General features: G+C 39.7%; 2 protein-coding genes and 1 pseudogene across 2 annotated transcripts in view; 1 reads left to right on the plus strand and 2 right to left on the minus strand.

Moving 5' to 3' along the window:
- Positions 1-6,475: 6,475 nt before the first annotated feature.
- LOC124506084 (ribonuclease P protein subunit p20-like) lies at positions 6,476-8,779 on the plus strand (annotated as a pseudogene).
- Positions 8,780-19,835: 11,056 nt separating this feature from the next.
- On the minus strand, positions 19,836-40,131 carry GLYAT (glycine-N-acyltransferase). Its single transcript, XM_047072521.1, has 6 exons — positions 39,952-40,131; positions 31,817-31,912; positions 28,370-28,477; positions 22,194-22,320; positions 20,656-20,827; positions 19,836-20,238 (listed from the first exon to the last, which is right to left on the minus strand). Exons 1-6 carry the CDS (start codon positions 40,129-40,131, stop codon positions 19,836-19,838), a joined length of 1,086 nt encoding a protein of 361 aa, XP_046928477.1.
- Positions 40,132-66,111: 25,980 nt separating this feature from the next.
- Positions 66,112-72,089, minus strand: part of LOC124506452 (glycine N-phenylacetyltransferase-like) — an 8,979-nt gene continuing 3,001 nt past the window's right edge. Inside the window, exons 3-5 of the mRNA XM_047072519.1 lie at positions 69,145-69,271; positions 68,108-68,279; positions 66,112-66,514 (exon numbers count right to left, since the gene is read on the minus strand). Coding sequence (XP_046928475.1) covers positions 66,112-66,514; positions 68,108-68,279; positions 69,145-69,271 — 702 coding nt within the window. The remainder of the gene's footprint in view (positions 66,515-68,107; positions 68,280-69,144; positions 69,272-72,089) is intronic.

The raw sequence follows: 72,089 nt of genomic DNA on the forward strand, positions 1-72,089 counted from the left end.
AGTTGGCACAGATGCACAAGTTAAGGACTCAGTTCCACAGGACGGTCCCCACTTCAGATGTCCATCTTAAGTCCTGGGCACCTGTACTCCTGGCAGATCGGCTCTACATCTGATCTTCCCATGACCCCCTCCTCAGCCTTGATAATTTGCCAGTTGGCTCACAGAACTCAGGAAGGCACTCTGTTTATGTTTACTGATTTATTAGGAAGGATACAAATCAACAGCCAGATGAAGGCATATACAGAGAGTTGCAGAAACATCTGTGTAGAAGCTCCAGTCCCTGTGGTGTTGGGACGAGTCATGTGAATATGCTCACCAAACAGGAAATTCTCCAAGTCCTATCATTTACGGGTTTTTTTTTAATGTTTATTTTTGAGAGAGTGAGCGGGGGAGGGGCAGAGAGAGGGAGGAGACAGAGGATACAAAGCAGGCTCTGCACTGATAGCAGAGAACCCCATGTGGGGCTCGAAGTCATGAACCATGAGATCATGACCTGAGCCAAAGTCAATGCTCAACTGACTGAGCCACCCAGACGCCCCTCATTTAAGGATTTTTATGGAGGTTCCAATACACAGGCATGACTGATTAAATCATTGACCATTGGCAACTAAACAAAAGATTCTCCTGTTATCCCATTGCTTAAGAAATTCCAAGGGCTTTAGGAGCTCAGTGCCAGGAACTGGGGACAGACCAAATATATACATTTCTTCTTAGGTCACAAAGCAAAGCAAAATTAAGAGAAGTATTGTGTCATCGGTTCCCAAAACCACTCTCAGGTTCAGTGATTTGTTGGACAGACTTCCAGAGCTCAGAAAAACTTTGCTTCGTGGTTGATTTATTACAGTAAAAGGAAACAGATTAAAATCAGCAAAGAGAAAAAGGCACATAGGGTAGAGTCCAGGTGAAAGCAGGCATGAGCTTCTAGCTGTTCTCTCCCAACGGAGTTGTACAGACAGTGATGTACTACCAGTGATGTGTGACGGCATGTACAACGGCCAACCTGGGAAACTCACCTGAGTCTTGGTGTCAGAGTTTTTTTTTGGATTCAGTCATATAGGCATGGAGGCCAGCCCCAGAGGTCATACTGAGACAGTGTGGCTCAAGACTTCAGGTGAATGAAAAGAAGGGTTAATCATAAATCACATTGTTAGCAGAAATTATCTAGCAGAGGCCACTGTCTCAGATATACAAAGACATCCTTATCAGGCTGGATAGTCCAAGGGCTCAGAGGTTATCTGCCAGGATCTGCTGGTTTGGGAATGTGCAGGGTACTAGCAACCCAAGTCTGTTGAGTTAATCCTCACTGCTCAGTTATGTTTAAGATAAAAGTAAAAAATACACAATAAAAGGCAACGATGTAAAGCAACTGAGGGTTAACAGCATCCAAAAATGGTTTAGAAAAAGAAAGAAAAATGAAATTAGATATTAGACTTGAGGTCTATAAGAAGTTTTCTGAGAAATCCCTCAGAAAAAGATCTCTTGGGGTGCCTGCCTGGCTCAGTTGGAGGAGCATGTGACTCTTGATCTCAGGGTTGGGAGTTTGAACCCCACATTGGGTGTAGAGATTACTTAAAAATAAAATCTTTAAAAAAAAAAAAAAAGAAAAGGAAGGGCACCTGGGTGGCTCAGTTGGTTGAGCATCTGACTTCAGCTCAGGTCATGATCTCATTGTTTGTGAGTTGGAGCTCCACATCGGGCTCTGTGCTGACAGCTGGGAGCCTGGAGACTGCTTCAGATTCTGTGTCTTCCTCTCTCTCTCTGCCCCTCCCCCTCCCCTCAAAAAAAAAAACATTAAAAAAATTTTTTTAAAAAGGAAAAAAAAAGATTTCTTGCTGAGCCCCAGCTCTTTCTTCCTGAGCTATAGCTTGGTGGAGAGCCTTGACCTACCCTCTTGGCTGCCAGGCTCTGCATCTTGTGTTCTGATTACATGTCCTTTACTGTGGATGGGGTGGAGATAGCGGGGCTAAGAGCCACTGGTCCCAGCAGCATCTCTGAGCTAGTCCCAGCAAATGTACAGTGAGGCTGCCTGGGTCCTTGCAGAGGAGAATCTCCGTGTTTCTGAACCAAGTCACTGCATATGGGAGTTGAACAAAAGCAAACTGTTTGCTGACAGCTGAACCATGCAGAGAAAAATTACTGCCACTGACTTTAAAGCACAGCAGTTTATTATATGGCTTTAGCATGATATACCCCGAGGATAAAAATAAGTAGAATTGCAATAACAGTTTATAAAATTTTCAGTGATAACGTTATTAGTAATGCTATCAACATTGTTGTTCTGAAGTTGCTATATATATATATATATATATATATATATATATACACACACTTATACATGATTAGGCAGTTAAGTAAACAATTATGTTAGCAATCTAAATAATTATACTAATGTCATTAGGATCCAAGATTGTCACTGTAAGAGGGAAGAATTACAGATAAAAACAAAGACATTAAATAAAAACCATGTAATCTGAAATTTGCATTGGAAAAGATCAGTGTGAACTCATGATGAATTTTACCCTTAGGAAAAATAAAGTACAAATGCATGTTTTCAGATCACACATATTTTTCATGTCCAGGCTGGAAAAAACCCAGAAACAATGACCAACCCAGGTTATGATCTCTTAAGATAATTTCCCAGTGGAAGAAACCATTGCCCTTGAAGAAATGGTTGATTGCAGGTCTGAGAAAGGGAATTAACAAGATAAGCCTGGAAGACCTTTTTGAAGCTGAAGGAAAGGAAGTTGTCAAAGAATAGTGGAATCGTGTCAAAGGGCTCAGAAGCTAACATGAAGGGAGTCCCACTGACCAAGAACTCAATGGACAGAAACTTTTCGAAGATGACAAAACCCAAGGGTTCATAATGATACCACAAATATAAAGATCTTTGCTAACCAACTCATTGTTCTGAAAGCTGCTAAGTAAAGGAAAAGAGTTAAGAATTGATTCTGCTTTTCCTGTCCTAATTAATGCTGTCTCACCAAATAAGTATTATGGGACAGTTCTCTAGAGGAGAATTCTAGCTGGTGAAAAATGCAGAAGGAATAACAGAATTAGAATATCACACACATTGGTTTGTGTTCTATGGCTGTTGGACGGCACCTCTCTGGAGCATGGCTTTGAAGGAAACCGCATGGATGGTCCAGCTCACCGTGAGGCCAGAAGGTGCTGCTGAGAGTGGACACAGACTTTGATTTGGAGCGGTGCTTTGCAAAGGTTGGTCCCTCAGACAGCATCATCGGCATTACCCGGGAATTCTTAGACTCCCAAGAATACTCTAAAAAATAAAGCCTATCAATCTAAACAAAACAAAACACCAATTGTTAATGCACTCCAGCAAATGTCATCAGTGGCTCCTAAAACTGATAGGTGAATAGCCAGCGGGGAACTTTGTAATGGTTGGAAAAGTCTGATGAAAAGTCAGGACCCACGGATCAGTACTGACCATCACAAAAATAGAGATGGTCACACTTTATGTGTACCCTAATGAGATGCACTAGGAAGTTCACAACCACAGTCAGGCAGTGTTCTTGCTATAGAATTAAACCCGATCCTGATTAAGATTCTCCATCTAATTGCAAGTTTGCAGGAAATACAAATTGCAGAAAAACAGGTTAAACAACACATAGGCTTCAGAAAAACAGGTTACACAAATCCAGAATGTGGGAACGTCTATTGGACAATTTTTTTCAACAAGTAATTTGAATGAAGATAAGAACACGAGTGAGAAATCTTGTTTGAATTTTGATTCAAACAGATCAACCGTAAAGAGGTGCTTACAGGCAGATTAAACCCTGACAGGATGTTCTGTAACAGCAAGAGATTATTAATTATTTTATCCATGTTAATTGCATTGGGTATATTTTCAAAAGTCATCTTTTACAGATACATAATGAAGTATCTGCAGGTACTATGATACGGTATCTGGAATTTGTTTCAAAATAATCCATACTTGATGGTATGTATTGCGGGAAGGTTTACTCTCTTTTGTGTTTGCCATTCTATCATGGATACTCAAAATTCAAAAGCCTTTTAAAAAATATTTGGAGCATGTTCCCACCCTCCAAGGCAAAGCCAGTCTCCCAATATTGAAGGTGTTGAAAATGCTGACTACAGGGGCTCCCAGCCTCATTTATAGCTAGGACACAGGCACCAGACACAGACTCTACCAATTATATGCGCTGTTCCTTGACTTTGGATAAGCAGCCTGGTGGCCAGGGACTTGGGAGTATCAGCAAGCAGTTCTAGTGGCAACACTTAATATTCTTGATCAGAGGCGTCTGGGCACAGTAACAATGGGGCTTCCACAGGGCACCTGCAACACGATTAGGGAGATGACTGCAGGCTAAATAGCATTTAGGCTATATCCTAAGAGACATTCCAGCCCAACTAGAGGGAGATTCAGGTTGTTCACCCATTTTCTATTTGTTTCCTGCTTAAAGAGAACTTCCATGAATTACCACAAGATGGCGTTCTAACACCCCACCATCTGCCGCACATCCTCTTCCAAGCTACCCATTAATACAAGTGAACCTTACTTCCTTTCTGCTAAAGCCACCCCCACTTGCCTTCTCAAGAATATCACTTTAGCCATTTCCCCCTTTTCCCAGAATCATTGATTTTTCATGCTCTTATTGGGTCATTACCTCCAGCATACAAGACTGTGATTTTTCCTGTCGTAAAAGAAATAACTTCTCGAGTCATTTACACTTCATTACTTTGCTCCTATTTGTCTGTATTTGGTGTCTCCGTTTCCTCTTCTACAGTTGTCTCTTTGAACAGCTCCAGTCAGGCTTCAGTCCCCTTCAGTTTATGGAGGGGCATCATCAGAGTTTACCGGTAACTTCCACCTTCATATACCCAGTGGTCAACAATCAGTTCTCATTTTATTGGACCCATCAGTAGGATTTGTATGTTTCTCTTTCCTTGATGGACACACTTGTCTTCAAGGGTTCCCTGAATTCTTCTATTCTAGTGAAAGAGGAAGTGAGAGGAGGAAAAAGGAAAGGGGAAGGGAAAGCAGATGTTGAGTATTTACTAAAATTCAGACACTGCTCAGTACTTTATATATAAATTACCTCATTTAGTATTTATAGCAATTGAGTGAGATATGTGCTGTTTCTTCAGATTCTGCAGATGACAGTGTGCTCCACAGAGATTAATCTCTATGTGGCTCCATAGAGATTATGGTCTCTAAAACCATTTTCACACTGAAAAAGTTGTTGGATAGCTGATTTCACATTTGGATAAGGCAGATTTTTATAAGACCAACTTTTTTTTGTAAGTTCTAGGAAGTTTTTCATTCTACAATGCAAGAAAATGTCTTAAAATTAATGAGGTCATGTCAAATGAACACAGCAGCTGACCTAAAAGGGAAACCACTGACCAAAGTTGTCACAATTTGAGCTCAGAAAGGAGAGTAATGATTGTAGAATGTAGGGGGGTGTTCAATCTGAGTCCACAATGATCCACAGAAAGTTACAGAAAGAAAACATGAATGGGTCTAAAAAAAGTTGATGAGTATTGTTGGTTCATTTATTTCATTTTTAAAAATCAGAAGATTTCTAATGCTAAATAGCTTTTTTGTTGTTGTTACGATTGTATGTTTGAAGAATTTCAGACCTAATGAAGTCCATGAGTTGTAAATTGAACAGCCTGGTACTCTTCATTTGGATTCAAAATCATCAACATTTGGCACATTTTTAGGCGTCATGATCCTTTAGCCCCTAACTAGTGTATAAATACAGTGATATTTTCTTATATAACCGCAAAACAGTTGGCTTTAATCAGAAAACTTGGCTTTAATACAATATAATTAACAGTATTATTAATACATAGTCCATATTAAAATTTTTCTAATTTATCTCAATAATGCCCTTTATAGCAATTTATTTTTCTGGCAGCTTCTTATCTGTTGACACACTTTGCACTTAACTGCAATCACTTTAGCCCTCTCTAACCTGAGACTGTTTTTCACATTTTCATTTTCATTCATGATGTTGATGTTTTTGAAAAGTGTAGGCCAGTGTTTTTCAGAATACCCCCAATTTGGGTTTGAATGTTCACTCATTAATCGATTCAAGTTATGCGGGACGTACTTGATGTACAAACTCAAGATTGTGTTTTTCTCAATGCATCGCATCAAAGCACAGGATGTTGGTGACTTGGATGGCTTGGCTAGTGGTGTCCACCTCACGAGATTGTGTTTTCTGACGCAAGGAGAGGTGGCGGTAGAATGACACTGATAAAGCCATGTGAAATGTCCAAAATTCTGTTCATTTTAAATATCCTCAGTAGTTGTATGCTCCTAAGACTAGGAGAGAATGAAACATTAGCTACAGAGAGAGGTCTTCTATATTTGCATTTCTTAAGAATCCATCCAATTCGTGCACACTCCCGGCAGCTGGCTCTAGAGCCCAGGGCTTCCCATTACGTGCTTTCTTTCCTTCTTTTCCCCTCCTGGGGTCCCGGGGTCATGCACACCACGCTGAGTGGCCAGTTGTGGAAAGGGGTGAGTGGGCTGTGTGAATGTGGAGGACAAGGCAGTGGACTGGAGAGAGGCACCCAGCACGACAGGAAACTGAGAGCCCCGTGGGACCCTTGAGACAGAACTGGACCTGGTGGAGCACACTCTTCGGAAGCAGTTCCCCCACTGACTGCCCCGGAGGCCCAGTGACATTTATGTCAATGTGAAGACTGACTTAAGGCCCAGCTGGCCCGCTGCCAGAAGCTACTGGAAGGACTTGGGGACAGAACTGGTCCAGCGAGGTCCACATTCACCCTTGAGCCTGGCCATCAACCCTGCCATCAACTTTGCCCTACCACTGCAGGTGGACAGCCTCCAGTCCTTGCAGGTGGCTGCCAGTATGCCCCCTGGGGAGCTTGTAGAGGAGCTGGAACCAGTGTTTCACAAGAACCCCTGACCCAGATCCACAACTCGGCCATCCATCTCCTGTCTTCAGGGTCACACGAAGTAACTGAAAGTAGGCTGGCCATCTTTATACAGCCAGCCCCACACAGCCAGGCCCAGATGTGGCCCCACTTGTATGGAGTTCTGTCACGGACCTCCTACCAGAGCCGTGTAAGAAAAAAAAAAACAGTCCCCTTCACAGCTCAGGGGACTCTGAATTGAGAGGGGGAGCAGTGGGTCTTCCTGTGTCTTCCTCTCCCTACTCTGTTACCCAATAAACTCTTTTCAAATGCTTATTTTTTTAATGTTTGTTTATTTTTGAGAGAGTGTGCAAGAACACATGTGGGGAAGGGGCAGAGAGAGAGGGAGACACAGAATCTGAAGTAGGTTCCAGGTTCTGAGCTGTCAGCACAGAGCCCTACACAGGGCTCGAACTCATGAACCGTGAGATCATGAGCTGAGCTGAAGTTGGTGGCTTCACTGACTGAGCCATCCAGGCGCCCCTAAACAATCATGTGGGGACTGATCATATGGTTGCTGAGGAAAGTCAGGCTATCCCTACTGAAAATAGTACAGAATTAACTGGACTTGTCTTTTCCAATATTTATCTAGTTTAGAATGCAAAATATTGCAATCCAGTTTGATGGAGCTATCCGTTGTGACATGGGCCTGTGGGTGAACAGATCATACCCATAGATGATGGGATATAATGGGACATTATCAGCAATACACTAAGTGAAATACTGAGATGTGCAACAGCACTGATGTGTCTCACAAGCATTTTGGTGAATGGAAATCTCAGGCATAAAATGGTACCCAGTATGTGGTGCTAATTTTATGAAGTTCAAGAACTTGAAAAACGAATCACTAAGGAAATCTTAACCATGGTTGTGTCTAGTAAGGCTGTGAATTGACTGGCAAGGGGGCATAAAAGAACTTTCAGAGGTGATAGAATTGTTCTATTTTTTGGAAGGGATGCAGGTTTCAAGAGTGTAAGCTTGTTTCAACTCTCTGAACTACAACCTAAGATCTGTGTGTTTGTAAATTATACCTCATTTTATTATTTTTTTAATTTTTTTTTAATTTTTTTTCAACGTTTATTTTTGGGACAGAGAGAGACAGAGCATGAACGGGGGAGGGGCAGAGAGAGAGGGAGACACAGAATCGGAAACAGGCTCCAGGCTCTGAGCCATCAGCCCAGAGCCTGACGCGGGGCTCGAACTCATGGACCGCGAGATCGTGACCTGGCTGAAGTCGGACGCTTAACGGACTGCGCCACCCAGGTGCCCCAATTATACCTCATTTTAAAAGACTCTCTGTGTTAAGCTTTCCAAGTTACTGTATGTGCAAAAATTATTTTAATCTGTCCTTCTAATTAAGTGTTTTGCCTGTCTTTATGACTGTAGTTGGCCTTAAATTAAACCTTATCATTAGAGCTGAACCTTTCCTGAGAACTTAAATGTTATCACTTCTCTGGTAAGTATCTGGGGCTGCTCATGAGGACCCTGAAGTCAGTGTGATTGTTATTCTTCTGAACATAACCAGCCTGCTCCCTCTTTCTGGAGGCTTATCATATCTTGTCAGCATCATTGATGCTGGCAATTCCATAGTAATATATCTAATGAGTTCTTTTCACACTCAGCTTTTAAGTGAGTTCTTTCAATCTGAAGGCATTCTTCATTTTTTGAAAATCTGCTGCTTCTGCTACCTCTTTCCTCTTTTTCCTTTTAAATTGTTTGTATCACCCCATTTGCTCTGTTCTCATTTTTTGGAATTCCATTTGGATGGATGTTAAGACTTGTCAGCGTTGTTCGCTTCTCTTTTCTTTCGTGTTTTCCATCTCGTCTTCATTTTCAGGTTGTGTTCTGAGAGAATCTTCTAGATCTTCCAGCTTTGTGATTGTCAACTCTATCCACTTTGCCACTTTGCTGTTCACTCCCTCTATTGAGATTTTTTATTCAGAGTTCCAGTATTTCATTTCCAAAATCTATACGTGATTCTTTTTTATGCACGTAACAAATAGCACAGTTAGGCTTATTTGAGGTCTTCTAATTGCTCTGTTTCTCTCTTAGCAGGTGTGACTTCATCTACAGGTGAGTTTCATTCCTCTCTCTGGTTGTCATGTCTTTAGTTATTCCTGGTTTTCTTTTCATCTTTGAGTTTGAGAGTTCCTCTTCACACTTTTAAAAAGGACATTACTGTTGCCTGTCCTGGCATGGGGAGGGGGTGGGATGGGACATGTTACAAAATGTGACTACAGTTTGCCATCTTTGTGTGAGGCCCTCTGCTCTTCCAAGAGTCAGCTACAGTTGCTCTCAGTCCCCAGTACCCTTCCTAACTGCCTCGTGTTGCAGTAGTCCTCACGCTGGCAATACGCTTAGCAAAAAATCAGTATAGAATCAAGGGTCAACCAGCAAAGCATTGCATCATCTAGCTCTGATAAATAATAGCCCTGAGCTGTGTTTGCTAAAACCTGTATGCCTATTGACTCTGGACTGAATGTGCCTCTTATGCTTTCCTTCCTTCCTTCCTTCCTTCCTTCCTTCCTTCCTTCCTTCCTCCCTCCCTCCCTCCCTCCCCCCCTCCCTCCCTCCCTCCCTCTTTCTTTCTTTCTTTCTTTCTTTCTTTCTTTCCTTCTTTTTCTTCTTTCTTGTTTATTTATTTTTGAGAGAGAGAGGGATGAAGGGGCAGAGAAAGGGAGACAGATGATCTGAAGCAGGCTCTGCACTGACAGCAGGGAGCCTGATATGGGGCTTGAACCCATGGGCCATGAGATCATGACCTGAGCCGAAGTTGGATGCTCAACTGACTGAGCCATCCAGGTGCTCAGAACCAAGACCTCTTGACTGAGTGATTGATTCTATGTTTACCTGTATAGAAATGCGAAGTACATTGAGCCATTTTATGTGTCAGAAAGCAAGAAAGCTTTCAAACATTAATGAGGCCATGTCCAAAGAATTAGGAATTAAAGACCAGATGAACAGGATGTTCTACAGGCTGAAGCTGTAATAATGGAGAGTTATGACTGAGGTTCAAATACACTGATTCTGAAAATTATGAGTCTTGTGACACACAAAAAGATACTCAGGGAAAACTGACAAAGTCTCAAAAAGTGTGATATTATTTACCTATTGAATCATTGAAAAATGTGAAAATTAATCTTAACTACAACAGACAGTATTTTCTTTTCTTTTTTTTTGAGTTTTTATTTAAGTTCTAGTTAGTTCAGATATGATGTAATATTGGTTTCAGGTGTAGAATTTAGTGCATACATATAACACCCAGGGCTCATCACAAGTGCCCTCTTTAATCCTCATCACCTATTCAACCCATCCCCCATGCACCTCCCTCCATCAACCCTAATTTGTTCCCTATCATTAAAAGTCAGTTTGGTTTGCTTACCTTTTTTCCCCTTCCCCTATGTTTATCTGTTTTGTTTCTTAAATTCCACATATGAGTGAAATCATATAATATTTGTCTTTCTCTGACTTATTTCACTTAGCATAATACACTCTAGTTCCATCCATATGGTTGCAAATGTTAAGATTTCATTCTTTTTTGTCATTGAGTAGTATTCCATTGTGTGTGTGTGTGTGTATACCACCTTCTTTTTTAAAAATTTTTTAACATTTATTTTATTTTTGAGAGACAGAGAAAGAGCACGAGCGCATGATCGGGGGAGGGGCAGAGAGAGAAGGAAACATAGATTCCGAAGCAGGCTCCAGGCTCTGAGTTGTCAGCATAGAGCCCAAAGCAGGGCTTGAACCCACAAACTATGAGATCATGACCTGAGCCCAAGTCAGACACTTAACTGACTGAGCCACCCAGGCGCCCCTTTAACACCACTTCTTTATCCATTCATCGCTCGATAGACATTTGGGCTCTTTCTGTAGTTTAGTTATTGTTGATAATGTCCTATAAACTTTGGGGTGCACGTGGCCCTTTGAATTTCTAGTTTTGTGTCCTTTGGGTAAATATCTAGTAGTGCAATCGCTGGATCTCAAGGTAGTTCTAATTTTAAGGAAATATTTTAAGTTCTATTTTAAGTTTTTGAGGAAGCTCTATACTGTTCTCTAGAGTAGCTGCACCAGTTTGCATTCCCACCAACAGTGCACTAGGGTTTCCCTTTCTCCACATCCTCCCTAACATCTATTGTTTCCTGAGTTGTTAATTTTAGTCATTCTGGCAGGTGTGAGGTGATATGTCATGGTGGTTTTGATTTGTATTTCCCTGATGATGAGTGATGTTGAACATCTTTTCATGTGTCTATTAGCCACCTGTATGTCTTCTTTGGAAAAATGTCTGTTCATGTCTTCTGCTCGTTTCTTAACTGGATTATTTATTTTTGGGTGTTAAGTTTGATAAGTTCTTTATAGACTTTGGATACTAATCCTTGATCAGATATGTCATTTGAAAATATCTTCTCCAATTCCATAAGCTGTCTTTCAGTTTTGTTGATTGTTTCCTTTGATGTGTAGAAGCTCTTTATCTTGATGAGGTCCCAATGGTTCATTTTTGCTTTTGTTTCCCTTTCCTCAGGAGACATATCTAGAGAGAAGTTGCTATGGCTGATGTCAAAGAGGTTGCTGCCTGTGTTCTCCTGTGGGATTTTGATGGTTTCCTGTCTCACATTTAGGTCTTACATCCATTTTGAATTTATTTTTGTGTAGGTAATAAAGTCCAGTTTCATTCTTCTGCATGTTGTCCAGTTTTCTCAGCACCATTTGTTGAAGGGATTGTCTTTTTTCTGTTGGATATTATTTCCTGCTTTGTTGAAAATTAGTTGACCATAGAGTTGTGGGTCCATTTCTGGGTTTTCTACTCTGTTCCTTTGATCTATATGTCTGTTTTTATGCCAGTAGCATACTGTATTGATGACTATAGTTTTGTAATATCGCTTGAAATCTGGAATTGTGATGCCTCCAGTTTTGTTTTTCTTTTTCAGTATTGCTTTGGCTATTTAGGGTCTTTTGTGGTTCCATACAAATTTGAGGGTTATTTGTTCTAGCTCTGTGAAAAATGCTGTTGGTATTTTGGTAAGGATTGCATTAAATGTGTAGATTGCTTTAAACTGTATAGACATTTTAACAATTGTTCTTCCAGTCCATTAGCATGGAATATATTTCTATTTCTTTGAGTCTTATTCAGTTTCCTTTATCAGTGTTTTATAGTTTTCAGAGTACAGATCTTTCGCATCTTTGGTTAGGTTTATTCCTAAGTATCTTACGGTTTTGGTACAATTATAAATGGGATTGATTCCTCGATTTCTCTTTCTGATGCTTCATCATTCGTATATAGAAATACAACAATGGGGCGCCTGGGTGGCGCAGTCGGTTAAGCGTCCGACTTCAGCCAGGTCACGATCTCGCGGTTCGTGAGTTCGAGCCCCGCGTCAGGCTCTGGGCTGATGGCTCAGAGCCTGGAGCCTGTTTCCGATTCTGTGTCTCCCTCTCTCTCTGCCCCTCCCCCGTTCATGCTCTGTCTCTCTCTGTCCCAAAAATAAATAAACGTTGAAAAAAAAAATTAAAAAAAAAAAAAAAAAAGAAATACAACAGATATCTGTACATTGATTTTATATCCTGGGACTTTGCTGAATTCATTTATCAGTTATAGTAATTTTTTGTTTTGGGTTTTTAAAAAAGTTTTTTTATTTATTTTGAGAGAGAGAGAGAGCATGAGCAGGGGAGGGGCAGAGAGAGAGAGAGAGAGAGAGAGAGAGAGAGAGAGAGAGGAAGAGAGAATTATAGGCAGGCTCCATATTGTCAGCATAGGTCTTGATCCCACAAACTGTGAAATCATGACCTGAGCTGAAACCAGGAGCCGGATGCCTAACTGACTGAGCCACTCACACACCCCATTTCTAGCAATTGTTTGGTGGAGTATTTTGGGTTTTCTATGTAAAGTATGTCATCTGAAAATAGTGAAAGTTTGACTTCTTTGCCAATTTGGATGCCTTTTATTTCTTTTTGTTGTCTGTTTGCTGAGGCCAGGACTTCCAGTACTATGTTAAATAACAATGGTGAGGGTGAACATCCCTGTCTTTTTCCTGACTGTAGAGGTGAAGCTACCAGTTTGCTCCATTGAGGATGATATTAGCTGTAAGTCTTTCATATATGGCCTTTATGATGTTGAGGCATGTTCCGTCTGTCCCTACTCTGTTGAGGGTTTTTATCAAGAATGGATGCTGCATTTTGTTAAATGCTTTTTCTGCATCTATTGACAGAATTATATGGTTCTTATCTTTAATTAATGTGGTGTATCACCTTGATTGATTTGTGGATATTGAGCCACCCCTGCAGGCCAGGAATAAATCCCACTTGACCATGGTGAATCATTCTTTTCATGTACTGTTGGATTCAATTTGCTAGTATCTTGTTGAGAATTTTTGCATCCATGTTCATCAGGGATGTTGGCCTATAATTCTCCTTTTTAGTGAGGTCTTTGGTTTTGGAATGAAAGTAATTCTGGCCTCATAGAATGAATTTGGAAGTTTTCCTTCCATTTCTATTTTTTTGAACAGTTTGAGAGGAATAGGTATCAACTCTTCTTTAAATGTCTGGTAGAATTCTGCTGGGAAGCCATCTGGCCCTGGACTTTTGTTTCTTGGGAGATATTTGATTACTTATTCAATTACTTTGCTGGTAAAGGGTCAGTTCAAATTTTCTAATTCTTCAGGGGAGAGGGGAAAATGGGTGATGGGCATTGAGGAGGGTACTTATTGGGATGAACACTGGGTGTTGTATGTAAGCGATGAATCATGGTAATCTACCCCCAAAACCAAGAGCACACTATATACACTGTATGTTAGACAACTTGACAATAAATTATATTAAAAAGAAAATTGTTGTAAAAATTAAACAAAAATTTTTTTCTATTTCTTCCTGTTTCAGTTTGGCGGTTTATATGTTTTTAGGAATTTGTCCATTTTTTCCAGATTGCCCAGTTTTTTGGCATATAATTTTTTATAATATTCTCATGATTATTTGTATTTCTGTGGTATTGGTTGTCATCTTTACTCTTTTATTTGTGATTTTATTTATTTGCGTCCTTTCTCTTTTCTTTTTGATAGGTTTGGCTAGGGGTTTATCAATTTTATTAATTCTTTCAAAGAACCATCTCTTAGTTTCATTGATCTGTTGTAGTGTGGTTTTGTTTGTTTCTATATTATTTATTACTGTTTTAATATTTATTATTTACCTTCTTCTGCTGGCTTTAGGCTTTATTTGAGGTTCCTTTTTTAGCTCCTTTTGGTGGAAGATTAGGTTGTGTATTTGAGACTTTTCTTGCTTCTTGATGTAGGTCTATATTGCTACATACTTCCCTCTTAGGACTGCATTTGCTGCATCCCAAAGTGTTTGGACTGTCATGTTTTCATTTTCATTTGCTTCCTTGTATTTTAGATCTCTTCTTTAATTTCCTGGTTAACCCATTAATTCTTTAGTAGGATGTTCTTTAACCTACATGTATTTGTGGTTCTTTCTGATATTTTTCCTGTGGTTGACTTCAAGTTTCATGGAGTTGTGGTCTGAAAATAAGCACGGTATGATCTCAATCTTTTTGTACTTGTTGAGGCCTGATTTGTGACCAGTATGTGATCTGTTCTGGAGAATGTTCCATGTGCACTAGAAAATAATGTGTACTTTGCTGCTTTAGGGTGAAATGTTCTGTATATATCTGTTAAGTCTGTCTTGTCCAGTGTGACCTCAGCCGAAGTTAGATGCTTAACTGATTGAGCCACCCAGGTGCCCCATCCCATTCAGTACTTTGAATATATCATGCCAATCCCTTCTTGCCTGCCAGGTTTCTGTGGAGAGCTCTGCTGTGAACCTGGTTTGTCTTCCTTTATAGGTTAAGGACTTTTTTCCCCTACTGCTTTCAGGCTTCTTTCCTTGTCTGTGTATTTTGTAAAATTTAGCACAATATGTCTTGGTGTTGGCCAGCTTTTGTCGATTTTTATGAGACTTTTCTGTGCCTCCAGGATTTTGATGTCTGTTTCCTTCCCCAGATTAGGGAAATTTTCAGCTATAATTTGCTAAAATAAACTTTTTGCTCCCCCTTTCCTCTTTTTTGGGGACTTCTATGATACTCATGTTATTATGCTTCATGTAGTCACAGAGTTCTCTAAGTCTACATTTGTGATTTGATACTTTCCTTTCCCTCTTCTTTCAGCTTCAGTATTTCCCCTAATTTTATCTTCTTTATCACTTATTCATTCCTCTGCTTCTTCCAACCTTGTTGTCATTACATCCTATCAGTTTTTCATCTCAGTTATGGTATTTTAAAATTTTTGCCTGACTAGTTTTTAGTTCTTTTATCTCTGCAGTAAGGGACTCTGTAGTGTCTTATATGCCTTTCTCAAGCCCAGCTAGTATCTTTAAGATTGTTGTTTTAAATTCTGGTTCAGGCATATTACATACATGTTTTGATTAAATCACTGGCTGTGACCTCTTCTTGTTCTTCCTTTGGAGTGAATTCCTCCATCTTTTTTTTTTCTAGGTCACTGTGTGTGTGTGTGTGTGTGTGTGTGTGTGTGTGTTAGGAAAGCCTGTTTTATTTCCTTCTCCTGAGAGTAACGGCTATGTTAAGAAGAGGTCCTATACTGTCCAGGGCCTGATGCTTCAGGAAGTGTTTCAGAGTGTGTACTCTGCTTTTGTGTTTTGGCTGCTCTTACCCTCAGTTGATCCTCTGCAGAGTTTCTCCTTGCCTGCAGTGGGGTGTTTGGACTTTGTCCAGTGTGTGGCATTTTAACTAGTTATGCTTTGGTCTCATTGTTAAAATAAGTCTGATCCTATATGCACTAGAGCTGAAGCTTTTCAGCACTCTATGAACAGTAGACTTGGTGTGTGCAAGGGTTTGTGCTGGTCGTCTAGGGTAGGAGCCTGCTGCACTGGTTCTCAGGCACACTTGCCCTAGTCCAGAAGCATCTGCAGAGCACAGGGTGCAGGGCATGGTATAAATGGCTCCAGCCTCCACTGGGGTGCTGTGTTGCTCATGGAAGTCTGTCAGCAGTGCTGATGGGAGAGGGGGAAATATTATTTCCCTGGCTTTCTCATCCCTGGAGAGGAGCATTCATGCCTGCTGCTGTTCAGGAAGCCCTCACAGAAGAGTGAAGAATCTCCCCTTTGTGTCCCTGGCTTCTATTAGATCCCTGCCTTCATCCTGTGTCCAAGCCAGTTCTGTGATATACCTCAGGTGCATGGCTAGGTTTCAACTCCAAATTTTGGGGACTGGCACATTGTGGACTCACACTGATCATCTGGGGGAGGGTCTTACCATGCTGTGGCTGGTGCTAGTTTGTCCCAGAAAAGCAGTTGCACAATCACACAAGGGCTCAGACTACATGGTAAAGCACCAAAAGAAGCCAGCACCAAGGTTTGCTACTCTCATCTGATGTCTCTGCTCCTATGTTAATGAACAGGGCAGCACATTGGTGCCTGCCAGCATTTTTGCCTCCTGAGAGGCTGTGCCACATCTCCCAAATGCATTCCAAGAGGGGAACTGTCTTTTCCAGTGCAACCCAAAGGATCTCAAACCACACTGTCCACTCCGGGGCCTCTGGCTCCTTCCCCACAGGAGTACCACTATTGCTGCCAGGCTTTACCTGGGGGTGGTGCAGACTCCTAAAACTTCAGACTTTGAGCTTCCTTGCTTGTAAAAACTTGTGATAATCAGCCTCTCTACTTTTCCTAGTCAATGGTTTTGGGGGAATGTTTCTCTTGTGCAATTTCCTGTGTGTCACCTTCTCTCTGTTTCTCTCTCTCTTTCTCCTCTCTCCAAGATCAAGGATCCCTCCCCTCTGCAGCACCCACAGTTCTTTTCTCCCCAGTCATATCTCCACAACTTTTATCTTCCACAGTGTGGCTTCTTTTCTCCCTCTGGTTCTGCAGTTTGTTCTCTCAGCATTCAGATAAATTTCTTGGGTGTTTGGAGTGATTTGGCATTTATACAGCTGTGTTTGAGGGACAAGGCAAGCATAGGACCCCCTACTGCTCCACCATCTTAACTCCTTTTCTGTATGTCCCAGCATTTTCTTTTCTATTTGAACTTTTATTTTGTTAAAAAAAAAACTCAGAAAAATTGCAAGAGCATTACATTAAACACACACATACTCTTCACCTCTATTCACCAATTAGAGTTTGCCATATTTTCTGTATATAGTCTTTTAAATTCTTCTGTAGGCTACAGATATTATGACAATTTATTCCAAATATTTTAGCATGTATCATGGAAGTATAGGTATATTCTCTTATATAACCATAGTATAATGATCAAATTCAGAAAATTTAATATTGCTCTACTACTAGTAACTAATACACTGACCATGTACAAATTTTGCCAATTATGGCAATAGTATCCTTTATGGAATTTTTTTTTCTGATGTAGTATCCAATCCTGAACCTCAGATTGCTTTTAGATGTTGTATTTTTTAGATTCATTTTCTCTGGAACACTTCTTTCACCTTCCTTCTTCTTTCATGATATTTAGCATTTTTACATGTACATGTCAGTTGTATTATAGAATGTCCTTTAATTTTGGCTCTTGTATTCTTTTCTGAGGTATTTAATTTTTTCCTATTGACCATATTCAGGTTATAAATTTTGATTTTTTTCAGGTTATGCATTTTAGATGGTAATATATTAACATTATTATTTCTTCATTGGTGAATCACATCCAGAGACCCATGATAGGTCCCACTGTTGATGATATTAATTTTTGTTCACCTGGTTAAGGAGGCACTTTAAAAAACTCATATGTTGTATTTGAAATCTCCAAAGCCATATGAAATATCCAAATTTTAGAGATTTTTTAAAAGATATCCTTAGGAGTTGTGATGTCCTAAGTACAAAAGAATACAAGCGTCCCTCAGTGGTTCTCTTCAGATCCAAAAAGTTCTCCAAGTTTATAGTTTTGCATCTGAAAATACTAAACCCAATTAGTTCTCAAGGAGCTTTGAGGAATGCCAGATTGTAGATGTAACTGATCATGGAGTGGTGTGAAGGACCTTCAAGACAAGGGACTAGGAAGCTGAGCTGGTGCTGAGCAGTGTATATGGAGAATATGGCCTTGAAATGAGGCCATGGAGGACAGTAAAGATGTTACTCTGAATACAAAAGATCCTTCAGGTCACATTTCCAATTCATAGCACTGAAAGATCTTGTTTTTCCATGGCACAATGCTCAACAGCTGAAGATACGATTTCGCTTTATTAAAAATTAATCTATGCTATTTTCTAGTGACCACGTTTTATGAAGAAGTAGTGAAAGTGTAGTTTGATGTCTGCCTAATGCACTCTTTAATGACAATGTTTATAGAAGCTTTAAGAATTTGTAATGAAGTAATATTATCAATCAATTAAAGCACAATGTAAATTATAATTACAAAAGTAAAATGATATACCTAAGTAGTGTGCAATATGAATTTTCATCTATTGTTCTAGGACATAAAATATGTTCAATTATTTCTCTAAACCAATGGTTTTCAAAGCCCAATTCATGGACCAATGCCAGTATCAGGATCACTTGGGAAGGTGTTAGAAATTTAAATTCTGGGGCTCTACCCAAAATCTACTGAATCAGAAACTTAGGAGATAGGCCTCACAGTCTGTGTTTTAACAGGTCCGACAGTTAAATCACAGTCTGTGATTCTGATGCAGGCTCAAATTTGAGAATCCTTCCTCTAGACCACTGGCTCTCAGTCACAGGTGACTTTGCCTTCAAGGCACATTTATCAATATCTGCAGACATTTTTAGTTGTCATAACTGGGACAGAAGGTGCTACTGGCATCTAGTGGATGGAGGCCAGGGGTGCTACTAAGTATTCTAAAAATGCACAAGACAGCCCTCACCCCACAACAAAGAATTGTCCAGCCTAAAATGTCCATTGTGCCAAGGTTGAGAAACCCTAACTCGCCAAGAATTTAAACCTCAGTCAGTTTCTGAGGGTTGGAGGGACTTCATTCTCAATCTGTAGCCTAATGCCAGGCTTAGGTGGACCAGAAGGAAACAGGTTCTTAATCCAGGTGATTACCTTCATTCCAGTGTTCTCTTTGCTATTTCTTTTGAACTGTTGGGGCAAGGACCCCTCCCAGCTCACCTGTCACCACCAGGAAGAATATCCCTCCACACTCCCAACTAGACTCTCCCATGAGACAATTATCAGAACTTCACAGAATCCAGGCATCCTGAAATAACGTGCCGAAGGCAAGTGGGGGCAATGGGTAACCATGCCCTCCCCATCACCTTCTGTCTCTCTCAGTTAATATCCACTCCCTAGGTCTTGGCACTCCTACTTCTCTCTCTCCATAAACTCACCCATGCGCTCTCCTGGTGTGAGTATGAGGAGGGGACAGACAGGCTAACATTAAGTCTTTGTCTTATTAACCCTCTCTGCTATATCATGTGTATCACATTTAACCTAATTTCTCCTATGTACTTGTATATATTTAGTGTACCTCTAAAGCAGTAATCAGAGGAAAAGAATCTCTACAGACCTAATGAGCAGAATATGCTTGCTGAGTACTAAGGAAAAGGCCATAGAAAGAAAGAGGAATAAGTTATAATGCCCAGAAAATATTACCCTTTCCTGGAAGATTTGGCAGGGCTCTACCAATCCGTGTACTAGGAGTTCTAGGAGAAGCTATTTGGGGCACCAGGTAGCTGATGAAGGAGCATCACAGAGATCCCAGAAGTGTGGGAGGCTAAATTATGTGGGGCCCACTGAGGGAGTACCTGGGCTGCTTCATAGTGATAAATCTAAAGGAATCCCATCTGCAGTTCGAGTGCAGGGACTGGGGTGGTCTTGCTGACCAATCACACTGCTTCCCTGGAGCCCAAACAGTGCCATTCCTTTACTGATGATTACAATTATAACTTATTCTTTCTGTCTTCCCAGGCCTATCTGACATGGTCTTCTGTGCAGGGCTGCTTCACAGGGGCACACAGTGCCACTGGTTCCAGCCACAGGGTATGGTGATATGATCAAGTTTCTTAGAAACTTTCTGCATAGTTTTGTTACTCTTGTCAACGTGAGAATATATGGGGAAGCCAAGTTTGTTTAGATAGTGACTATGGGAATAGATGACTTGGGTGATAAGGCCGTGGGCCCGGTACTCAGGCAGGGTACCCGCCATCCGTAACTCTCCTGTCTGGTCCATCAGGTTCCAGGATACAGGCGTCCTCTCAGGCCCCAGCAGGCAGAAGGTGGGGAAGTTCTGGATACAGCGCTCGATGAATCTCTGGCTCCTCTCATTGCCGCCAAAATGCCAGAATTTATTCACCAAGGCAGCGTGGGTAACATCCAGGGAGGAGGGTTTAAACATCTCTTGGCAGCTATGGAGGGAAAGCAAAGTCTGTGAGTATGGAGGTTTTTATTTGTTCTTCCCTCTACTGTTTTGAGAGGCAGAGTAGGTAGAGGAAATAAGAAACACAAAGCCCTGGAGTGTAGGTGAGTTTGTGATGACAAAGGGATGGAAAAGTCCACTGTTGTTGGAATGAGTGAGCAGGAAGAACAGGATAGGTCGAAGAAGCTGGCAGAAATCAGATATAGTCCAGATGAGAAAAGAAATGGTGGAGTATTTTAAGCAAAGGAGGAATATGGTATGAATTACATCTTAAGAAAAGATTACTCTGACTGTTTTGAAGAATATTGACTGCAGATGGGCCAGAGTGGAAGCAGGGTGGGAAAATGGGAGGCTGTCTCAGTACTGAGAGCAGTAAGTGATGCAGAGTGATTTGTATCAAACTCACATGGCCTTGGGTTTGCCACTGTTGGGTGATACGTTCTTTCCCTCCAGCAGGGAAGGAATTAGTTTCTTTATCGTCTCAGCCATCATATAGAGAATGCAATGTGTTTGCTTGACTTGGAAGGATTTAGTAGCTGCAAGATTTTGTATGACCTCATTCAGGCTGGGCTGTGAACCTAGATGGGATTATGAGGAGAGACAATGATTTAATAAGTACATGCTGTGGAGAAGCTCCCCATTGGAGTAGGAAGTGTCTGGGATTTACAGTCAGAGAACCTAGGTTCTGGGCTCAGTGCTGCTGCTGTGTAACCAGAGTCCAGTAGTCAGGATTTGTGCAATTTTCCCTGTTTTATGTAAGGGAAAACATGCCCAGAAATTCATTAAGCCATTGGTGGCAAAGCAACTGGAACCAGGTTTTCTGGGCTACATAATCATGTAGTTTTGATAATTAAAGGAGAGAAGTTTTTTTTAAAAAGTAGTAGCCAATATCCATTGTGTACTTACTATGTTCCCAGTGTAGTAGATTGTTGCAGTAATGGCCTATATTTGCCCACATCTCCTTGTATCCATTCCTTGGCATAGTCCTTGCCTGCACTGCATCTGACGTTGGCCATATGATTTGCTTTGGCAATGGGGAAGAATGAACTTGATGCAGAGAGAAGTTTAAAAGTGCTTGCACATCGGGGTTTGCCCTCTCCTTGTGATCTCAATTACTTTGAAACCAATACCATACAAATAGCCTAGGCTAGCCTGCTGAGGTCAGGTGCTCCTGTCATTCCATCACCATGGCAGCCAATGCTGACAGCCAGAACCATCATTCAGACATGTGACTGAGGCCATGTTAGAGCAATCAGGCCATAGTCCACCCATCAACTGATGGCAATTGCATGAGTAAGCCCAAGAGACACCAGCAGAACTGCCTTGCAAAGCCTAATACAAACTGTAGATTCACAGAATTATGCAGCAAAAGTCAACTACACATCCAGGTATTATAGTAAGAAATCCCTATTCAAGATTTCATGTAATCTTTTCAATGCCCCTGTGTTCTAGGAACTATTATTATCCTCATTTATGTATATGAAAGTCATGGTCTCCAAGAGGATAAGTCATGTGGCTAGGGTCACATAGCAAGTAACAGGCAGATGCCATCCTAGGGAGTCTGACTCGGGGCGGGGGGCATATCCACACCATGACAGTTGTCCTTTATGATCTGGGAGGTGCTTTATGGCACAAGTCATCATTCTCATTCCAGGAATGGAAGACCTTGGGTGAAGCCCTCCTTTGGTACCCAGTTACCCTAAGGGATCCTGCATATGTCTACAAAATATGCCATAAATCGTTGGCTATCCAGGAATTATATTATGTTCCCCTATATGAAGCCCATTTTTTGCAAGCTTTGAAGGTGTTTTTTTCTCCCTTTATGAGGGAGTTAAAAAATTGGCAGCAGGCTGAGGATCTGGAGCTTGGGGGAAGGAGATATGAGTCATAGGGAAAATTGTTCAGGACAGAGAATTGAGTCCGCACCCATCCCATTTCTCTTACTTTGGATCTGCAAATGCTGTTTCCAGTTGATGACTTCTGGTGAGACGAGACATTTCTGACAGTTCTTGAAGTCCTTGGAGTAGATTTGGTAAGTATTGGTGTAGTGATCAAGATCATCTGTCATCTCCTGTGATCATTGGGAAAAGGGAAATAAAACAAATTACTTATATTTCACTATTGCAATACTTTTTTCTAAATTCCACTATACTGTGAGTTTTTAACATTGAAATATTGTTGACACACAATGTTACAATAGTTTCAGGTGTACAATATAGGGATTCAACAAGTCTATACTTTATGGTGTGCTCACAATTATAGCTACCATCTGTCACCATATAACACTATTACACCACCACTGACTATATTCCCTATGCTCTACCTTTTATAGCATGAGTTATTCATGCTATAACAGGAAGCCTGTATCTCCCACTACCCTTCACCCATTTTGCCCATCCCTCTGCCCTCTTCCTTCTGGCAACCACCAGTTTGTTCTGTGTATTTATGGGTCTGTTTCTGATTTTTGTTTGTTCATTTGTTTCTTAGATTCCACATATGAGGGAAATCATACAGTATTTGTCTTTCTCTGTCTGACTTATTTTACTTTGCATAACACCCTCTAGGTCCATCCATGTTGTCATAGATGGCAAGATCTCATTCTTTTTATGGCTGAGTAATACTCCATTGTGTGTGTGTGTGTGTGTGTGTGTGTGTGTGTGTACACACTACATCTTCTTTATCCATTTTTCTATCGGTGGACATTTGGGTTGCTTCCACATCTTGGCTATTGTAAATAATGCTATAAACATAGGGGTGTGTATATTTTTTCAAATTTATGTTTTTGTTTTCTTTGGGTAAATACCCGGTAGTAGAACTATTGGGTCGTATGGTATTTCTAGTTTTAATTTTTTTTCTATTTTTTTTTTATTTTAGAGAGAGAGCACAAGTAGGGGAAAGGGGCAGAAGGAGAGAGAGAATCCTGAGCAGGCTCCATGCTGAGCATGGAGCCCCATGTGGGACTCGATCCCACGACCCTGGGATCTTGACCTCAACTGAAATCAAGAGTCAAACCCTCATCTGACTGAAGCACCCACATGCCCCTCTATTTTTAATTTTTTTGAAGAACATCCTTACTGTTTTCCACAGTGACTATACCAATTTGCATTTCCACCAACAGTGCACGAGGGTTCCTTTTTCTCCACATCCTCGCCGACACTTGTTTCTTGTCTTTTTGACTATAGCCATTCTGACAGCTGTAAGGTGATACCTCATTATGGTTTTGATTTGTATTTCCCTGGTGATTAGTAATGTTGAGGATCCTTCATGTTTCTGGGCTATGTGTATGTCTTTTTTTGGGAAAATATCTAATTCATGTTGTCCTATTTTTTTCTTTTCTTTTTAAAATTGTATTTAATTTATTTTTTAAATTTACATCCAAGTTAGTTAGTTTATAGTGCAACAATGATTTCAGGAGTAGATTCCTTAATGCCCTTTACCCATTTAGCCTATCACCCCTCCCACATCCCCTCCAGTAACCCTCTGTTTGTTCTCCATATTTAAGAGTCTCATATTTTTGTCTCCCTCGCTGTTTTTATATTATTTTTGCTTCCCTTCCCTTATGTTCATCTGTTCTGTGTCTTAAAGTCCTCATATGAGTGAAGTCATATGATATTTGTCTTTCTCTGACTAATTTCGCATAGTATAATACCCTCTAGTTCCATCCATGTAGTTGCAAATGGCAAGATTTCATTCTTTTTGATTGCTGAGTAATACTCCAGTGTGTGTGTGTGTGTGTGTTTGTGTGTGTATAAACATAAATAAATATAAATATATATACACATCATATATATGTGTGTGTGTATATATATACGAATATATATATACCCCACATCTTCTTAATCCATTCATCCATCGATGGACATTTGGGCTCTTTCCATACTTTGGCTATTGTTGATGGTGCTGCTATAAACATTGGGGTGCATGTGCCCCTTTGATATAGCACACCTGTATCCTTTGGGTAAATATCTAGTAGTGCAATTGCTGGGTCATAGGGTAGTTAGAATTTTAATTTTTTGAAACACCTCCATACTGTTTTCCAGAGTGGCTGCATCAGCTTGCATTACCACCAATAATGCAAAAGAGATCCTCTTTCTCTGTATCCTCACCAACATCTGTTGTTGCCTGAGTTGTTAATGTTAGCCATTCTGACAGGTGTGAGGTGGTATCTCATTGTGGTTTTGATTTGTATTTCCCTGATGATGAGTGATGTGGAACATTTTTTATGTGTCAGTTGGCCATCTGGATGTCTTCTTTGGAGAAGTGTCTATTCATGTCTTTTGCCCATTTCTTCACTGGATTATTTGTTTTTTGGGAGTTGAGTTTGATTAAGTTCTTTATAGATTTTGGATACTAACCCTTTATCTGATATGTCATTTGCAAATATCTCCTCCCATTCCATTGGTTGCCTTTTAGTTTTGCTGAAGTTCCCTTCAGTGTGCAGACTTTTTATTTTTATGTGGTCTCAATAGTTCATTTTTGCTTTTGTTTCCCTTGCCTCTGGAGATGTGTTGAGTAAGAAGTTGCTGTGGCCAAGGTCCAAGAGGTTTTTGCCTGCTTTCTCCTCTAGGATTTTGATGGCTTCCTGTCTTACATTTTGGTCTTTCATCCATTTTGAGTTTATTTTTGTGTATGGTGTAAGAAAGTGGTACAGGTTCATTTTTCTGCATGTCACTGTCCAGTTTTCCCAGCACCACTTGCTGAAGAGACTGTCCTTATTCCATTGGATATTCTTTCCTGCTTTGTCAAAGATTAGTTGGCCATACATTTGTGGGTCCATTTCTGGGTTCTTTATTCTTTTCCATTGATCTGAGTGTCTGTTTTTGTGCCATTGCCATACTATCTTGAAAATTACAGCTTGGTATTACAGCTTGAAATCCGGATTGTGATGCCTCCTGCTCTGGTTTTCTTTTTCAAGATTGCTTTTGTGGTTCCATACAAATTTTAGGATTGTTTGTTCTAGCTCTGTGAAGAATGCTGGTGTTATTTGATAGGTATAGAATTGAATATGTAGATTGCTTTGGGTAGTATCAACATTTTAACAATATTTGTTCTTCCTATCCAGGAGCATGGAATGTTTTTCCATTTTTTGTGTGTCGTCTTCAATTTCTTTCATAAGCTTTCTATAGTTTTTGGTGTATAGATTTTTCACCTCTTTAATTAGAGTTATTCCTAGGTATTTTATGGTTTTTGGTGCAATTGTAAATGGGATTGATTCCTTGATTTCTCTTTCTGTTGCTTCATTGTTGGTGTATAGGAATGCAACCGGTTTCTGTGCATTGATTTTATATCCTGCCACTTTGCCGATGAATTCATGGGTCAGTTATAGCAGTTTATTGGTAGAATCTTTTGGGTTTTCCATATAGGATATTATGTTATTTGCGAACAGTGAAAGTTTGACCTCCTCCTGGCCGATTTGGATGCCATTTATTTCTTTGTGTTGTCTGATTGCTGAGGCTAAGACTTCCAATACTATGTTGAATAACAATGGCAAGAGTGGACATCCCTGTCTTATTCCTGACCTTAGGGGGAAGGCTTTCAGTTTTTCCCCATTGAGGATGGTATTAGCATTGGGTCTTTCATGTATTTATGCCTATTTTTAAATTGGATTCTTTGGGTTTTGGTGTTTAGTTATATAAGTTCTTTATGTATATTGGATATTAACTCCTTATGGTAAAAAACTGAGAACTTTTCCTGTAAGGTCAGGAAGAAGACAAGGATCTACACTCTTGCCACTTTTATTCAACAAAATACTGGAAGTTTTAACCACAGCAATCCAGCAAGAAAAAAAAGAAAAGGCATCCAAATTGGTAAAGAAGAAGTTAAACTGTCACTATTTACAGGTGATATAATCCTATACAAGGAAAACCCTAAGACGTCACCCACAAACTATTAAAAGTAATAAATGAATTCATTAAAGTTCCAGGATACAGAATTCACAGAAATTGGTTGTGTTTCTATACACTAACAATTAGGTAATAGAGAAATTAAGAAAACAATTCCATTTACAATTGCATCAGAAAGAATAAAAATACCTAGGAATAAACTTAGGAAGTGAAAGACCTGTACTGTGAAAATTATGAAATATTGATGAAAGAAATTGAAGATGACACAAAGGAAAAGATATTCCACGTTCATGGGGCGGAGGAATTAATATTGTCAGAATGTCCATACTACCCAAAGCAGCGTATAGTCTCAGTGCAATCCAAATCAAAATACCAATAGCATTTTTCACAGAACTGGAACAAATAACACTAAAATTTGTATAGAACCACAAAGACCCTGAAAAGCAAAAGCAGTCTTGAGAAAGAAAAGAAGTAAACTTATGCTTATGCAGTCCATTGTTCTATGACAAAGCAGGAAAGTGTATCCAATGGGAAAAGGATGGTCTCTTTAATAAGTGGTGTTGGGAAAACTGGACAGCTACATGGAAAAGAATGAAACTGGACCACTTTCTTATACCATACACAAAAATCCATTCAAAATGTATTTAGGACCAAAATATGAGATATACTGTGATATTTTTTTTTTAATTTTTTTTCAACGTTTTTTATTTTTGGGACAGAGAGACAGAGCATGAACGGGGGAGGGGCAGAAAGAGAGGGAGACACAGAATCGGAAACAGGCTCCAGGCTCTGAGCCATCAGCCCAGAGCCTGACGCGGGGCTAGAACTCACGGACCGCGAGATCCTGACCTGGCTGAAGTCGGACGCTTAACCGACTGCGCCACCCAGGCGCCCCTACTGTGATATTTTTTAAGTGCTAAAATGTTGGTATTTTCATTGGTGCATTACAATTATTCCTGAATCATTTAAATCATGAGGTCAGGAGGAGAGATTCAAGTATTCAATTTATGATGGAAAATTGCATAGCAATACTGCTCTCTACCCACATATTACATTAAAATTTCAAATCAAACAAAGACACAATTATTAGGAAGCATTCTTCTATACTTCTATTATTCTCAGTGGGAAGAAGAGAAAAACAATTGACAAGGAAAAGCAAAACTTCTGTTGCAAGAATGCATGTAATAAACAGTTCAAATAGTTGCAGAACATGCCAACCATGAACATCACAATATTAAATTTAGTTATAGATATTTCTGGATTAAAATCTCCATCTATACTCAATGAAGCCAAAGAAGATGAAAACCAATTAGAAATGCTTCCTTAAAACAATGCTATAGTTAAACAAACGGTAGTTCCAGAAAAATAAAGGAGTACTTATTTAAGAAGACCCTCTCAACTTACTAAACAGATGAGATTATTGGGAAGTAGGAGGCACAAGAAAATATTACCACAACTCAGTGCAGAATTCAAAAGCTTTTTAAAAAATGGTTGGAAAATGTTGCCCAAAAATACACTGACAAGTCAGCAAGGATATCCACTAATACATTTTATTACTTAAGATCACATTTAAGATAAAAGATCAAATAATCTTATTTCAGTTCAGTTGTTACTACTAATACAGATTTCTTTATATATTGTTTAACTTAGTGATTTTCAAATCACTTTTTATTTCTATGAAAGGTATAATATTTCTATTTTTATAAATTTATAATTTTATTGAATGTTTAAAAATAAGCTTGTGAATTTTTGTCTTTGAAATGTGTTTACTATTTAGTTTTGCTAGTTTTTAAATGTTTCCTCAAATGCATATGGCGATTATAGTATTATAAGTTTGCTTTTTATAATTGTCCTAACTCACTGTACTGTCTCACACCTTCCTATCTTTGCCCCTTGTGTTTTCTCTGTTGGAATGTCCTCTTTTTTTTTTTTGTCAGCCTAACAGTATCTACAAAATATGTACAAGATCCAGTGCAGATAAAACCTCCCATCGGGAAGTGTCTCAGACCTTAACCTTCATCTCCAGCCTCCGTTGTTGAATCAGCTTTCGCTATTTCTGTGTTGTACATCTTCTCTTCCCACACACTTCACTCTATATTGGAATTTATTTGCTTATTGATCTTTTCTTCCAAGGCTCTGAGCTCCTTGAAGAGAGGCACTTACTTTCCGTCACACAATTCATTTCTGTATCCCTGGGCTGCCATATTGTCAGGCACATGGCAGGTACACAGCAAAAATGAACACAGAGGCATATTCATTCCACGTCTGGCACTTTACCTGCTCCTGAGGGCGGATAACCACTGTGTTAAAATCAGGCCACTTGTCCACTAGAGCCTTCAGCTTGAATGGGTTTCCCTGGTTCATGTGGAAGACAGTCCCATAAACCTGCAGCAACCCAAGAAAGGGAGAGGGTCAGCTTGTTAGGAAGGACTGGTAAAGTGCCTTGTTTGGTCAGGACAAGGATCATTCCTATCATGAAATTTTATGTTGGAAAAGGGCCAAGTAGGGCATCTAGGTCAAACAGTCTCCATGTACTACATTTTTTTTTTAAGCTTAAACGAGAGAGCTTTTTCTCCCCACCCAATATGAATCATACATGCATATAGTAAAATGTTTGGCCAGATAAAATTTGATTTTAAGAATACCATTCTTCATTTTAGGATTTAAAATTCTCTCCTTCAAGATTTTCTTCTACTCATATACATAGACACAATTTTACAAAAATTAAATGATCTGATACATGTTCCCTCCCCCCGAATGCATTGTGAGCATATTTTTATGTTCATAAACACATTTTCAATTGTTTTATGATGGCTGCATAGGATTCCATCGTATGGATATATCACAGTTCATTTATTTGCTTATTGATGGTCATTTCAGCTGTTTCCAGCTTTTCACTTTGACAAATAATTCTTCATAGAGCATGCTTGACAGGAAATTTGCATGGGCTCCTGATATTTTCTTAGAATATTCAGAAGAGTAGTTGCTGGCTCAAATGTTATGCACATGTTTAAAACTTCTTAACATAAATGACCACATTATTCTCTGGAAGGATTAAATGAACTTCCACCAACAAACAGGCTACAGCATAGTGCTCAACAGAATGTGCTGTGTGGTCCCATGGCCTGGGGTCCAAGTCCAGTCTTGGATCCCCCTACCCCCGTTTGTGTTGTGCAGGCTGTTGAGAGACAGGAAGGTGGGGAGAGAATGAATGAGAACAAGTCTTGTGGACATTGTGTTTTTGTGGTTTGGGGGATTGGAATGCAGCAGCAGATACTAGCATGGGCAACTGTGAACATGAAGCCTCTGCATATACCAGCGTGGAAGCATGCCAATGACCTGAGATCAAAAAGATGGTATATGCTTTAATATTTCCACCTTGGATACATGATGACTAAGAACTATGCCTGTATCTTTCCCCCTGCCGCTCTCCACCCCACATAAACTATTGATGTTAGACAAAGAGAAGGGGAAAAAAGCTCAGTTGACTGAATTTATCTGAATTTATTTTGTTTTCAGCCATGAGTGGAGGCTTGATATAGAATTCAGCATAATTTGGGAAAATACAGACATACTTTTACATATTTGCATTTGGGCCCTGTAAAACTGATTTACACTATACTATTATCCATTATAGGATCTGAAAATATGTAGAACTGTCACTCTTTGTTATTCCCATGGCCTAATTAATTAAAAAAATTTCTTTTTTCCTGCTCAGTTCAGAACATACCAGGCAGCTACTCTAAGTTGACTCCACTGGAGTTGATACACGCACTAAAATGTATTTAATATCTAGCACTAAGAGGAATGGCTGGGCTTTTTCTCAACTGAGACTCAAATAAGTATTGAATTTTAGGTTATACATCCATTACAAGTACTACACATATTCTGGATTTTAATTAGGGGGCAATGTATGTCTTTAATATGCAACCAAAAATTGAAGGTGCTATTAGGGCCACCTTATCTTACAACGGAGATCTTCCAAGAAAGGACACTTGGAATGCACCATTTTCTCAAAATATTTGGGCTCAACTTAACATAAGCAGTAAAGAGAAATTTAAGTGACAAAATTCTACACTAAATTCATGGGAAAAAAAAAAACTTTGGCCTGAAGAATTGTTAAAAATAACTATTCACCATAAAAATATCTTAGGCAACTGTTTATAGAGTTTCTAACTGATGTAACCTCCCTCCCAACCCCGCAGAATTGATTGTCTCTCTGTAAGGTTGCCTGGATCTTAAGGATTATGAACTGAAAGGAGTTAAATAGTGGGTGGTAGAGATTAATGGTAGTAGGAATCTACTAATGTGGTTGACTTTAGTTTTAGATCACAGTTGACCCTTGAACAACATGGGGGTTGGGGGGCACTGATCCCCCACTTGCAGTGGAAAATCTGTCTAGAATTTTTGATTACCCCCAAACTTAACTACAAATCACCTACAATTGACCAGAAGCCTTACCAATGATTTAAGCAGCTGATTAAGATGTACAGTATGTTATATACTGTATTCTTACAATAAAGTAAGCTAGACATAAGAAGATGTTATTAATCAGATTACAAAGAAGAGAAAATCCATTTACAGTACTGTGCTATATTTGTTGAAAAAAATCCAAGTGAATATAAGTGAACTCGCATATTTAAGGGTTAGCTGTGGTAGAAGTCATTTTTTTTAGTAGGAACTAAAGAACAGTTATTTCATTAGTCTGTTTCTAATAATTGAAAATTAAGCCTTAAAAAATAAATAAAATAAATTAAAGAAAATTAAGCCTTGTGATCTACAAATAAAATAATGCTAATATTTTTCTCCTTATACTGAAAGAAGGGAGTAGCAGAGCTATAAGGGAGGAAAGGAGGCAAATGCATTTATCTTATCTAAATTGTATGCATCTTATAGGAATGTCTTATAAAACAGTAAAAATCTAATTTCTATGTCTACAGAGTTTTTTTTAGGGAAGAGTAACTGTCCTCTAACACACACACACACTCACACACACACACACATGGACCCTATGCCTTTGGTTGCTAAAAAAAACACAAGCAAGTACTGTAGCCTATCACTAGAGTTGCTCTTGCACAGTTCTGGATGTAAGTATTTATGTGTACATCTTAGTTAATTCTGAGATTTCTAATCAGTTGTACTAGGTTAAAGGAGACACCTAGTTGTACTAGGTTGAAGGAGACACTAGGTTAAAGGAGACACCATAAAATAGCCTGATATGCAGTCAGCTCAGGGAAATTGGGAAATTTAAGTCAAAATTGGAATTGACTCCTTATTAATTTTAGAGAAGACTCCTGATGGTTAACCTCTCACCTAGCAAGTGTTCTTTTAAGAAGAACAATTTTAACACTAATATGTAGTCTCAGCCAACTTTTGAGGAAAACCCTGGACAAAACACCAATGTTATTATGGAATGTTTTTTGGAAAGGAGCAAGGGAACACTTTATGAATGACAGAGCAAAAGCTGGTAAAGTCCTGTGTTCATGCCATGGCATTGCAACTCACTATTTGTGTGATATTGGCTAAATCACCCTAACTGAGCTCCATCTTCTCATCAGTAACACATACATAGAGCAAATATCTTCTAGAGAGGTAATGCAAACTAAGCTAGAGAAAACATGGACTAATGCTGGACACAGAACAGAGGCTCAATGTTAGTCTCTTTTCTTCTTGACTCATGGGGTTTCTATTCCTTACCCTCCACCCAGAATTTTCCATTGTCACCTTTAAGGATTCAGGAAGGCTCTTCCTCAAGGACCTCTCCAGTGACTGCAGCATTTGGGCACCTTGCAGTGGGAACATCATGGAAGGTACCTTAACCTAAAGAGAGAAACAGGAAACAGCTAGGAATGAGAAGAAGCTGGAAGAGATTCAGAAATATGAGTAGTAAGTTCTCTTCTAATGGCGAGGTCCCCCTTCAGTGTCTCTTCATCTGTGTCACCTTCAGTAAAGTCTTCACTAGCTCTCACCAACTCCAAGGAAGGACAAGACTGGTAGAACGCATGGGGGGTGGGAGGATTTATACATTTTTAAATTCACTTTCTTACACTTCAATGCATTCCAGCCATCTGTTTCATTTTAGGTTAACAAGCGCATTTTTAAGTACATATAACATCTTTTGAAATTTAGTTGCCATTAGTGATTCTCGTGACACCACCAGTAATAAGCCGTATAACATTGTGGAAGTTATTTACTCTTTCTGTGCCTTGCTTGCCTCTGTTAACCTCAAAAATAAAACTATCTTACCAACAAAAATGGCTTATTTGGAAATAGCAGGGAATTGCAATACCAGATAACGAAGCTATAGAAAATTATAAGCAAGTCTGGAGAACAAAAGAGAGGAACATTCTTTTATAAAAAGGAGAGGAAGAGGACTGTTATAAACAAAAAGTCCATTGGTAGAAAGGTGGAGTTCCCAGTATCGGGCATTTTCTTGGCTGAGTGGTGACTGTCTCTCATTGGCTGGGCTGTTGCTGAAGGGAGGAGGAAACCTGTCTGCTCAGTAGGAAAGTAGTAGCTAGAGTAAAATGGAATTTGGAAGCAATGAATCATAGGAATATACCCCCCCCCAAACCAAGAGCACACTGTGTACACTGTATGTTAGCTAACTTGACAATAAATTATATTAAAAAATAATTATAAATAAAATGGAATTTGGAAGGCGCTCTATTCCTGTTGGGTCTGCGGTGAATGCAGGCAGGAGTTGTATGGCAAGAGCTCCCCGCTGCTGGCTTCCTGATTCCATTCCAGAGGATTCCTTTTATTGATTTTCACACTTCGAAGGTGGATGGGATAACAGCACCATCTAACTTACAGACTTTTTTTTAGGGTTAACTGAGTTATTACATTAAAGGAGTCAATAAGTGCTTGGAATAGTATATGTCAGGGGCTCCTGGCTGGCTGTCAGTACAGCATGTGACTCTGGATCTTGGGATCATGAGTTCAAGCTCCATGTTGGGCATGGAGCCCACTAAAAAGAAAAAGAGTATCTCTTATATAAAAGCACTGAACATGTTATTTTATTACTCCTCCTCCCTCTCCTCTTCCTTCCTGTCCTTTTTCATCCCCTCCTTTTCTTCCTCCTCCTCCTTGCCACCTGAGTTAAAGTGCTGTTTATTGCAGTACATTTTGCCGCAATCTTTTTAATGTGGGCATTTGGACATGGTCTAAAATATAAACAATTAACCTTTTAAAAAATTTCCAAGCTATATTCCAAGCTGGTATTTTCACCCTATTTTTTTTTAACCTTACTGTATCTCACTCTTGCATCTGTCTTGCATATTGTACGGATTACGAGGTAGAATAAAAATAGCATTTTTACATATTTGATTCACTGCGTGAAATTGGGATTTACCAAAACATTCTATAAAACCCCAACTACATGAAAAAGCAGAAAGGGCTGTGTCACAGCGTTCTATTTTGGAACCAGGATCCCTGGAGGAATACATCACTTCTAAGTGAAGGAACCAAAGAAGTGTTCAGAGAGGATGTTGCATTAAAACTGGCTGTGTGTGAGATTCCATGCTCCAGGTCGGAACTGGGTAGCTGATTTTACAACAGCACGGAGGAGGCTTCTACTTCTGGCCAAGAGAGCATAACAGGATCTGGATTTACCTCCTCACCTGAAAAAAAAAAGGACAAAACTAAACAGTAAATGAAACAGCATTGCACAGAGCAGAGCCACTATCCCCAAGAAAACGAAAAAAGAAAAGGTGAGTTTAATGATTGCATAGCTTATTGTTGGAAGACTGCAGCTCAGGGAAATGGAGCCTGACCAGATCACTGGGGTCTCAATGACTTGAGCATATAGAAGTAGAGGCCAGTGTGGAACTTGAGAAAGAGACAAAGCAGAGAGGGAGAAAGAGAGAGAGGGAGAACGAGAAGGAGAGAGAATGCATGAGAGAGGGAAAATGAGGGAGAGAGAGGGAGAATGAGAGAGAGTTCTGGAGATCTTTGGGAAAGAGCAATCTCCTAGAGTCTTTGGCTTATCACTGAACTGTATAAGGGGAAACTACCTTGGGCTTTGGCCTAGGGAGAGAACCACTGGAAAAGATCAGGTGGAAAAATTCTTATAGCTGACACAAGTCTGGGAATAGTTTATGTTCTGACACACTGAAGTGAAAAGACCTTGTAGCATAAGGGCATTGAGTAAGAAGCTCAACAAGGGGGTTAAATTCAGACTTGTCTGTTCTAAATTCACCCTGCACTGATTAAAAGAAAGTCTTGAAATGATCCATCTGATTCCAATAACTTAATTGTGCACCAGAACAAAACGTACTTAAAAATGTAAGTACAACAAAATCTATCAACTAACAGTATATAATTCACATTGTCTCACCTCCAATAAAAACTGATACGATGGAAAGGAGCAGTAAAATATGATTCAGAAGCAGAAGACAAACACAAATCAGTAAAGACAGGCCCAGAGGAGACACTGTCAGACCTACAATCAAAATGTTTTTTTCTGTTGCAACAGTGCTTCTCCATGATGCAATAGTCCTTCTCTCACCTTCTTGCAACATTTGCAAATAAGGTTTCTCTTTACCTGAATAAATAAAAATGAGTAGATGCAGATATATTGCAACTAGCAGGCAAAGACGTTAAAAAGCTATAATAATGCTGCTCCTCATGTTTAAGAAGATAGAGGGACACATCATGTTAAGAGAAATGGAAGCTACAAAAGATGCATATTGAACTTATAGAAATGAATATATACAGCATTTAAAATAAAAAATACAGTGGATGTGATTAGCACTAGATTAGACATTCCAAAAGAAAAGATCAGTGAGGTTGAAGATGCAGCAATTGAAACTATCAACAATGATGCATGGAGCAAAAAACAAGAAGGATCAGAAGACTTATTATTTGTAGTATGTCACCATTTATCCCCCACATTGATCTACAGTTTCAAATTAGCCATAAAACATTTCAAGTTTTATTTGTAGAAATCACAGATTCTAAAATTTACATGATATCAAGGCTTACTAAAGAGCTACGGTAATCATCATGGAGTGGTCTTGGAATAAAGATAGACAAACCAATGAAACAGAATAGAGAAATTGATAGACATTTGTGGTCAATTGATTTGCTACAAAAATATCCAGACAAATGGGAGATAGGATATTCTTTTCAATAAATGGTGCTGATTATTTTTAAACAGTCAAGATTACTTCTTGATAGACTCAGTAGTTGTAAATTTCTAAATGTAGATGTTAGAAGAAAGTCACTCTTGTCTATACTTACTTGTCCCTCTGCTACTTTCTGCTCCCCAGGTCATTTATCTAAAAATAGATCCCCATTCCATTTAGGGTGTTTTATGAATTTGAGAAAGAAAAAAAGCAGCACCCAAAACATAACATTTTCACAGAACAGCAGAACCTGGCAAGGTCATTCAATGGCCTTGATGGAAGGGGACAAAAACGAGATCATTCCACAATCATGTTTGAGCATGGACAAAACAAGAAGGCAGTCTTATCTGCAAAAACAGCCAAATACTCTCCCCAGGTAACAAGTGGCTGCCACTTCTTTACCCCTAATCTTTCTTCCTGCTTCATGGACAAAAGTCTTCCATACAATTGCAGTGTTTTCTGACAATATTCAAGGCAGAGCAAATCCATGCTTCCTTGAATCCTTCCCCAAGTCGTGTGTCAAGTCCCTCCTGACACTGTTACTGAGGTGTACCACATTTCCTTCCTTATGGTGTGCTCTCCCTTTTGTTGCAACAGATAATAAATCCCAGCTTTGCTGGGTTACAGGTGTGTTCTACATGGCCTTTGACTAGAAGTTATTGATAATGTTTATAGCAGCATTATCAACAATAGCCAAACTATGGAGAGGGCGCATATGTGTATTGACTGCTGAACGAATAAAGATGTGGTGTACACACACACACACACACACACACACACACACACACACACACAGATACACAGAAACACACACACTGGAATATTACACAGCCATCAAGAAGAATGAAATCTTGTTATTTGTAATGATGTAGATGGAGCTACAGTGTATTATGCTAAGCAAAATAGGTCAATCAGAGAAAGACAATACCATATGATTTCACTCATATGTACAATTTAAGAAACAAAACAGATGAACATATGGGAAGGGAGGGGAAGAAGAGAGGGAAAGAAACCACAAGAGACTCTTAACAATAGAGAACAAACTGAGGGTTGATGGAGGGAGGTTGGTGGGATGGGTTAGATGAGTGAGGGGTATTAAGGAGGGCACTTGTCATGATGAACACTGGGTGTTGTATGTAAGTGATGAATCATTGAATTCTACCCCTGAAACCAATATTGCACTGTATGTTAACTAAAGTTTAAATTAAAAAAAAAGTTATTGACACTTATTTAAATATTTAGCTCTGAGGCATTTGTTCCTACTGGATTGTTCACTGTTCGCTTTGACTTCCTAGGACTCAGAGACTTCTCCTTTTCAGCTTAGCTCCTCAGGACTACTAGTTTTTCAGGGTGGTCATGAAAGATTTGGTTTTGCAAAAGTGGAACCAATATTAGTTTGTTTCTATGGAAAAACATATCTAGGTTACAAAGATTTCACTATGTTTTGGTTGCTTTAACATGTTGGGTAATGTGTAGATCGTCAAATGTTCCTGATTTTTCTATGTGTGTGTCCTCTGTCTCCTTCCAAGTCCCTGTCAATCATTTGAAGAAAACAAAATGATGAAATGGCATTATGTGATAAATGTGAAATAGCATTATGCTGCAAAAAAAAAAACCTATGTACATAACCTTAATTTAAAAATGCTAACCATTATCTCAGCTTTCAGTGAGTCATAATCTTTTTTTTGCCTTGACATTGATGGCTGCTGACTGATCAGAGTGGCGGTTGCTGAAGGTTGAGTGACTGTGGCAATTTCTTAAAAGAAGACAACCGTGAACTTTACCACATCGATTGACCTGTTGTTTTGTGAATGATTTCTGTAGCATGTGATGCTGTTTGATGGCATTTACCCACAGTAGAGCTTCTTTTTTTATTTTTTTAAGTTTATTTATTTATTTTGAGAGAGAGAGACCGAGAGAGTGTGCATGCATGCATGTGAGCAGATGAGGGACAGAGAGAGAGAGGGAGAAAGAGAATCCTGAGCAGGCTCTGCACTGTCAGCGAGGAGCTTGATGTGGGGCTCAATCTCCTGAACCATGAGATCATGACCTGAGCTGAAATCAAGAATCAGATGCTTAACCCACTGAGCCACTCACATGTCCCTGAACTTCTTTCAAAATTGGAGTCAATCCCTCAAACCCTGCCTCTGTTTCAGCAATTAAGTTTATGTAATAGTGTAGACTCTTTGTTGTCATTTCAACAATCTTCACAACATCTTCATCAATAGTAGATTCCAGCTCAAGAAACCACTGTCTTTGTTCACCCATAGAAGCAGTTCTTTATCCATTGAAGTTTTATTATGAGACTGCAGCAGTTCAGTCCCATCTTCAGGCTCTAGTTCTGATTCTAGTTCTCTTGCTCTTTCCACTACATCTGCAGCTACTTCCTCCACTGAAGTCTTGAACCTCTCTCAAAGTCATCCATGAGGATTGGAAGCAACTTCTTCTGAATTCCTATTAACGTTGATATTTTGACCGCTTCCCATGAATCACGAATATTCTTAGTGGCGTCCAGAATGGTGATTTTTTTCCAGAAGGTTTTCAATTTACTTTGCTAGGATCCATCAGAGGAATCGCTGTAGCCTTATATGGAAGCTATAACCTTATGAAATTTATATCTTAAATAACAAGAATGAGACTTGAAAGTCAAAATTAGTCCCTGACTTATGGGCTTCAGAATGGATGTTGTGTTAGCAGGCATGAAAATAACTTTAATCTCATTGCACATGTCCATCAGAGCTCTTGGGGGAGTGGGTGCATTGTCTGTGAGAAGTCATATTTTGAAAAGAATCTTCCTTTCTGAGCAGTAGGTCTGAACAGTGACTTAAAATATTCAGCAAACTGTGCACAGATGTGCTGTAATCCAGGCTGTTTTGTGCCATTTCTAGAGCACAGGCAGAATAAGTTTACCATAATTCTTAAGGGCCCTAGGATTTTCAGAATGTAAATGAGCATGGGTTTTAATTTAAAGTCACAAGTTGTGGGGCAACTGGGTGGCTCAGTCAGTTAAGCATCCGACTTTGGCTCAGGTCATGATCTTGTGGTCTGTGAGTTTGAGCCCCGCATTGGGCTCTGTGGTGAGAGCTCAGAGCCTGGAGCCTGTTTCAGATTCTGTGTCTCCCTCTCTCTGACCCTCCCGCGTTCATGCTCTGTCTCTCTCTGTCTCAAAAATAAACGTTAAAAAAAATTAAAGTCACCAGTTGTATTAGCCCCTAACAAGACAGACGACCCATCCTTTGAAACTTTGAAGCCAGGGATTGACTTCTTCTCTGTAGCTAGGAAAGTCCCAGGAGGGCATCTTATGCCTACAGAAGGCTATTTCATCTACATTGAAAATCTGATGTTTAGGGTAGCTGCCTTCATTAATATCTTGGCTAGATCTTGTGGATAACTTGCTGCAGCTTCTGTATCAGCAGTTGCTGCTTCCCATTACACTTTGATGTTGTGAAGACATCTTTCCTTAAACCTCATGAACCAACCTCTGCTAGCTTCAGACTTTTCTTCTGCAGCTTTAACGCTCTCAGCCTTCATAGAATTGAAGAGACCCAGGGCCTTGCTCTGCATTAGGCTTTGACATAAGGAAATATTTTGGCTGATTTGATTGTCTACCCAGATAACTAAAACTTTCTTCATATCAGCAATAAGGGTGTTTTGCTTTCTTATTATTCATGTGTTCACTGAGTAGCATTTTTTATTTCCTTCAAGAACTTTTCCTTTGCATTTACGACTTGGCTAATTCTTTGGTGGAAGAGGCTTCGCTTTTGGCCTGTCTTGACTTTCGGTAAGCCTTCTTCACTAAGCTTAATCTTTTCTAGCTTTTGATTCACAGTGAAAGACATGTGACTCTTCCTTTATCTTTGACCCTTAGAGGCCATTGTTGAGTGATTTCTTGTCCTAATTTCAATATTGTTTGTCTCAGGAAATAGGGAGGCCCAAGGAGGAGGAGAGAGACAATTTAAGGGCCGTCAGAACACACACAGCATTTGTTGATGAAGTTTGTCATCTTATAGGCACACAGTTGGTGGCACCTCCCAAGCAATTAGAAATGTAACACCAAAGATCACTGATCACAGAGCAATGCAACAAATATAATAATAATGGAAAAGTTTGAAATATTGGTGAGAATTAGCAAACTGACCTAGAGACACAAAAGAAGCAAATGCTATTGGAAAATGGTGCCAATAGACTTGCTTGATGCAGGGTCACCACAAATCTCCAGTTTGAAAAAACACACTATCTGCAAAGCACAACAAGGTGAAGCTTGATCAGACAAGGTTCGCTTGTATTCATCTACTTATTTCTTTTCTAACTTTAAGTACGGCAACCTTCTTAGGAATCACAGGCAGGGAACAAAACTGCCTACCTGGTAATACAACCAGAAGGATTAAATATGGTAATATGTGCAGTGTCTCCACACATTAAAGACTCCATTCACCCCCACCCCCACCGCTTCCAGAAAGCATCCAAATCTCTCCTCATTCATTTATTAGTTCAAATCAGAGACCTGTAAGAATTTTTCATAGTACCTAGCAAGTTAGCCTTCACAGAGTAAGTGCTAGATATAGGTTTCTTAAGTTAAAGTTATTTCTTTCCCTTAAGTATGTTTGCCATAATATTCTGATGTAACACAGTATGGGCATTTTGATTTGTCTCATGTAAGTGGAGATGATGTCACAAAGCAATGACTATCTTTTTTTTTTTTTTTTTTTTTTTTTTGGTATGAGCCCCCACCTGGAAAGCTGTCTCCACACCAATCTTTGCAGGTGTCCCCAGGAACAAATGAAGAGCAGACTTCCAGGCGATGAAATTTCCCTCTGATGGTGTCAGTTTGGCAAGATCTCTCAGACTGAGTTTAGGTCTGTCTCCTCCAGAGATCGCTGAGCTGAGGCTCAAAATGTGGACCTTGCACATAAGCAAACAATTCTAGATGTCAGCTCTTGTGAAATCCAGTCTTCCTCTCTGTGACTCATGTTGTGTGAGCTCTTTATGCAAATTCAGGGGCTGGGAATGTGTCACCTGAGCTGCTCTTTGCAAAACACCAGGTTGCTCTTTGCTCCCACCAGCCTGGCCATGACTCTGGAATCCAAAGCAGTGTGAACCCAACAGGCCAGGTGTCAGAAGGGGGGTCATGTTGCATAAACCATACTGTCGACCTCCCCTTCCCATTCTTAACAAAATGCAATCAGAGCAAGGCAATAGGAAAGATAGGGATAAGGTCTGATTTGCAGAATCTGGTCTCTTTCCTTACACGTATGCAGAACAGAAAATATTTGCGTGGAGTGACTAAAGCCTTTAGGATCCTCCTTTTTTTTTTTTACCTTAAGCTCTGCCCTCTTCCCTGCCTATTGTGAGGCTGCAGTTAAACATCCCAATGATTCAGCGTACACACTTCTTAGTCTCACTATTATGGAGGAGGACACGGAGGCTCAGTGTGCTTGAATTAGATGGAATTTAAACCCAGAGCCTTCTCACTCTGAAGTATCCACTACTCCATGTTAGCATTTGCTCTACCGTTCTCAGGAAAGGAAGGAGGATTCATAGAAAAGATATTTTGAGTCACAGCTCCTCTGTGTGAAGCTACCAAGGAGGGAAGTTTGACACTGTCTGGTCCTTGCCTTCATCACCCTCGTCCTTCTTCACCATAAGTAGTTGATTTCATTATGAAAGAAAGAAGGGTCATTTCCATCAGAGGAGCAGAGACAGGGGTGGCTAGTGTCTAGAGAAAAAGTAGAAAAAAGCCTGTGTGCTTCTTCAGTCCATGGGCCAGCAGAGCACATATTTCTCCCTGTCCTTTCTAGGAGCCTTGATTCCTAGAATACTAATTCTCAATTTTATCTCCTGGTGTTGAAGTCATTATAATCATTCCTTATTCTTTCTCCAAAGCCAAAGGCCACTGAAGCTGCTCTGTCCCTGGACAGTCAGCAGAGTGGACCCCTGGGTCCCTGTAGAGTCTCATAAAGGCTGACTATTACAAAAGAGTAGTGTCCCCTGTGCCCCAGTCCCAGAAAAACCTCTATCTCCTCTATAGACCTCTATCTCCTTCAGCACTAACAGTCAGCCAAGATTTGGGTCTCTACCACCCTTGTATCTTAAACTAGTCTCTTAATCTCGCTAGGTTGGTTCCCCAGCTGCCAAAAGTGTTGTTGTATTAGGTAACCAAGAATTTTTCATGCTCTTCCTTGATTCTGTGGTGGTTATCCTTGCTCTGTTATATGAAGTAATACATATAAATCTTCTCACGTACTTTGGGACCGGATACAAGGAGAAAGATTCAGGAGCACTGGCCCTCAGTGTATTTATGTGTTTTCCTCTGGGTGCTGGGTGCAAGCCCAGACGATGATGATAGAAGCAGCATTGCATAGTAGCTCAGAGGGAGGACGATGGGGCCAAACTAACATGGTTGAGATCTTGACTGACCCCACATACCTACTGTGTGACCTTGAACAAATTATTTCCTCTTTCCATTGCCTCTGTTCTTCTATCTAGAAAGAGGAGTAAATAATGGCACTTACTCTGTAGGGTTTAGAGGAATATTAAGTTCTCCCCCCGCCCTGCTCTGCCACAAGTGACCCAATCCATGTGTCCCTTTTTGCTGAAGAAGTTCCCATCCAGGCTCATGGGTTGCCCTGTGCCTGCATGTCCTTAATGAGTTCCAGGAAAATGTATGAGTTGTAGTTTATCCAGCCTTTTCTGATCATTAGTGTGGGATCAGTGCTTTTTTACAGCTTTCTAAACCTAACTTAGAAGCAGAAATGAGACCATATATTTTCTTAATTTAGATATACATAATAATTATAATGGCTTAGACAGTAATTGTTTAGACAAGCTCCTGGTACATGGTGAGCATATATAAATGTTTTATTAAATAAAGAATTATCGATTACAATGCATTACGCATGTACAGGTATTTAGTGGAAATATTGTTTCCTTACTATAAACCATTTTTGCTTTCTATAGTCAGCATGTTTAATGGGGAATGTGAAAAGGGTAATTTGTATCTGCCTACCAGGTAATCCAATGGAAGGGTTTCAACTGACGTCCATATTGGGACTCTCACCAATAGAAATGTATATTTCCTTTTCCTGCCACTGAAATTTTTGATACAAGAACCACTGCACATATATAAGGGGTAGATGCTAGATTGTACCCAATTATTATGAATCCAATTTGTAAGTTATACTCTGGAAACCTTATAGCTCAGTCCCACCCAATTTGCTAACCATTCCCTGCCCCCTCCCATGTAATAATAATCTTTAGTCCAGATTGTACCTGTTCCTGGTACTTAATACCAAAAATTACAACTAATATTTTTGGAATGCTTAATATGTGCCAGATATTTTTCCAAGTTGTTCATTTAGATTTTCTCATTCATTTGATTCTTGAAATAAATCTGTAGTTTGGGAACTGTCATTTTCCCTCATTTTAGAGATAAGGATTCTGTGGCACAGAGAGGTCAAATCATTTTCCCCACTTTACAGAGCTGACAAAAAGCATATCTGGGATTTTCATTCAGAGAGTACAGCTCCACCGTATATATGAGAATGCACTACACTGCCCTACCCCATAGTGTTTCTAGCATTATGGATGTGCTTTATTTTATATTAATAAGTAATCATTGAAATGTAGGCTCACCAAGGGATCTGTGTTTTATTCAATATTTGACCAAATTCCTAGAACAGTCCCTGACACATAGTAGGTGATCAGTTAATATATATTGCTGTTGTTAAAATGAGAAAATTGTGGAGGGTTTAACACATGTTTTGTGCTACCAGCATGGAGAAGGAGCATGAGAAGTTCATATGAAAAGGCAGGAGAATCTTTGCTCGTTTGGACATCACTACATCCCATTCTGGAATTTTTCCCAAGGAAAATAATTTTTTTAAGAGGTAAGAAAAGAATAAAGGAAAGAAGGAAGAGTAGGAAATAGAGTGGGTGCCCCCACTATCTCCTCTCAATGTCTTCCAACTGATGGACCCTCTAGTTTAACTTCTACAATGAAACACAAAATTTGTTCATGGCAGGGTGATTATAGGGGTAGAAATTGACCCATTTCAAGAAAGATAACACTGTTCTCACTTTCTTGGGGTTTCTATGAGGAAAAATGCTACCACTAGTCAGTCTTTCTCCTAAGAACTCCCCCAGATCATATGCACTTAGTGTCAAGTATTCATATGCCTAATGCGTTAACATGATTTTTTAAATTTTAGTTAATATACAGTACAAAATTGGTTTCAGGAGTAGAACTCAATGATTCATCACTTACATACAACACCCAGTGCTCATTCTAACAAGTTCCCTCATTAGTACCAATCACCCATCTAGCCCATCTCCCACCTATCTCCCTCCATCAACCCTCAGTTTGTTCTGTATCATTAAGAGTCTCTTGTGGTTTGCTTCCCTCTCTTCTCTAGCCTCCTTCCCCTATGTTCATCTGTTTCATTTCTTCAATTCCACATATGAGTGAAATCATATAGTATTTGTCTTTCTCTGATTGACTTACTTTGCTTATCATAATACATTCTAGCTCCATCCACATTGTTGCAAGTGGCAAGATTTCATTCTTTTTGATGGCTGAGTAATATTCCAACGTGTGTGTGTGTGTGTGTGTGTGTGTGTGTGTGTGTGTGTGTGTATTTTATTCATTCATCAGTTGATGGACATTTGGACTCTCTCCATAGTTTAGCTATTGTTGATAATGCTGCTATAAACATCGGGGTGCATGTACTCCTTAAAATACATATTTTTGTATCCTTTGGGTAAATACCTAATAGTGCAATTGCTGGATACTAGGGTAGTTCTATTTTTAGTTTTTTGAGGAACCTCTATACTGTTCTCCAAAGTGACTGCACCAGTTTGCATTCCCACCAATAGTGTTAGAGGGCTCCCCTTTCTTTGCATCCTCACCAACATCTGCTGTTATTGTGTTATTAATTTTAGCCATTCTGACAGGTGTGAGGTGGTATCTCATCATGGTTTTTCTTTGTATTTCCCTGATGATGAGTGATGTTGAGCATCTTTTAATGTGTCTGTTAGCCATCTGGATATCTTCTTTGGAAACCATCTCTTCATGTCTCCTGCCCATTTCTTAACTGGGTTGTTTGTTGTTTTGGGTGTTGAGTTTTATAAGTTCTTCATAGATTTTAGATACTAACCCTTTATCAGATATGTCGTTTGCAAATACCTTTCCCATTCTATAGGCTGCCTCTTAGTCTTGTTGATTGTTTCCTTCACTGTGTAGAAACTTTTTATCTTGGTGAAGTCCCAGTAGTTCATGTTTGCTTTTGTTTCCCTTGCCTTCTGCCATGTGTCTAGTAAGAAGTTGCTCTGGCTGAGGTCAAAGAGGTTGCTGCCTGTGTTCTCCTCTAGGATTTTGGTGGTTTTCTGTCTCATATTTAGGGTTTTCACCCATTTTGAATTTGTTTTTGTGTTTCACCCATTTGTGAATTTGTTTTGTCTCATTCTTCTGCATGTCACCATCCAGTTTTCCCAACATCGTTTGCTGAAGAGATGGTCTTTTTTCCATTGGATATTCTTTCCTGCTTTGTTGAAGATTAGTTGACCATATAGTTGTGGGTTCATCTCTGGGTTTTCTGTTTTGTTCCATTGATCTGAGTGTCTGTTTTTGTGCCAATACCATGCTGTCTTGATGACTACAGCTTTGTAATACAGCTTGAAATGGAGACTCATGGTGCCTCTAGCTTTGTTGTCTTTTTCAGGATTGCTTTGGCTATTCGGGGCCTTTTGTGGTTCCATAAATGTTTTAGGATTGTTTGTTCTGCCTCAGTGAAAAATGCTGATGGTATTTTGACAGGGTTTGCATTAAATGCGTAGATTGCTTTGGCTATTATAGACATTTTGACAATGTTTGTTCTTGCAATCCAGGAATGCTTTTGCATTTCTTTGTGTCCTCTTCAGTTTCTTTCAAAGTGTTCTATAGTTTTCAGAGTACAGCTCTTTTACCTCTTTAGTTAGGTTTATTCCTAGGTGTCTAACTGTTTTTGGTGCTGTTGCAAATGGGATTAATTCCTTGATTTCTTTTCCTGCTACTTCATTACTAGTGCATAGAAATGCAACAGATTTCTGCACATTGACTTTAGTATCCTGCGACTTTGCTGAATTCATGTATCAATTCTAGCAGCTTTTTGGTGGAGTCTTTGGGTTTTCTACATAGAGTATTATGTTGTCTGCAAATAGGAAAGTTTGACTTCTTCCTTGCTGATTTGTATACCCTTTATTTCTTTTTGTTGTCTCATTGCTGAGGTTAAGATTTCCAAAACTATGTTAAATAGTAATGGTGAAAGTGGAAATCCTTGTCTTGTTCCTGGCAGTAGGGGAAAGGCTCTCAGTTTTTCCCTACTGAGGGTGATATTAGCTGTGGGTCTTTTGTATATGGCATTTATGATGTTGAGGTGTGCTCCCTCTATCCCTACTTTGTTGAGGCTTTTTATCAAGAATGCATGCTGCATTTTGTCAGATGCTTTTTTTGCATCTATTGACAGGATCATATGGTTCTTATCCTTCCTTTTATTAATGTAGTTATCACATTGATTGATTTGCAAATATTGCACCAGACCTGCAAGCCAGGAATAAATCCCACTTGATCATGGTGAATAATTCTTTTCATGTACTATTGGATTTTATTTGCTAATATCTTGTTGAGAATTTTTGCATCCATCTTCATCAGGGTATTGGCCTGTAATTCTCCTCTTTAGTGAGGTCTTTGTATGGTTTTGGAATCAAGGTAATGCTGGCCTCATAGAGTGACTTTGGAAGTTTCTCTCTCTCTCTCTCTCTCTCTCTCTCTCTCTCTCTCTTCTTTCTTTCTTTCTTTCTTTCTTTCTTTCTTTCTTAACAATTTGAGAAGAATAGGTATTAACTTTTCTTAAATGTCTGGGTAGAATTCTGCTAGGTAGAATTCTGCTAGGAAGGCATCTGGCTCAGGACTCTTGTTTGTTAGGAGATTTTTGAATACTGATTCAATTTCTTGCTGGTTATGGATCTATTCAAATTTTCTATTTATTCCTATTTCAGTCTTGTTAGTTTTTGGGTTTCTAGGAATTTGTCCATATCTTCCAGATTGCCCAGTTTGTTGGCATGAAATTTTTCATAGTATTCTTACAATTGTTTGTATTTCTGTGGTGTTGGTTGTGATCTCTCCTCTTTCATTTGTGATTTTATTTATTTGGGTCCTTTTTTACTTTTGATAAGTCTTGCTAAGTGCTTACCAATTTTGTTTATTCTTTCAAAGAATGGGCTCTTTGTTTTGTTGATTTGTTGTTGTCATTGTTGTTGTTTCTATTTCATTTATTTCTGCTCTAATCTTTAAAAAAAATTTTTTAATGTTTATTTTTGAGAGAGACAGAGACAGAGTGTGAGCAGGGGAGGGGCAGAGAGAAAGGGAGACAGAATCCAGAACAGGCTCCAGGCTCTGAGCTGTCAGCACAGAGCCCGACACGGGGCTCGAACCCACAAACCGTGAGATCATGACCTGAGCCATAGTTGGACGCTTAACCAACTGAGCCACCCAGGCACCTCTTTATTACTAATCTTTAATTCTTCTGCTGGCTTTAGTTTTTATTTGCTGTTCCTTTTCTAGCTCTTTTAATTGTAAGGTCAGGTTGTATATTTCGGACCTTTCTTGCCTCTTGAGATAGGTCTGAATTGCAATATACTTCTCTCTTAGGACTGCGCTTGCTGCATCCCAAGGGGTTTGGACTGTTATGTTTTCATTTTCATTTGCTTCCATGTATTTTTTAATTTCTTCTTTAACTTCCTGGTCAACTCATTCATTCTTTATTATGATGTTCTCTAACCTCCATATATTTGAGGGCTTTCCAAATTTTTTCTTGTGGTTGACTTCAAGTTTCATAGCATTGTGATCTGAAAATATGCAGGTATGATCTTGATCTTTTTGTACTTGTTGAGGGCTGATTTGTGACCCAGTATATGATCTGTTCTGGAGAATGTTCCATGCACACTCGAGAAGAATGTGTACTCTGCTGCTTTAGGATGAAATGTTCTGAATATATCTGTTCAGTCCATCTGGTCAAGTGTGTCATTCAAAGTCATGGTTTCCTTCCTGATCTTCTGCTTCGATGATCTGTCCATTGTTGGAAGTGAGATGTTGAAGTCCCCTACTATTATTGTATTATTACCAACGAGTTTCTTTATGTTTGTTATCAATTGAGTTATATATTTGGGTTTTTCCAAGTTGGGAGCATAAATATTTACATCTTCTTGATGGATGGACCCCTTAATTATGATATAATGCCCTTCTTCATCTTTTGTTACAGTCTTTGGTTTAAAATCTAGTTTTCTGATATAAGAATGGCTATTCTGGCTTTCTTTTGATATCCATTAGCATGATAGGTGCTTTTTTTACCCTTAACTTTCAATCTGCAGGTATCTCTAGGTCTAAAATGAGTCTCTTGTAGGCAGCATATAGATGGATCTTGTTTTTTTTTATCCATTCTGATACCCTATATCTTTTGATTGGAGCATTTAGTCCATTTGCATTCAGAGTGATTATTGAAAGATTTGAATTAAGTACCATTGTGTTGCCTGTAAAGTTGGTTTTTTTAGTCATGTTCTCTGGTCCTTTCTAGTCTTTGTTGCTCTTGCTTTTTTTTTCTTCTTCAAGGAGTCCTCCTTAAATTTCTTGCAGAGCTCGTTTAGTATTCACAAACTCCTTTAGTTTTTGTTTGGGAAACTCTTTATCTCTCCTTCTATTCTGAATGACAGCCTTGCTGGATCAAGTATTCTTGGCTTCATATTTTTCCCATTCAGCACATTGACTGTTTCTTCTCACTCCTTTCTGGCCTGACAAATTTCAGTGGACAGGTCTGCTGCTAACCTTATGTGTCTACATTTGTAGGTTAAGGACCTTTTATCCCTAACTGCTTTCACAATTCTCTCTTTATCTTTGTATTTTGCAAGTTTCACTGTGATATGTTGTGGCATTGATCTGTTTTTGTTGATTTTGAGGGGAGTTTTCTGTGCCTTTTGGACTTGAATGCCTGTTTCCTTCCCCAGATTAGGCAAGTTCTCAGCTAATATTTATTCAAATGATCCTTCTGCCCCCTTTTCCTGTGCTTCTGGGATTCCTAGGATATGGATATTGTTTCACTTTATGGAGTTGCTGAGTTCTGTAATGATCTAATAGTATTCATGATCTAATAGTATTCTTTCAGCTTCTTTTCAGCTTCAGCACCATTATTTTCCATAATTTTATCTTTTATGTCACCTATTCTCCCCTCTGCTTCTCCATCCTCATTGTGATTATATCCAGTCAGTTTTGCATCTCATTTATAGCATTTTTTATTTCAGCCTGACTAATTTTTGGTCCTTGATCTCTGTAGTGAGGGTTTCTCTGGGGCCTCCGTTTGTTGTTGTTGTTGTTGATTTGTTTTGTTTTGTTTTGTTTTTGAAGCCCAGCCAGTAGTCTTATGACTGTTGCTCTAAATTCTTATTCAGGGGCACCTGGGTAGCTTTGTTGGTTAAGCACCTGACTCTTGATTTTGGCTCAGGTCATTATCTCACATGTCATGTGTTTGAGCTCCACATTGGGCCCCACGCTGATGGTGCAGAGCTTGCTTGGGATTCTGTCTCTCTCTCTTTCTGCCCCTCCCCTGCTCACTCTATCTCTCTCTCTCAAAATAAATAAACATTTTTAAAAAATTAATTATTCTTCAGATATGTTGCTTATATCTGTTTTGAGCAAGTCCCTGGCTGTGATTTTTTTTTACGTTTATTTATTTGTTTTGAGAGACAGAGAGAGAGAGCATGCATGCAAGCAGGGGAGGGGCAGAGCAAGAGGGAGAGAGAGAATCTTAAGTAAGCTCTGCACCATCAGCACAGAATCCAACATGAGGCTCAACCCCAGGTGTATGCTGTGTGTACTCTGCTGTTGTGTTTTGGCTGCTTTTTCCCACTAGTCAGTCTTCTGCAGGGCTCCTCCTTGTTGCAGTGGGGAGTGTTTGGATCTTTAACTAGGTGTGCTTTGATTTGTTTGTTAAAATAAGCCTGGAAAAAAAAAGGGAAAAAAAGCCTGATTCCCCCCGCCCCCCGCCAAAACAAAAAAGAGAAAAAGAAGAGGAACAAAGAAAACCAAGCAGACATCAAAAAACCATAAGCCTAAAAAACAAACAAACAAAAAAAACCCATAAGCCTGATTCCAAGGAAAAAAGGAAAAATGATAGAAAAAGAAAAAAAGAAGCCTGATTCTGAAAGAGAGAGAGAGAGAGAGGGAGGGAGAAGGAGGGAAAAGGAAATGAAAACACAAACAACAGACTATTAGCCTGATTTAAAAGGGAGAAAAAGAAGGGGACAAAAAAAAAAAAAGTAAACCTGGTCCTATTTTTACCAGAATTGTAGGTGACACTTTGAAGCACTCTATGATAATTGACTTGGTGTTTGCAGGGTGATGCCTATTTTGGTCTTCTAGAGGAGACGCCCACTGTGTTGACTCAGAGTCAGTCCTGCCCCCATAAATAGGCAGTTGCCAGGCACAGAGAGGTGGGGTTTGGTGCACACAGGTCCTGCCTCCACTGGGGGCTACTGTGTTGCTTTCTGAAGTCCCATCGTGTTGGCATGGATGGGGGAAATGGTGCCCCTCCACTTTCTCAACCTCAGAGGATCTCACACCCCCCACTGTTCTGGAAGCCCTCACAAAATAGTGAGGGCAGTCAGTGTGCCCTGCTCCACCGCTCTCTTGCCTTTTTGTCTTTGGCACCCAGGTGGGATTCCAAACTTGAAATCTTAAAGGACCCAGCATAGCATGGACCCTCCCACCTTCTCTGGAGGAGAGCCTTTCCGCTGTGTCTGATGTTTTTTGTCCTAGAAAAGCAGCCCCACTCTTGGGCACTCTACACAATCTGTGGCCTAACACCGTGATAAGCAGTAACCAGGTAACATGCCCTCTGTGTGTGCTTCTGTCCCCTGCCTATGAAAGGCCTTTGGTGGAGCTTGCAGGGTGTTTTGTCTTTGGGGAAGCAATACACCCTCTTCAAATGTACTCCAGGAAGGGGAATGTTCTTTCCCACTGTGACCCAAGAGATCCCTACGCCATGCTATGCACTCTGGGGCCAGTGTCCTTCTTCTCCCCAGAAGTGCATGCCACAGCTTCACTCCAAAGTTGCACACTTCCAAAACCTCAGATTTTGAACTCCACAAGTTTGCAAAATACCTGCGACACTCAGTACCTCTGGCTCCCCAGTCCTTGGTCTTGAGAGGCTTTCCTCTTGTGCAAACCTCCCACCATACTCGCAACCCCTCTCTCTTCCTCTCCCTTTTGTGTCTCCAGGGAAAGCGTTCCCTCCCTTCTGCAGCACTGCTGTTTTTCCCTCCCCCAGATTCACTTCCATGCTCCTTTCACCTGCCATGTTGTCTCCTCCCAAATGTGGAGATCCTTCTGTCAGCCCTCAGATTGATTTCCTGGGTATTCCAAGTGAACTGGCCTCAATATAGCTGTGTTTGAGGGATGAGGAAAGACCAGGGTTCCCCTACTTCTCTGCCATCTTAACTCCTCTCTTAACATGATCGTGAAACAAAGACCAAAGGGCTACTGGTCAAAGAACCAATTCACTTTGGTCCCTAAATTACATGGGGTCACAAGTGATGTTACCAAGATGGTGGGATGGGAAGCTCTTGACTTTCTCTGTTCCTAAGGACACATTCAGAGGGGGCAATTACCTCTGAGAAATCCAGAAACTGGCCAAGCAATCTCTACACATTACGTGAATTAAAAAAGGGCCACACTGAAATGGGTAGGAAGGGCTAAGATACACTTGGAATAAACCCTACCCTCAGCACAGCCCCTTACAATCAGGAGGGAATCCCTAACTCTCAGTTTCTTACTGAGAAGCGAAAGATTTGGACCACACATCTAGTGCCCCATTTTTAAAGCTGCCACCCAAGGGATAGACCCGTGAATCACCTCACTCTGAGAGCCATTGTGGCTTGGCATCCATGAATCTTACAGGGCCGCATCAAACAAAGAAGCAGTTTTTAAAATGGGTGCATGGGCATTTCTTGTAGCTATCTCTTCCAGGCTCAGCACAGAAGGAGCAGGCAAAATGCCCATCACCCAGTCTCCCTGGAAGGCTTTGACTGCATACTTTCCCAGCTGCTACCTGAGGTTCTGGCTTCTAATCAACCCATATATGGGAGCTCACTGGGATCTTCCCAGAAGCCTAAAAGAGCTAGTGGAGACACCTCTGCCTTCTCTCCTCAGTTAACCCCACTAATAAAGCCAAGTGTCCAGCTTCTCCCTAAAAAGAGTTTGTCTACAAATCTAACACCTCGTCTTCTAAGGCTGCCAGGGAGGGACTGGCTTCTAAATCACCTAGCTCTGGGAGCTGGCAAGGCTCAGTATTAATGAATCCTTCCAGGAACACACAAAATAAAGAGGTGGCTCTACATTTGCAATAATATGGATGAAGGTAGAGTGTATTGTGATAAGTGAAATAAGTCAGAGAAAGACAAATACCATATGATTTCACTCATAGGTGGAATTTAAGAAACAAAACAGATGAACACAGGGGAAGGGGAAAAAATGGAGAGGGAAGCTAACCATAAGAGACTTAACTATAGAGAACAAACTGAGGGTTGATGGAGGGAAGTGGGTGAGGGAGGGGCCAAATGGGTGATGTGTATTAAGGAGGACACTTGTGATGAGCACTGGGTGTTACATGTAAGTGATGAATCACTAAATTCTACACCTGAAACCAATGTTACCATTTATGTTAATTAACTAGAATTTAAGTAAAAACTTGAAATTAAAAAAAAAAGAGGTAGCATGGGGCGCTTGGGTGGCTCAGTTAGTCAAGTGTGACTTCAACTCAGGTCATGATCTTGTGGTTTGCAAGTCTGAGCCTGTGTCAGACTCTGTGCTGACCGCTCAGAGCTGGAGCCTGCTTCAGATTCTGTCTCTCTCTGTTTCTCTCTCTCTCTGCCCGCCCCCCAATGCTCTTTCTCTCTCTAAAATAAACCATTAAAAAAAGAGAGGTGGCTCTAAATGGGTACAAATGCATTCCCAGACGCTATCCTCTCTGGCTAAGCACAGAATACATAGACAAAAACAACCGGCTCCCAGTTTATTCCTGATTGCATCATATCTAATATTTTGACTTGCCCAAGTGCTGTCTGGAGATTGGGCTTCAATTTAGCTTGCATTGGAAACTGAAGGAGCTGGCTAATAATAGTTCTCTGGGAGCCTAAACAGGCATGTGTGCAATTCCCATGCTGTTGGGATACCAACAGGTCTTGGACACCCTAGTCTCCTGGGAATCACTAAGAGCAAAGGCAGTGGTTTACAAAAACACAGAGGCTTGAGGAAAATAAATACTCAGGTCAAGCTTATTGACAAAGTTTATTTCCTATATGAGACCAGTCTGTTAAGACTGGGATAGGTGGCTGTTTTATCTAATCTATAAAAACCAATACAGAGAATCAAGGAAAATAAACAGAAAAATATGTTCCAAACAAATAAGCAAACTCTCACACACACACACACAAACAAGATAAATCTCCAGAAACCAATCTTAATGAAACAGGGATAAGTAACTCTCTGAAAGAGAGTTCCAAATAACAGTCATAAAGATGCTTACCAAGGTCAGGAGAGCAATGAATGAACAAAGTGAACATTTCAACAAAGAGAAGATATTTTTATTTTTTTAATGTTTATTTATTTTGAGACAGAGAGTGAGAGCGAGGTAGGGGCAGAAAGAGAGAGAGAATCCCAGGCAGGCTCCATGCTGTCAGCACAGAGCCTGACATGGGGCTCAATCCCACAACTCTGGGATCATGACCTGAGCCAAAACCAAGAGCTGAATGCTTAACTTACTGAGCCACCCAGGCACCTTGAGACAGAAGATTTTTTTTTTTAACTTTTTTTTAAAATTTATTTTTGAGACAGAGAGAGACAGACCATGAATGGGGGAGGGGCAGAGAGAGGGAGACACAGAATCGGAAGCAGGCTCCAGGCTCTGAGCTGTCAGCACAGAACTGGACGCGGGGCTTGAACTCACGGACCGCGAGATCATGACCTGAGCTGAAGTCGGAGGCTTAACAGACTGAGCCACCCAGGCGCCCCGAGACAGAAAATATTTTAAAAGTAGCAAATAAATCATTGAGCTGAAGAACATAATAAACTGGAAAATTCAATAGAGGGGTTCAGCAGCAGACTAGATCAGATGAGGAAAAGGATCAGCAAACTCAAAGAGAGGTCAATGAAAATCATCTAATCAGAGGAGCAAAAATAAAAAAAATAAAAGAGTGAAAATAGCTTCAGAAACTTATGGAACACAATACAGTGGACCAATATACCCATTATAGATGTCCCAGAAGGAAAAAGAGAGAGAATGGTGCAGAAATGTGTTCAAAAAAATAATGGCTAAAATCTTCCCAAAGCTGGGGAAAGAAACAGACACTGAAATCCAAGAAACCCAAAAGGGACCAAAAATATTAATCCAAAGAGGCCCACACCAAGACACATTATAATTTAATTGATAAAAACTAAAGACAAAGAATCTTAAAAGCAACAAAAGAAAAGTGATTTTGGGGGCACCCCTGTGGCTCAATTGGTTAAGTGTCCAACTTCAGCTCAGGTCACGATCTCACAGTTCATGAATTCAAGCTGACAGCACAGAGCCTGCTTTGGATTCTCTGTCTCCCTCCGTCTCTCTCTCTGCCCCTCTCTTGATCTCTCTCCCTCTCCCCCCCCTCAAAAAAATCAATAAACACTTTTAAAAAGGTTTAAAAAAAGGAATTTTTTTTTACATACAAAGAAACCCAGAGAGACAGGAAGATGGCGGCGTAGGAGGACGCTGGGCTCACCGCGCGTCCTGCTGATCACTTAGATTCCACCTACACCTGCCTAAATAACCCAGAAAACCGCCAGAGGATTAGCAGAACGGAGTCACCGGACCCAAGTACAGACGAGAGGCCCACGGAAGAGGGTAGGAAGGGCGGCGAGGCGGTGCGCGCTCCACGGACTGGCGGGAGGGAGCCGGGGCGGAGGGGCGGCTCGCCGGCCAAGCAGAGCCCCCGAGTCCGGCTTGCAAAAGCGGAGGGGCCTGACGGACTGTGTTCCGACAGCAAGCGCGACTTAGCGTCTGGGAGGTCATAAGTTAACAGCTCTGCTCGGAAAGCGGGAAGGCTGGAGGACAAAGGGAGGGTGAGCCGCGGAGCCCCCTGACGACAGAGCTCAGTTTGGCGGGGAACAAAGGCGCTCACCAGCGCCATCTCCCCCGCCCATCCCCCAGCCAAAATCCCAAAGGGAACCGGTTCCAGCCAGGGAAATTGCTCGCTCAGCGCAAACACCCAACTCTGTGCTTCTGCGGAGCCAAACCTCCCGCAGCGGATCTGACTCCCTCCGGCTGCCACAGGGCCCCTCCTGAAGTGGATCACCTAAGGAGAAGCGAGCTAAGCCTGCCCCCCCACCCCCCGCCGCCGTGCACCTTGCCTTCCCACCCCAGCTAATATGCCAGATCCCCAGCATCACAAGCCTGGCAGTGTGCAAGTAGCCCAGACGGGCCACGCCACCCCACAGTGAATCCTGCCCCTAGGAGAGGGGAAGAGAAGGCACACACCAGTCTGACTGTGGCCCCAGCGGTGGGCTGGGGGCAGACATCAGGTCGGACTGCGGCCCCGCCCACCAACTCCAGTTATACACCACAGCACAGGGGAAGTGCCCTGCAGGTCCTCACCACACCAGGGACTATCCAAAATGACCAAGCGGAAGAATTCCCCTCAGAAGAATCTCCAGGAAATAACAACAGCTAATGAGCTGATCAAAAAGGATTTAAATAATATAACAGAAAGTGAATTTAGAATAATAGTCATAAAACTAATCGCTGGGCTGGAAAACAGTATACAGGACAGCAGAGAATCTCTTGCTACAGAGATCAAGGGAATAAGGAACAGTCACGAGGAGCTGAAAAACGCTTTAAATGAAATGCAAAACAAAATGCAAACCACCACGGCTCGGATGGAAGAGGCAGAGGAGAGAATAGGTGAACTAGAAGATAAAGTTATGGAAAAAGAGGAAGCTGAGAAAAAGAGAGATAAAAAAATCCAGGAGTATGAGGGGAAAATTAGAGAACTAAGTGATACACTAAAAAGAAATAATATACGCATAATTGGTATCCCAGAGGAGGAAGAGAGAGGGAAAGATGCTGAAGGGGTACTTGAAGAAATTATAGCTGAGAACTTCCCTGAACTGGGGAATGAAAAAGGCATTGAAATCCAAGAGGCACAGAGAACTCCCTTCAGACGTAACTTGAATCGATCTTCTGCACGACATATCATAGTGAAACTGGCAAAATACAAGGATAAAGAGAAAATTCTGAAAGCAGCAAGGGGTAAACGTGCCCTCACATATAAAGGGAGACCTATAAGACTCGTGACTGATCTCTCTTTTGAAACTTGGCAGGCCAGAAAGAATTGGCACGAGATTTTCAGTGTGCTAGACAGAAAAAATATGCAGCCGAGAATCCTTTATCCAGCAAGTCTGTCATTTAGAATAGAAGGAGAGATAAAGGTCTTCCCAAACAAACAAAAACTGAAGGAATTTGTCACCACTAAACCAGCCCTACAAGAGATCCTAAGGGGGACCCTGTGAGACAAAGTACCAGAGACATCACTACAAGCATAAAACATACAGACATCACAATGACTCTAAACCCGTATCTTTCTATAATAACACTGAATGTAAATGGATTAAATGCGCCAACCAAAAGACATAGGGTATCAGAATGGATAAAAAAACAAGACCCATCTATTTGCTGTCTACAAGAGACTCATTTTAGACCTGAGGACACCTTTAGATTCAGAGTGAGGGGATGGAGAACTATTTATCATGCTACTGGAAGCCAAAAGAAAGCTGGAGTAGCCATACTTATATCAGACAAACTAGACTTTAAATTAAAGGCTGTAACAAGAGATGAAGAAGGACATTATATAATAGTTACAGGGTCTATCCATCAGGAAGAGCTAACAATTATAAATGTCTATGCGCCGAATACCGGAGCCCCCAAATATATAAAACAATTACTCATAAACAGAAGCAACCTTATTGATAAGAATGTGGTAATTGCTGGGGACTTTAACACCCCACTTACAGAAATGGATAGATCATCTAGACACACGGTCAATAAAGAAACAAGGGCCCTGAATGAGACATTGGATCAGATGGACTTGACAGATATATTTAGAACTCTGCATCCCAAAGCAACAGAATATACTTTCTTCTCGAGTGCACATGGAACATTCTCCAAGATAGATCATATACTGGGTCACAAAACAGCCCTTCATAAGTTTACAAGAATTGAAATTATACCATGCATACTTTCAGACCACAATGCTATGAAGCTTGAAATCAACCACAGGAAAAAGTCTGGAAAACCTCCAAAAGCGTGGAGGTTAAAGAACACCCTACTAACGAATGAGTGGGTCAACCCGGCAATTAGAGAAGAAATCAAAAAATATATGGAAACAAACGAAAATGAAAATACAACAATCCAAACGCTTTGGGACGCAGCGAAGGCAGTCCTGAGAGGAAAATACATTGCAATCCAGGCCTATCTCAAGAAACAAGAAAAATCCCAAATACAAAATCTAACAGCACACCTAAAGGAAATAGAAGCAGAACAGCAAAGGCAGCCTAAACCCAGCAGAAGAAGAGAAATAATAAAGATCAGAGCAGAAATAAACAATATAGAATCTAAAAAAACTGTAGAGCAGATCAACGAAACCAAGAGTTGGTTTTTTGAAAAAATAAACAAAATTGACAAACCTCTAGCCAGGCTTCTCAAAAAGAAAAGGGAGATGACCCAAATAGATAAAATCATGAATGAAAATGGAATTATTACAACCAATCCCTCAGAGATACAAACAATTATCAGGGAATACTATGAAAAATTATATGCCAACAAATTGGACAACCTGGAAGAAATGGACAAATTCCTGAACACCCACACTCTTCCAAAACTCAATCAGGAGGAAATAGAAAGCTTGAACAGACCCATAACCAGCGAAGAAATTGAATCGGTTATCAAAAATCTCCCAACAAATAAGAGTCCAGGACCAGATGGCTTCCCAGGGGAGTTCTACCAGACGTTTAAAGCAGAGATAATACCTATCCTTCTCAAGCTATTCCAAGAAATAGAAAGGGAAGGAAAACTTCCAGACTCATTCTATGAAGCCAGTATTACTTTGATTCCTAAACCAGACAGAGACCCAGTAAAAAAAGAGAACTACAGGCCAATATCCCTGATGAATATGGATGCAAAAATTCTCAATAAGATACTAGCAAATCGAATTCAACAGCATATAAAAAGAATTATTCACCATGATCAAGTGGGATTCATTCCTGGGATGCAGGGCTGGTTCAACATTCGCAAATCAATCAACGTGATACATCACATTAACAAAAAAAAAGAGAAGAACCATATGATCCTGTCAATCGATGCAGAAAAGGCCTTTGACAAAATCCAGCACCCTTTCTTAATAAAAACCCTTGAGAAAGTCGGGATAGAAGGAACATACTTAAAGATCATAAAAGCCATTTATGAAAAGCCCACAGCTAACATCATCCTCAACGGGGAAAAACTGAGAGCTTTCTCCCTGAGATCAGGAACACGACAGGGATGCCCACTCTCACCGCTGTTGTTTAACATAGTGCTGGAAGTTCTAGCATCAGCAATCAGACAACAAAAGGAAATCAAAGGCATCAAAATTGGCAAAGATGAAGTCAAGCTTTCGCTTTTTGCAGATGACATGATATTATACATGGAAAATCCGATAGACTCCACCAAAAGTCTGCTAGAACTGATACATGAATTCAGCAAAGTTGCAGGATACAAAATCAATGTACAGAAATCAGTTGCATTCTTATACACTAACAATGAAGCAACAGAAAGACAAATAAAGAAAATGATCCCATTCACAATTGCACCAAGAAGCATAAAATACCTAGGAATAAATCTAACCAAAGATGTAAAGGATCTGTATGCTGAAAACTATAGAAAGCTTATGAAGGTAATTGAAGAAGATTTAAAGAAATGGAAAGACATTCCCCGCTCATGGATTGGAAAAATAAATATTGTCAAAATGTCAATACTACCCAAAGCTATCTACACATTCAATGCAATCCCAATCAAAATTGCACCAGCATTCTTCTCGAAATTAGAACAAGCAATCCTAAAATTCATATGGAACCACAAAAGGCCCCGAATAGCCAAAGGAATTTTGAAGAAGAAGACCAAAGCAGGAGGCATCACAATCCCAGACTTTAGCCTCTACTACAAAGCTGTCATCATCAAGACAGCATGGTATTGGCACAAAAACAGACACACAGACCAATGGAATAGAATAGAAACCCCAGAACTAGACCCACAAACGTATGGCCAACTCATCTTTGACAAAGCAGGAAAGAACATCCAATGGAAAAAAGACAGCCTCTTTAACAAATGGTGCTGGGAGAACTGGACAGCAACATGCAGAAGGTTGAAACTAGACCACTTTCTCACACCATTTACAAAAATAAACTCAAAATGGATAAAGGACCTAAATGTGAGACAGGAAACCATCAGAACCTTAGAGGAGAAAGCAGGAAAAGACCTCTCTGACCTCAGCCGTAGCAATCTCTTACTCGACACATCCCCAAAGGCAAGGGAATTAAAAGCAAAAGTGAATTACTGGGACCTTATGAAGATAAAAAGCTTCTGCACAGCAAAGGAAACAACCAACAAAACTAAAAGGCAACCAACGGAATGGGAAAAGATATTTGCAAATGACATATCGGACAAAGGGCTAGTATCTAAAATCTATAAAGAGCTCACCAAACTCCACACCCGAAAAACAAATAACCCAGTGAAGAAATGGGCAGAAAACATGAATAGACACTTCTCTAAAGAAGACATCCAGATGGCCAACAGGCACATGAAAAGATGTTCAGCGTCGCTCCTTATCAGGGAAATACAAATCAAAACCACACTCAGGTATCACCTCACGCCAGTCAGAGTGGCCAAAATGAACAAATCAGGAGACTATAGATGCTGGAGAGGATGTGGAGAAACGGGAACCCTCTTGCACTGTTGGTGGGAATGCAAATTGGTGCAGCCGCTCTGGAAAGCAGTGTGGAGGTTCCTCAGAAAATTAAAAATAGACCTACCCTATGACCCAGCAATAGCACTGCTAGGAATTTATCCAAGGGATACAGGAGTACTGATGCATAGGGGCACTTGTACCCCAATGTTCATAGCAGCACTCTCAACAATAGCCAAATTATGGAAAGAGCCTAAATGTCCATCAACTGATGAATGGATAAAGAAATTGTGGTATATATACACAATGGAATACTATGTGGCAATGAGAAAAAATGAAATATGGCCTTTTGTAGCAACGTGGATGGAACTGGAGAGTGTGATGCTAAGTGAAATAAGCCATACAGAGAAAGACAGATACCATATGGTTTCACTCTTATGTGGATCCTGAGAAACTTAACAGGAACCCATGGGGGAGGGGAAGGAAAAAAAAAAAAAAGAGGTTAGAGTGGGAGAGAGCCAAAGCATAAGAGAATGTTAAAAACTGAGAACAAACTGAGGGTTGATGGGGGGTGGGAGGGAGGGGAGGGTGGGTGATGGGTATTGAGGAGGGCACCTTTTGGGATGAGCACTGGGTGTTGTATGGAAACCAATTTGTCAATAAATTTCATATATAAATAAATAAATAAATAAATAAAGTTTGTTTATTTTGAGAGATAGAGCACCTGAGAGCTAATTGGGGAGGGGCAGAGAGAGAGGGAGAGAGAGAATTTCAAACAGGCTCCACTGTCAGTTCAGAGCCCCATGTGGGACTCAGTCCCACCAACTGTGAGATCATAACCTGAGTCAAAATCAAGAGTCAGAGGACGCTTAACCTTCTGAGCCACCCAGTTACTCCTGAAAATCCATTTTGGCTTGTCTAAAATTCACCAAAAAAGTCAATTCAAGACTGTTATACTCAACTATACTGCTATGCATAAGCAATGCGGGGCATCATCCAAGCAGAATGCTGTCCCTAAAATATATGTATCATAAAGCTTTGAAAATGAAATTCAGGAGCACCTGGGCAGCTCAGTTGGTTAAGTGTCTGACTTTGGCTCAGGTCATGATCTCACAGTTCATAAGTTCCAGCCCCAAATTGGGCTGTCTGCTGTCAGCACAGAGCCCACTTCAGATCCTCTGTCCTCCTCTCTCTCTCTCTGTCCCTCCCCTGCTCTCTCTCTCAAAAATAAATAAAAACATTAAAAGATGACATATTTAAAAAAAGGAAATGAAATTAAATTTAACAACTAAAAAAAAAAAAAAGAAACCCTCATAAGACTATAAGCAGATTTTTTTCAGCAGAAAGCTTGCATACTTGAAGGGAGTGGAATGATACATTCAAAGTGCCAAAAGAAAAAACAGCTGACAGCCAAGAATTCTTTACCCATGAAAGTTTCCTTCAGAATTGAAGGGAGATAGGTCTTACCAGACAGACGAAAGCTGAAGAGTTTGTCGTCACTAGAGCAGACTTACAAGAAATGTTAAAAGGAATTTCTTCAAGTTGAAAGATATTCCATACAAATGTAAACCAAAAGAAAGTAGGAGTAGCTACACTTAATCAGGCAAAATAGACTTTAAGTAAAAAAAACTGTAGTAAGAAAGAAAAAAGGTCATTCATAATGATAAAAGGGTCAGTGTATTCAAATAATGTAACAATTGTAAATGTCTATGTACCAAATGATGGAGCACTTAAATATATAAAGCAGATATTGACAGATCTGAAGGGAGAGATAGAAAACAATACAGTAATAGTAGGGAACTTCAGTACTCCACTTTCAACAATGGGTAGATCATCCAGGCAGACAATCAGTAAGGAAACACTGGATTGGGGCTACATAGTAGACCAAATGGACCTAACAGATACATACACACATTCCATCATACAGCAGATGAGTACACATTTTTCTTAAGTGCACATGGAACATTCTTCAGGACAGGTTATATGTTAGGCCACAAGACAAGTCTTAACAAATTTAAAACAATTGGAATCATACCAAGCACCTTTTCTCACCACAATGTCATACAACTAGAAATCAATAACAAAGATGAAAACTGGAAAATACACAAATATGTGAAAATTAAACAATATGTTCCTGAAGAAAAATGAGTCGAAAAATTGTTTAAAGAAATTAAAAAAATTTTTCAGACAAATGTAAAAGGAAATACCATATACCGAAACTTATGTGATACAGCAAAAGTATTTCAAAGAGAAAAGTTTATGATGACAAATGGTTAAGTTAAGAAAAAAGATCTCAAATATACAATCTAATCTCACACCTCAAAAAAATGGAAAAAGAAGAAATAAGTACAAGGTTAGTAGAAAGAAGAAAATGATCAGAGCATAAATAAGTAAAATAGAGACTAGAAAACTAATAGAAAGATAAGTGAAACTAAGAAGGTTTTTTTGGAAGATAAACAAAATTCATTAACTTTTAGCTAGACCAACTAAGGCAAAAGAGAGAACACTTAAATAAATAAGGCCAGACAAGAAAGAGGAGACATTACAAATGATGACACAAAATGAAAAAGATAATAAGAAACCACTATGAACAATCATCCACCAAAAAATTGGATAACCTAAAAGAGACTGATAAATTCCTAGAAACATACAACCTATCAAAACTAAATTATAAAGAAGTATAAGATCTGATCAAACCAATTACTAGTAAAGAAGTTGAATAATCAAGAACTCCCAATAAATAAAAGCTCAGGACCAGAAGACTTCACTGGTGAATTCTACCAAACATTTAAAGAATTAATGCAAATCTTTCTCAAACCCTTCCAAAAAATTGAAGAGGAGGGAATACTTCCAAACCCATTTTATGTGGCCAGAATTACCCTGATACCAAAGCTAGACAAGAATCCAAGAAAAGAAAGCTAAAGACCAATAGCTCTGAAAACAAAGATGGAAAACTCCTCAACAAAATAGCAAGCCACATTCAACAACACATTAGAAGGATGATAAAACATGAGCAATGGGGTTTTATCCCTGGATATTAGCCCACAGCTAACATCATACTCAATGGTGAAGAACTCAAAACTTTTCCTTTAAGATTAGAAAAAAGACAGGGATGCCTACTCTTGCCACTTATCTTCAACATAGCAGGTAAAGGAGACAAAAGGCACAGGTTAGAAAGGAATAAGTAAAATTGTCTATACTGGTGACATTATTTTATGTATAGAAAACATTAAAGATTCTACCAAAAAACTGTTAGAACCAAGAAATCAGTAGAGTGGCAGGATACCAAGTCAGTATACAAAACTGAGTTGCATTTCCATACGTTAACAATGAATTATAAGAAAGAGAAATTAAGAAAATTCCATTTACAGGGGCTCCTAGGTGGCTCAGTCAGTTAAGTGTCCGACTTTCCCTCAGGTCATGATCTCACAGTTCCTGAGTTCGAGCCCCATCTCGGGCTCTGTGCTGACAGCTCAGAGCCTGGAGCCTGCTTCGGATTCTGTGTTTCCCTCTCTCTCTGCCCTCCCTGGCTTGCATTCTCCCTCTCTCTATCAAAAATAAATAAACTTTAAAAAATAAATCCCATTTACAATAGCAAAAAAAAAAAAAAGAATTAAATGCTTAGAAGAGTTTTAATTAAAAAGGTCAAAGATCTGTACACTGAAAACTATTAAAAGATTAATGAAAGAAATTTAAGAAGATGCAAATAAATGGAAAATGATTCTGTGTTCATGGACTGGAAAAATTGTTATTATACAGATGTCCTCCATTCTACCAAAAGCAATCTTTATCAATACAATCTTTATCAAAATCCAATAGAAATAGAAAAAAAAAAACAATCCTAAAATGTGTATGGAACCACAAAAGCCAAATAGCCAAAAAAGATGCTGAGAAAGAAGAACAAAGCAGAAGATATTGCACTTTCTGACTTCTAACTATGTTATAAAACTATAATAACAAAGCAGTATAGTATTGGCATAAAAACAGACACATAGATTAGGGGAACAGAATAGAGAGCCCAGAAATAAACTCATGTAAGTATGGTCAGGTAATTGTTAACAAAATTGTCAAGAATATATAATAGAGAAAGGACAGTCTCTTCAATATACAATGTTGAGAAAACTGGATATCCACATGCAAAAAAAAGAAGGAAGGAAGGAAGGAAGGAAGGAAGGAAGGAAGGAAGGAAGGAAGGAAGGAAGAAAGAAATTGGACCACTATTTTACACTATATACAAAAAACTCAAAATGAATTAAAGACCTACACATAAGATCTGAAACCATAAAACTAGAAGACATAGGGGAAAAAAACTCCTTCACATTGGTATTGGCAGCAGTTTTTTGGATTTGACACCAAAAACACAATAAAAACAAATATGAATAAGTGGGATTATATCAAGCTAAAAAGTTTCTGCACAGCAAAGGAAACCATAAACAAAATAAAAGGCATGGTATGAAATGGGAGAAAATATTTGCAAACTATATATCTAGTAAGAGGTTAATATCCAAAATAAATAATGAACTTATACAACTCAAGGGCAAAACAAAACAAAACCCCATATAACCCAACGAAAAAATGAGCAGAGGACTGGAAAAGACATTTTTCCAAAGAAGATACACAGATGGCCAACATGTACATGAAAAGATGCTCCTCACTAATCATCAGGATAGGCAAATCAAAACCACAGCGAGATATTACCTCACACCTGTCAGGTTTCTGTTATCCAGAAATAACAGAGACTGGCAAGGATTTGCAGAAAATGGAACCCTTGTGTACTGTTGGTGGGAATGTGAAGTGTTACAGCCTCTATGGAAAACAGAGGGGAGGTTCTTCAAAAAATTAAAAATAGACCTTCATATTATTCAGAAATCCTACTTCTGGGTATTATATAGAAAGGAAATGAAATCACTATCTAGGAGAGATTTCTACATTCCCATGTTCACTGCAGCATTGTTCACAATAGTAAAGTCATGCAAACAAGCTAAGTGTCCATTTAGTTGAATGAATAAAGAAGATGTGATACACACACACACACACACACACACACAGAGGAATATTGTTAAACTATAAAATAAGAAGGATGTCCTGCCATTTGTGACAACATGGATGATTCTGAAGGACATTATGCTAGTGAAATGAGACAGATAAAGACAAATACTGCATGGTATTACTTATGTGTGGAATCTAAAAACAAAAACAAAAACAGGATTTTTGAAACTTTTAGAAATCATATAAACAGTAGAATGATGGTTGCCAGGGGCTGGGATGTGGAGGAACTATGGAGAGGCTCATAAAAGGGTTCAAATTTTCAATTTTAAGATGAATTGTTCTAAGGATGTAATGTATAGGATGGTGACTATTGTTGAAAATTCTTTAATGTGTCATTGAAATTTGCTAAAAGATTAGATATTATGTGTTCTCTCTCTCTCTCTCTCTCACACACACACACACACGGTAAATATATAAAGTAATGGAAGTATTAATCAACTTGGTTGTGTGTTGTAGACTCTGGGTCTGGAGTTCTCTCTTGTCCAGCAAGAGAGCAGGATGCAGAAAATGAAAACGCAAGAGAGGCTAATGTCCAGGAGGAGACAAGAGCCCTGAATAAGGGTCCTTGCTACATTTTAATTAAGATCAGAAGGCTTACAAGCGTGATGGATGTGCACAAAGAGACAATGAAACTGTGAATTAACTTATGGGCATGGGGGAGAGGGGGTTTTGAAGATATGCAGTGTTAGGAGTTTGGGTCAATATAAAACAAAATCCTGGTGCTGGGCGGATGGTTGTTTACAGCAGACATGAAGCCCCACCTGTGTTTACCTAAACTGGCCTAGGGGACAAGAAAGACAGAGCATGCCACCTCAGGGTCAACAAGGCATCTTTCTTTTGCTACTTAGCTCCACTCTAGGCAACTTTGCCTGCTGTGGTCTATAGCCCCATTTACCTGTTTACCTAATTTGGTCCTTCCTTCCCTTGAAAGCAGCTTTCTGCTATTGTCCCAAACCTTTGTCCTATACTGGGGCCTTTGCCCTGTTTACCTAATCTTATTTACCTAATCTTTGATGTTTTCATCCAGAGGTTTCCTGTTCTGTATCTTTGCTCTATACTGGGGGCCTTTGCCCCATTTGTCCTATACTGGGGGTCTTTACCCCATTTACCTAATCTTGTTTACCCAAACTTGGGTGTGTTCATCCTATGGCTCTCTAATTCTTTATGCCTTATTAACCCATTGGTGCAAGGTCAGGGAATTCCTAAGCTTATTTCCCATAGTTGTGGGAATCCTTCCGCAACGTGTGTGTGTGTGTGTGTGTGTGTGTGTGTGTGTGTGTGTGTGTATCACCATGTTTCATACTTTAAATAGATTACAATTTTATTTGTCAATTATACCTCAGTGAAGCTGGCTGGGGGTGGGGGACAGAGAGAGGGAGGGTAAAGCAAAAAAGAGAGAGGAAAATTAGACTACACTTAAGGTAATACCACATCTTGGCAAAAGGGGCAAGATATGCTCATTAGCATTATCCACTTGTAAGATAAGAGAAGCATTAGGGTAGCATGCAAATGAATAAAGAGTGTCACTGGTACCCAGAAGTGCAGGAAACTAAACAAAAGCAGGGTCCACTATAGGAGGGTCTGGCCATGGCAGGTCTGCTGGACCCAAAGGGGAGTCCATGAGTGGTTTGAGAGCAAGGACTGTGGTGGTTCTGTTGACCATTCACACTGTTTCCCAGAGCCTAGACAACACACACTACTTTAAAGCTAATTACAATTTATTATTTCTCTCCATCCACCCATACACTCCTCCTGCCACATCAGCCCATCCAACACTGTCTTGTGTTCAGGACTGCGTCACAGAGGCTCACAGTGCCACTGGTTCCAGTCACAGGGCATGATGATATGGCCCAGACGGTGACTGATTTTCTGTATGATTTTGTTGGTTATGAGTGTATGGTAATATGCAGGGTAGTCAAGTTTGTCCATAGTGCGAATGTGAGCATCCATGACATAGGTGGAGAAACCCTGGGCCCGGTACTCAGGCACAGTACCCCCCATCCGTATCTCTCCTGTCTGATCCATCAGGCTCCAGGATACAGGGGTCCCCTCAGGCCCCAGAAGGCAGAAGGTGGGGAAGGTCCGGATACAGCGCTCGATGAATCTCTGGCTCCTCTCATTCCCACCAAAACGCCAGAATTTATCCACCAAGGCAGTGTGGGTAACATCCAGGGAGGAGAGTTTAAACATCTCTTGGTTACTATTGAGAACAAGGGAAAAGAACACAGATAAAGGTATAGATTCTGCAACCAGATTGCCTGAAATAATAATCTTTTTTATAAAATGAGACATTAACATAAGTGGGGGATTAATAGCACCTCTGTCAAATAACATAAGAGCTATTGCATGATAAGTACCTAGGACCTGTGCCACGCAACAAATAAGAATTACACAAAAATTAAGCATTAATTAATGCTGTGTCACTAAGCATTAGTCACTGTTGTGATTCTCCACTTAAGATGAGAGAATTGATAACATCCCTGTTCTACACATAAGAATAGGTAAGCAGAAAATAAACAAGTGCCCCCAAAGCATATGCTAGCAAGCTGCAAAGCCAGAGCTTAGAATCTTGGGATCTTGGAATGTTGGTGTCACAGAATCCTTAGCCACTGTGGGAAAGCTGAAGTCCAGAGAGAGGCAATGCTGTGAAGTGAAGGCAAGCCGCATGTTACAGAACACTGAAGTCTGAAGGCTGCTGCAGTGGGGTGAAAGGGCTTTGGGAGGTGTCCTGGAAAGATCCCACAAGGTGGAATGAGATCTACCAGTGAGCTCCAGTTATGCCCTTAACCATCCACAGTACCTGAACAAGCTATTTCATTAACTGAACCTATCTTCTGTCAGGAAAATGGGGATCATGTCTTCTACCTTGTTTATCTCATGGGATAGACAAGAGAATCAAATGAGATTGTAGATTTAGAGATGTCTTTCAGGTGTTAGGTGCAATACAGTATGAATACAGCTTTTCCAGGCATATTAACACACACAGGGCCACAGGATTGGACATCTGCAGATCAAATCCCTATATCAGTTTTAATTCTATTCAGGCATCAGTGGAGGGAAATATATAATATGTTTAAGTTCTCCATATTGGAAAACTTTTGCTCTGAGTAGTAAATTCATTGAATGCATATTTACGAAGCAGTGTTTTCTGTTCTGTTCTGGCTACTGAAAACTTATTGGTGAACAACATAAATAGTGTCCCTCCATAAATAGTGGAGTTTGAAATGTTGCAGGGGAGGATCAAATAGCAAACAGGTCAATAAAATACAAAGAAGCTGATTTTGGATAATGGTAAGTGCACCGAGGAAAATAAAACTTGGGTTTTGTGATGAAGAATTACGGGAAAGGGTAGTTTTAGGTTGTTCTGCAGAGAACTCTCTAAGGAAATGACTTTTGAGAGAGTGAATGGCAAGAAAGAAGCAGATATGTAAAGATGAGAGGAAAGGACATTTTAAGCAAATGCAATGGTCCAAAGGCATGGGTGAGTGTATGAGAACAAGTCTCAGAAAGAAGGCCAGAGCTACTGGTGGGAGTGAGCAAGAGAAACAAGGTGAAATCCAAAAGGTGGTGGATTACAGGTTTTACAGGACCCTGAAGGTCCATAATGGTATGTGAACCGAGAAACACTGATGGCTTTTAAGCAGATGAATTGACATAGTCCTTGTCACATACCAAAAGGATCACCCTGGAAATGGATTGTAGGGAGGCAAGAGTGAACATAGGGAGAGAAGTTGGGAGGCCACTTCCATACAGAAAGATGAGAGTAATGCAGAGCATCTTTTTTCAAACTCACATGGCCTTGGGTCTGCCAGATTTAGGAGGTAAGTTCTTTGCCTCCAGCAGGGAAGGGATCAGTTTACTTGCTGTCTCAGACATCATATACATAATGGCTTGATCTTGCTTGACCTTGACAAATTTAGCAGCTGCAATATTTTGTATCACCTCGTTCAGGCTGGACTGTGAACCTAGAAAGGGGTAAGGTAAGGTGAGAAGTAATTTCCCCTGTAGACGCTGAAGAAGCTTCCTGGTGGAAGTATGCAGAGTTTAAAGTAGGACAGTGTTGCTTCTGGTGTTGCCATTAACCATGTGACCATAGCCAAGTCACTCCTTGAGCAACTTCCTCTTATGTAAGACAGATAGTAGTAGAGATCCTGACTTTATCATTGTGAAATCAATGGGACAATGGTATTTAAAAGCAGTAGACAACCTTGAGTGTGCACATACTTCATGCCAAGGTATTGGTCTATTACCACATTTAATTCTTCCATTGACCCTATGTTTTGGGTATTTCTGTTATACTATCCTCACTTTCTACATGTAAGGAAACTGAGTAACAGATAAGTGACATCACTTGCTCAAATTACAAAGCAAGTAACAGGAAGAGCAAGAATGCCATTCTAGAGAATCTGACTCTGTAAGGCACACTTATAACCATGGTAGTTATCCTTGTGATCTGAAGGTCCTCTGTGGCACAAGGAACTGTCATTCTTCTTCTAGTAATGGATGGCCAGATGGGGAGTTCTACTCTCACACCTAATCATGGTAAGGGATCCTGAATATGTCAGCAAAATATATTATGAATGCTCAGCTAACAATAAATTCCATTGCTCACAGTTCCTTGTATCAACTCCATAGTTTGCAGTGTTTGAATTCTACTCCACTAAAGAGGTGGTAGCAGCTGATGCAAGGAATAAACATCAAGCTGAGTGTCTGGGGTTTGGAAGAGAAAGTAAAGGCTGTAAGGGAATGTGCTCAGGATGAAAAGTGACCCTGCAGATGTAAACATGAACAGTCACAGAAGCCAGCATACCTCCAAGATCCCTTACTTACTTTGGATCTGCAAATGTTGCTTCCAATTGATGACATCTGATGCACCAAGGAATTCTTGGCAGTTTGTGGGATTCTTATAATAGATTTGGTAGGTGTTGGTGTAGTGATCAAAATCATCTGTCATTTCCTGTTTGGTTAGGTAATGTGGAATAAATCAAATTGATCTATACCCAGTGATTGGAACACTTGGCTTTAGTTCATTATACTGTGCTATTTTATAAACTTATGGGGGTGCCTGAGTGGTTCAGTCAGTTAAGCATCTGACTTTGGCTCAGGTCATGATCTCATGGTTCATGAGTTCAAGCCCCACCTCGGGCTCTGTGCCGACAACTCAGAGCCTGGAGCCTTCTTCGGACTCTGTGTCTCCTTTTCTCTCTGCCCTTTCCCCACTTGTGCTCTGTCTCTCTGTCTCTCAAAAATAAATAAGTGTAAAAAAAATTATAAACTTATAAATAGTGATGTTTTTCTTGATATAGTCATTATTCCTGAATCATTTATATCATGTAAACAAGTCAAGGATTTAATCAATTACTCAACCTATGATTAAGAAAAATATACTGAACTAGATATTTATATGTTGCTTTACAATTTCAAATCAATCAAATGTGCACTGTTTAGAAAGCATTCTTCTATAATTCTGTAATCCTCAGGAGAAAGAAAGTATTATTGTCAAAGCCAAGGTTCTGTTGCAAGAGTAAATCTTACTCTATTTAAAGGAGTCTCTGGGCGCCTGGGTGGCGCAGTCGGTTAAGCGTCCGACTTCAGCCAGGTCACGATCTCGCGGTCCGTGAGTTCGAGCCCCGCGTCGGGCTCTGGGCTGATGGCTCGGAGCCTGGAGCCTGTTTCCGATTCTGTGTCTCCCTCTCTCTCTGCCCCTCCCCCGTTCATGCTCTGTCTGTCTCTGTCCCAAAAAAATAAATAAAAACCGTTGAAAAAAAAAATTTAAAAAAAAAAATAAATAAAGGAGTCTCAAAAAAATAAATAAATAAAAGAATCTCAGAAAAATTGGATTATAAATGTAACAATGTTGAAACTGACACAAGTAACCTTGTATTACAATTTTCACTTATATATGATATAGCTACACAATTTCATATATCACAATATGATATAGCTACAAAAAATTTCATTAAAATTTTTTAAATTCAAAGTATAATTAATATACAACATTACATTAGTTTCAGGTATGCAATATATTGATTCAACAATTCTGTACATTTCCCAATGCTCATCATGATAAGTGTACTCTTAATCCCCTTCACCTCTTTCACCTATCCTCTCCCCCACCTCCCTCTGGATACCATTTGTTGTCCTCTGTATTTAAGAGTCTGCTTTTTGTTTGTCCCTTTTTTCTTTGTTTGTTCATTTGTTTTGTTTCTTAAATAACACATATGAGTGAAATCATATGGTATTTGTCTTTCTCTGACTCATTTCATTTATCATTATACCCTCTAAGCCCATCCATGTTGTTGTAAATGACAAGATTTCATTCTTTTTGATGGCTGAATAGTATTCCATTACATATATATACCACATCTTTATCCATTCATCTATTGATGGACACTTGAGTTGCTTCCATATCTTGGTTATTGTAAATAATCCCACAATAAACATAGGGATGCATATATCTTTTCAAATTTATGTTTTCATTTTCTTTGGGTAAATACCCAATAGTAGAATTATTGGATCATATGCTAATTTTATTTTTAATTTTTTGAAGAACCTCCATACTGTTTTCCATAGAGACTGCACTAATATACATTCCCACCAACAGTGTATGAAGGTTCCTTTTGCTCCACATCCTCTCCAACACTTGCTTCTTGTGCTTTTTATTTTAACCATTCTGACAAGTATAAAGTGACATCTCATTGTGGTTCTAATTTGCATTTCCCTGATGATTAGTAATATTGAGCATCTTTCCATGTGTCAATTGGCCATCTATATGTCTTCTTTGAATAAATGTCTATTCAGATCCTCTGCTAATTTTTTGAGTTATTATTTTTTTTTTTTAGTGTTGAGTTGTAGAAGTTCTTCATATATTTTGGATGTTAACCTCTTATTGGACACATGATGTCTTTAAAATGTAAACCACATGCACTATTATTTAAAAAAATAATTTACATTCCTCAAAAAAATGAAATTTGAACACAAAATTTGTTCAAAGAGATCCTCTGAAATTTAACAAATGAAAGATTAGGTTATTTGAAGATGAAGGAAGGGATCAGAAAACAACCACCCAACAAGGGGGTAGAATAAGGTAAAAGGTGTTGCACAGAAATGCACTAATAATTTCATTTATTATTTCAATAATTAATGTAAATGTCTTCATTTTTGTATTCTGTTTAGTTCAGTATTTTAAAACAGCACTATACATTTAAATTTTATTTAAAAAAATTTGTTAAAATGACATTATATGCTTGCATATTTTGCATGCATAAATTTTTACTTTATATTTTCCAATATGCTTATAACAGATTTGTATTTGAAATGTATTAACCACTTAGTGTGAGTGATAAGTTGGCACTGAAAATGTATTCCCAAATATAGGCATTGCAATTTGTTGTTTACATTTCCTTAAAACTCTTCATATTTACCTTTACATATTTTTAGGTGTCATTTTTCTGCTTAGAATGCCCCTCTAGTCTCTTGTCAGCCTGTCAAACACCTATTGATCTTCAAAATCCAGTTTTGGTGAAATGTCTACTAGGAAGTTGCTCTGATCCTCTCCTTGTGCACCCTGACTTCGGTGATTTAATCATCTCTTGGATAGTGCTGCTGTGTGTATCTTGTATGTTGTATGTTTTTGTACAATTTTCACCCCATGTTGTAATTTATTTGCTTATCTGTCTTTTCCTCCAAGCCGTGAGTTTCTTGAGAACAAGGACTTTTTCACCATTATGCAATTCATTTCTATATCCCCTGTGTCTACCACATTGCCAGGTGCA

Source organism: Lynx rufus, unplaced genomic scaffold (genome assembly GCF_022079265.1).
Source record: "Lynx rufus isolate CCGP_SWC_20201006 ecotype Redwood Valley unplaced genomic scaffold, mLynRuf1.p SCAF_9, whole genome shotgun sequence".
Classification (NCBI taxonomy): domain Eukaryota; kingdom Metazoa; phylum Chordata; class Mammalia; order Carnivora; family Felidae; genus Lynx; species Lynx rufus.

Excerpts from the sequence above, each read along its gene's own strand:
- GLYAT (XM_047072521.1), bottom strand. The coding sequence starts at position 40,131 with ATGTGCAAGGTCCACATTTTGAGCCTCAGCTCAGCGATCTCTGGAGGA. Across the intron at positions 20,828-22,193 it reads ACAGCATTTGCAGATCCAAA|GTTCACAGCCCAGCCTGAAT; the intron begins GTAAGAGAAATG and ends AATCCCATCTAG. Across the intron at positions 20,239-20,655 it reads AGTGGCAAACCCAAGGCCAT|CTGCCAAGAGATGTTTAAAC; the intron begins GTGAGTTTGATA and ends TTCCCTCCATAG.